We start from the raw sequence: 71,868 nt of genomic DNA, 5'->3' as shown, positions 1-71,868 counted from the left end.
GAGAGCTTGCTGTGTTTGCAGCAGGAAAACTGAGACACACAGAGGCCTCAGGGCTGGTGGATTGCTCAGAGGCAGCTCTCCTGCCTCTCGGGCTAATGTGCCTCCCCCCACATGGACTGGTCTCACCTCTGTCTCAAGCAAGAAAAACAAACCCTGAGAGGAGGCAGGGGGTGAATCTGGAAGACAGCACCCACTGGCTGACCTGGTCACTGATCTCTGGGCGGGGCCTGAGAGGAGGGAGGAGGGGGGCGGCTCCCTGGGGCCAGGGAGGAGGAGACAAGAGGCCCTTTGTGTCTACAGAGCTCCTGAGACACCTGTTCTCGCCTCCTGCCTGCCTGTGGCCTCCCTCCTGGCCGAGCCTGTGTGCGGCCTTGTTTATCCTGCAGCCCTGGCAGCCAGGCCCAGCCTGCTCCCAGCGTGGGGCTCCAGCAGCCCCTGCCAGCACCTGCCTGGTCCTGGCAGCCCTGGAGGCTGCTGGCCAAGCACAATTGCCCTGCTGTTGACACAGTTGTTGATTTTCGGGAGGGTAGGGAGGGACGGGAGGAGAGAGGCAGCAAAGGCATTTAATGCCAGCCTGGCTAATTTGCAGTTGGCCCTAGCAATCCTGCACCCCCTGCAGCTGCCCGGGAGAGGCTTGGGGTTTCAATCCCGCGGCAGCTTGGGCCACACACCACACAGTGCCCAAGTCCCACTTGAACCCACAGCAACAACCCACAGGCAGCCCCCATCCCCAGGGCCCCCGCCAGCAGGGCGCCCACGTATGTCAGTGCACACCAAAACCCATGCTCCCCCGTGCTGGCACACACAACCTGCAGCTGTACAGGCCCCTGAGTTCTGGGAGCCCTTGGCCTCCTTGTCTCCAAATGCCCAGCACTCACTCTCCCTACAAAGTCACCCGGGTCCTTGGTGACAAACAGGACCATCTGACATGCCCTTAAAGGCCCAGGTGGGGCCCCTGGGAGATGTAGAGGGGACATGCCCTTATGACCTCCTCCTCCCTCTGACCTGTTCTCCCCACCTTCCAGGTCTTTATGTTATGTCTTTCAGGGAGACTTCCCTGGCTGTCCAAATCTGGTGTGGGTGCTCCTGAAGCAGCATCCTGCCCTGTCCCTCCTTCCCCTCGGTTTGTCAGTACCAGTGTCAGTTATTTATTTCACTTTCTTTTTTTAAATTATTTTTTTGAGACGAAGTTTCACTCTTGTTGCCAGGCTGGAGTGCAATGGTGTGATCTCGGCTCACCACAACCTCCACCTCCCAGGTTCAAGTGATCCTCCTGCCTCAGCCTTCTCAAGTAGCTGGGATAACAGGCACACACCACTACAACCGGTTAATTCTGTATTTTTAGTGGATACGGCGTTTCTCCATGATGGTCAGGCTGGTCTCGAACTCCCGACCTCAGGTGATCCGCCCACCTCAGCCTCTTAAAGTGCTGGTATTACAGGCGTGAGTCACTGCACCCAGCCTACTTCACTTTCTCAAAACTGGGTCAGGCTGTGCTGGCCTCATGTCTTTCGGCCCCAGACTCAGGTGGCCAGGCATAGCCACAAGGCAGGTGCTCCCTACATACCGACCTCAGGGACGGAGGACCAGAGCAGACTCCCCCACAGGCCCCAACATCCACTCCATCTCCAACCCAAGTTCCCGCTCTTATTTTTTTTTTAATTTTTTAATAGAGACAGGGTTTCACTATGTTAGCTAGGATGGTCTCGATCTCCTGACCTCGTGATCCACCCGCCTCAGCCTCCCAAAGTGCTGGGATTACCAGCGTGAGCCATCTTGCCCGGCCAAGTTCCCACTTTTCAATCACCTCTTGCCATTAGTAAGGCCCCATGCCTGCTTAAAGGCGGATGTGCTTCTGGAGTTGCCTGTTAATCTGCCACCAGCACACGCACCTAGATTGGTAAAGCTAGCTAGCCAAGCTGTTTCCTTAGAGATCAAGGAGCACGGATCCCAAAGGGCAAGGAATGGGTGAGTTTAGACGATGGGAGGTGGAGAGAGGAAGGCAGGGAGACGAGAAGACTCTGTGAGTTGAGGAGCAGCAGAAGGGCCTGGGGCAGGGGTTGCTGTCAGGTGAGGCAGAAACTTCCCCTCTTCCCTATGTGTCCCTTTTCAGTCTTACCTGCCCCATCTGAGAGCTCCTAAACCCAATCAGTCCTGACTCAGGAATCTGGAGGTCCCTTACACCTGTGCCCAATTGGCTCAAGAGGACTCAGGCTCAACAAAGGGTGTCAACAGTCCAACAGATCCCCTCTAAACTGCCAAACACACGGACACCCACACACAACCCCCTTCCCACACACACACAAACACAACTCTGGTTCTCCAAACTTCAAGTTAATCAGTGCCCAGAAAATAGTAACACAGATAGCCAAAATCAGCACCAAATGGAGGGTACCACCATGGTGAGGAATATGGATCTAAGGTCAGGTGAACCCAGTAGAAGAGAAGAATAATTTACATTATGAAAAGCAAAGGTCCCTGAAGCTTTCAGCCAGTTCCAACAGGCTAATGTATACAGTTGTACAGACTGTGCACTGCACAACTCTAAAAGAGGCTCATTCACCTAGACTTGTATATCCATTTTAAGAATCCTCTGGCTGAGAGCAGTCAAGTCCATCTCTTGTCTACCTCAGATATCAAAGAGAAGCCCTCTTGCTACCCACCTCTACCCAAGTCAAGATTTGACACAGGTCCCCTTCCTCTGTTCTCTGACCCTGTTTCCTGTTCTGGTCCCTAGGAGTTTACTGGCTAGGGTACGCTACCCAACTAAGAGGAGAGGTCTCCTCACCCTGCCACCCCAGCCCCCATTAGAGAGCCCAGCATTGGGCCACTCTCTACCACTCCTCCCTTCCTCAGCCCCTTGCCCTGGCCAGACTCCCCCATGTTATGTGCTCCTGGGCCAGGGAGAGGGCTGGGGGGTTCCATGATCGCCATGGACACAAAGTTGACAGAGCAAAAGAAGGGAAGGGGTTGACTGCCCACTACTGCCCCTCCCCAGCTATGCCGGCATTGAAACCCCAAACTGCTTGGGGGCCCAGAAGCTCTGGGGGCTGTTCTGGCTCTTTTTTTCTCCCACTCTACTCTCCCTTCCTTCTTGACACCCGTCTAATGTCCTCACTGTCTCCTTGGAGCTCTCAGAGGCCCTGCCTGGTTCCCATGAGTCAGAGGAGCCAGGCCATGGTCTCCAGAGCACAGGCTCCTGCCTGCCTGCACACACACACACACACACACACAGCCCCCACCTGGCCCTCCACGCACGCACGCACACACACACACACATACACACACATCACAGCCTTCCACAAACACACACACACCTGGCCCCCCACACACACCTACACATCACACTCACACACGCATCACACTCAGCCCCTCCCCACACACACCACACTCACTCAGCCATCCACAAACACACACACCTGGCCCTCCACACACACACACACACACACACACACACACACACTCCTCCACCTGCCAAGAGAGGAGCCAGGCAAGCCTGAGAAATGGCAGGGGCTGAAGGGGCCGCTCCCTCTGCTTTCAGCAGTGTCCCATTCAAGCCCCACTGACCTCACCCCACCTGCCTCTGAGCGCCAGCTGTACCTGCACACAGGCTTCCTTCCACCCCTCCCCATACCTTTTATTCCCCCTTCTTTCCCCACCCTACCGCACCCTCATAGAACAGGCCGGAACCAAAACCTCACGGCGATGGTTGAATGACTTCAGATTCCTTCAATAGGGCTGGAGGGTGGGGAGAGGTTGTTCGGGCGAGGGTGGGGGACCTCACACCCCGAACAGGCTGAGGGCTAAGACAGGAAAACCCTCCTCACCCTCCACTCTGAGGAATGCCAGGTCCTGCCTTGTGTGGCCAGGCAAGAGTTAATGCTTTTAAGTCAGTGTTGAAGGCAGCTCACGCCAAGGTTCCCCTCCCTGTCTAGCCTTTCCCAGGCGCCAGGGCCAAAGCAGGAGGCCCCATGAGTCCCGGGCAACCCCCCCACCCCCCCGCTGACCCCCTTCCCCAGAGCCCACTAGGGGGTCTGTGGGGTCCCCTCAATTGTCATCGTGAAAGGGCATCAGCCCAGTCTGACATATTTCCACAACCACTCCTCCTGCCGGAACCCCTCTTAACGCTGGTCAAGCCCTGACTCCTCTGGTCTTCCATGGAAACCAACACTGATGACTTTTCTGTTTCGCTATCTGGCAAAATTAGATGTATTTTAAATCCTTTTCATTCTAATGTCAAAAGTGATACACTTTGTTGTATTACTTTTAGATACTACAGATATAAGAAAATGAATATGAACCACGGTCTTTAAAAAAAAAAAGTCAGGGGTTTCACCATGTTGGCCAGGCTGGTCTTGAACTCCTGACCTCAGGCGATTCCCCCCAACACACATACAAAAAAAAGAAGTCAACAAAGGATACTGACCACCGCCAGCTACGGGAGCTGCTCTGCCTGCTGCACCTCCTCTAACTCAGCACCTGCCCACATGCTGGACTTACAAGAAGGCCTTCAAACGGCTGGTTCTGGACCCCCACAGCATCTGCCTGCCTCTGCACCAGGGCACCACCAGCCATACCTGGGACCAGGCCCTGCTCCCAGGTTCCTCATCCCCTTTGTGGAGGGATGGGAGGGGGCGGGACAAAGGCCCTCTGGGAACTAGTTCTCACTCCATCTTGTTCCACAGGCTGCACATTCCATTCTGAGTCAAGCAGGGGGCGGGGACTGGGGGAGGTAAGGCAGAGGGGAGGAGAACAGTCTGGCCTCCTCTGGGGCGGATCCCCCAGGGAGCGCCAGGCTTGGCAGGGATTACAACCAAAATGACCAGAGCGGGAGGGGAGCCAGTCTGTGGAGGGAGCTCCTGCCCAGTCTGCGGCCCCTTCCCCTCTCTCTCCTCTCAAGCCAAAACACTGACACCCTCGCTGGGACAGGTCCCCAGAAGACCCACTAATATCCTCCCCCCCAACCTTGCCCCAATCCCTTGGGCAGTTTATGGGGCTTCTTGCCAAGGCTATTTAAATGCTAAGGCCACCGCTGCGGGGAGAGTGGAAGGAACTGAATTCCAAATTTGATGACTTCCCAGTGTCAGACTTCCTGTGACCAAAAGGGCCTGGGTATCGTAAGCTATTTGAGAAGAAAGGTGGCAGCTGGAGACGCGGTCCCCACTTCTTCCTTCTTTTCCTCTACTATGCCATACACATTCCTCTCCCCAGAAAGCACCCCTGGCTGAAGCCCTCAACATGTGGCTGCACATCTCAGGATGTCTCCCAGCTGTGCACACCCGGTGCACACTCAGGACTCAGAGGCCCGGCCACAGACACAACACATCCTGGGGCTTTGGTTTGCCTATGGAAGAACTTGGGGGGAGGCAGGGGAGACCTCAGCCACTTCCTCCTCACCTCACAGCCTCTAGGAGGTCTGACCACTGCTGCTGTCCATCAAGACCATCAAGATCCTCCCTGAGAGCACCACAGTCCGCCCTTGCCAGGGGTGAGCAGGGAGGCAGGCCTCAGGGCCTCCACGTACTCACAGAAGAGGCAGGCCATGGAAGCAGAGGGGTCTTCTTAAAGCAAGAAGGACCTCCTGCCGCCCCCTAGGGCAGGACAGCCACCTGCAGCTCCAAGGCTCTATACTGTGAGGCCAGCCTCGGTGGTTCTCACCTGTAATCCCAGAGTTCTGGGAGGCTGAGTTGGGCTTATCGCCTGAGGTCAGGAGTTCGTAACCAGCCATGGCCAACATGGTGAAACTCCATCTCTACTAAAAATACAAAAATTAGCAGGGCTTGGTGATACATGCCTGTAATCTCAGCTACTGGGGTGCCTGAAGCAGGAGAATCATTTGCATCTAGGAGGCGGAGGTTGCAGTGAGCCAAGATCAAGCCACTGCACTCTGGCCTGGGCAACAGAGCGAGACTCTCTCAAAAAAAAAAAAAAAATGGTGGCTGGGCACCGTGGTTCATGCCTGTAATCCCAGCACTTTGGGAGGCCGAGGTGGGTAGATCATGAGGTCAGGACTTCAAGACCAGCCTGGCCAAGATGATGAAACGCCATCTCTCTAAAAACACAAAAATTAGCCAGGCCTGGTGGTGGGCACCTGTAATCCCAGCTACTCGGGAGGCTGAGGCAGAAGAATCGCTTGAACCCAGGAGGCAGAGGTTGCAGTGAGCTGAGATCGCACCACTGCACGTCCGCCTGGGTGACAGAGCAGACTCCATCTCCCAAAAAGAAAACGGTTCTATGCTGTGGACCACACAGGCTGGACAGAAATCTCTTCCTAGGGGAGCTTCGAAGGCTTCATCACCATGGGCTTTAAGCTGGGTCCATGGCATACAACAAGGGCTCTTAGGAGGGAAGTACTGTATCACAGCTGCTCAGAGAAAAGTATTTGCATTTTTTAAAAAACCAGTCACTCTAGATCAGAGAAGCTGACACAGGTTGGAGGAACCCTGCTGAGCTCGCCTGTAGCAATATCCTGATCAAGTCTTCCCGAGGACTAAGGAAGGGGCAGTCAAAAAGTGGGGTAGTCACCAAGGCAAAGACCACCATCCAGAGCATGCCTTCCTGCTTCGGGGCAGGGAGCTGACAGAAGGGAAGCAATCCTCCGTGGGTCTAGTTCCCCATCTGGTAAAAGGCATTGTGATGGCCTCCCAGGCTGACATATCCGGGTTCCAGAAAGGGGACTAGCAAAGGGTGAGGATCGCAGCGAGTTCAGGCAGGAGCGAGCCCTCTTAAGCAAACACTGAGCACAAAAATAACTCCCATTCAAAGCACGATTTACTGTGTGCCTGGCCGGCCCTCCCAGCACAGAGCCCTTTTCAAACACTCAGCTTCACCCCTGAATGTGGCTGGGGGAGGGGGCTCAGGAGCACAGCTGCATTTGAATTCCGCTTTTTCCGGTGGTGTCAGCTTCCTGGAGACTTACCCAGGGGAGCTGCCCAATAAGGACCAATCTCAAAGCACCCCCAGAGAGGAGAAAACCTTTGTAGAATCCAGTGTCAGCCTCTCAAGGGCAAGGGCACCTAGATCCCTTGGTGGAAGAGACCCAGCACAACCAACACTTGTCTGGCAACAGCAAACGCCAGAGCCCTTACCATTCATGGAGCGCTGCTGCTGCAGCCACCATCAGACATTGGCCTCCCCACAGTTCTAGGAGGAAGATATTATCACTGTTATTGTCCCATTTCACGGAAGGGAAAACAGAGGCTCGGAGATGTTATGGGACAAACATTTCTCCTGGCCCTAAATCCTTCTCACTGTGGATGTTTTCCTTAGTCTGCCAATCACCACTGTAGCAAAATGCCCACTATGGGGCTCTCCCACCAGGAGGAATGACAGGTGCAGGTGGAACGTGAGGTGTTCTCCAGAACCAAGGCAGCACATCATCCAGGACTTGACCCTGGCACCCCTGATCACAAAATCTGAGCTGGAGGTGGAAAGCCCTCCCCAAGCAAGTGTAATCCAAACCATCAAGTCAGCCTCCTAACTGGCCTGAATCCATCCTTGTTCCCCTTCAAGCTATTCACTACTAGTCAGCCAAAGTGATCTCTCTTTTTTCACTTATAAAAGTAATTTGGAATGGGTGTGGTTGCTCACACCTGTAATCCCAGCACTTTGGGAGGCTGAGGTGGGTGGTCACGAGGTCAAGAGATCAAGACCATCCTGGCCAACATGGTGAAACCCTGACTCTACTAAAAATACGAAAAATTAGCTGGGCACTGTGGCTCGTGCCTATAGTCCCAGCTATCAGGAGGCTGAGGCAAGAGGATCGCTTGAACCCGGGAGGTGGAGGTTGCAGTGAACCGAGACAGGTTGCACTCCAGCCTGGTGACAGAGCAAGACTACGTCTCAAAAAAAAAAAAAAAGGTAAATTGGACAGGTGTGGTGGCTCACACTTGTAGTCCCAGCACTTTGGGAGGCCGAGGAGGGCGGGATCATTTGAGGTCAGAAGTTTGAGACCAGCCTGACCAACATGGTGAAACGCTGTCTCTACTAAAGATACAAAATTAGCCAGGTGTGGTGACACGAGCCGGTAGTCCCAGCTCCTGGGGAGGCTGAGGCAGGGGAATCGCTTGAATTCGGGAGGCGGAGGTTGCAGTGAGCAGAGATCACATCACTGCACTCCAGCCTAGACTACATCTCAAAACAAACAAAAGTAATTCATGACCATTGTAGAAAAGTGAGGAAATAGAAGATAAATAAGGAAATTAAAGCATCCCTATGTCCAGTGTCCAGAGCTAACCTCTGTGAGTCCTGTGATGCACCCTCCCAGTCTTCTGTCTAGGCATGTGTACATGACGGCCATATGTATACTTATGATCATCTGTACAAGATTGGGGCTGTACCCTAGTTTTATATCCCGATTTTTTTCACTTCTTATGTACATTTTCCAGGTTACAAACTGTTCTTTGTTAACCACGTTTTTGGGGGTTTGGGGGTATGATTTGTATAACCCCACCTGGTACTAAATTTAGAAAGGACAAAAGGGTCTGCAGCAAAAACAATCCTTTGGCCATCCCATTCCTCAGCCATCATTTCCCTCCCCTGGGGCAACTATGATTACCGTTTCTTGCGTTCCATTAAATCTTTTAAAATCATAGAGCAGATCATGTCACTCCCTTACTTAAAACTCTCTGATGGCTTGCCATCGCCTGCAATAAAATCCAGAATCCTAGCCAGTCTCACCAGGCTCTGGCTCTGGCTCTCATTCTCCAGTCTCTCTTCTCCAGCCACATAGCTGTTGCCCATGTCGTGGCCTCAGGGGGTTTCATTTGCTATTCCCTCTGCCTGCAATCCCCTTTCTCCAGGTCTTTATGCAGCTGGCTCCTTCTCATCCTTCAGGGCCTGGGCTGAGCTGTCCTCTCCCCAGGGCGGCCTTCACTGGCCTTCCAATCTAGGGCCACCACTGCCTGACCTACATATGTTTTCTATCACATCACCCTGCGGTATTTCTTTCACATTGCATGTCATAATCTGATAGTCGTGGTTACTTAAAATTATTTACTGTCTGTCTCTCTGCAATAGAAAGAAGCCTCTCTGAAGGCAGGCACGCTGCCTGTCTTGTTCTCCGGTTATCCTACTGCACAGCACAGGCCCTGGCACATGGCAGGTAGTCAACAATTTCTGTCAAAGGAATGAATGGGGTGACCACAGTGCCAGTTGTCACCACTAAAAACTACCAATTGCAGGATCTCCAACACAAAGAAGCAACCTTCTGGCCAATACTCCCCCATGCCTAGGGTGGAGGTTAGAGGGTCTGAGAAAAGAGAACAGGAGCCTGTTGTCCAAAGCAGTGTGGCTGGGCGGCGGCAGCCTGTTCTTCCTCCTGCTGGCTCGGCTCACCCCTTACCTGTGCTATGCATTTGCAGAGTCCCGAATCAGATAAGGAACGTGTGACAAACCCAAATTCCTAGAAAATCCTCCAACTGCAAGTAGAAAAGTTGGAGGTGACACTTTTGCCCCTCACCCCAAATCCCACATCGCGTCCACCCAGGCAGCTGTGCTATTCCAGTTTCCCTAGTGAGCTCAGCAGCAGGAGACAGACACAGACACCAGGGAGCAGGGCTCCTTCCGGGACAGTCCCAGCCCATCCCACCTGACTCTTCCCCTGGGCTCCAGACACCTGGGCTCCTCTCTCTGGAAATTCACCCAGCCCCCAGAGACACAAATGCACGTCCAATCTTGAGTCAGCAGCCCAGGCTGAGGATGCTCAAGGGACACCCTTTTGGAGACACTTCTTTCCTGGGACCTGATTTCCATGGAGAGAACACTGCAGTTGGGCCAAGATTGATTTTTAAGAATGAGGAAAGGAGGGAATAAAATGTTTTCACAAAAACTGTGAAGGAAGGGAGGGAGAAAGAAGGAAAAAAAGAAAAAGAAAGAAGACTCAAGAAGATGGCACTAGCCAATGAGTAGGAGGGATAAGTTTGATCTGACGGGCTGAATTAGGAAAGGGTGAGAGAGGTACATGATCTCTTTCTCCCTAGAAGTGGACAACATTATAATCCATTAGGTGAGCACAATCGCTACTTGCTCTTTTGGACTCTGTACAAGGTCAGTTGAGTAATAATGGCAATAACAGCTAATACTTATCCAGCACTTACTATGTGCCAGGCACTGTTCTCGGTTTCACTATATGAAGCCATTTAATCCTCAGGACAACCCCACGAAGTGCTTATATTAACCCTATTTTATGGCTGAGGAAGCTGAGGCACAGAGGTTAGGTTAAATGTCCCACAGTCACACCACCAGTGGCATCTGGATCTAACTCCAGCTCCAGGACTCTTAACCACTAGACTATATTTGGCTCTCAGTGGTCCAGGTAGGTGGGTCCCTACCCTCCTGGAGATCATGCCTTCCAAACCAGTATCCCCTAAAAGATCACGACATGCCAGTTTCAAAGATGGGTGCATAACTCTGCCCATATGCCATGCGGGAAAGTCCGAACCCACGCTGCTCATCGATGGGGAACTGGAATCCAAAAGTGCTGAATCCCAGCATCTTGCGAGGCGCTTTATGATGAAGCACAGTGGAAACAGAGGTCAGCCTCAGGCCCTGACTCAGGACTGCGCCCAGCCGCGGATTACGGAGCTGCGGGGCGGGGGAACCGGGGAGCCGGAGCTAGCTGGCCAGCGCCGCGTCCTACGAATCCGAAAGCAGGACCGCGGAAGGCAGGGAGGCCGCCCCAAGCCCAGGGCAGAGGGCAGAGGGCAGAAAGCGGCCTGGATCGACGGAGAGCGCCGCCCGGCCGGAAGCGGGCTTGCCTCCCTAGACTGCGAAACGAGCAGAGTTATGCACCCATAGTTGAAAGCCACATGTCGTGATCATTTGTGGGATACTGGTTTGGAAGGCATAAACTAACTCCGGGAGGTGGGGACCCACCTACTTGGACCACTGAGATCCAAGTACAGCCTAGTGGTCAGGAGCCAGCAGCATTGTCTCTGGCTGTCTTTGACCAGACCCCGTCACCAGCGCCAGTGCCGAGGCGTCCTGCCCGGAAATTCCCAGAGAGTCAAAGCAAACTTCCCAGGAAAACTCCTCGGCTTCCTCCAAGCCTCTGTCACCGAGGCGGCTGCCAAGAGCGCCAGCGGAGTCTTTGCAGCTGCCGCGGGCCCTCCAGGGCGGGAGCAGCAGCTCGAGCGCTCGGGGTCCTCCCGGAAAGGTCCAGGGCTTAAGTTCAAAATTCACTTCCCGCCCAGGCCGGGCTCACCGCCCCGCCTGGGACTCTCCGGCAACCCCCACGTCTCTGGCCGTCCCCAGCTCCAGTTAAGTCCTGGAGCGCCTCCAGCCTGAAGACCCATGCGGGCAGCTGGGCGAATCCCGCGGGCGATCCCTGCGCGCCTGGGGACGCGAAGCAGTGAGAGCCGGCGCACACACACAACCTTGTGTGTGCGTGTGTGTTTACGTACGGAACGCGCGGGGTGGGAAAACAATGGCGAGCCGCTGGGAACTGAGCTACTACCCGCTCCGCATCTCCCTACCCCTAGGCGCGATCAGCGTTTGCAGCGAAATCGGGATGAACAGGCTCAGCTCCGAGATCCCAGGGCAGGAGGCGGGGGTAGTAAGAAGCAGCCTGGGGTGGGGGTGGGGGTGGAACAGGAGCACTAGGAGCAGAAAACAAACAGGATGCGGCGCCGGTCTGGTCTGCTGGGGAACGACCCTGGAACCGTGGCAAGGGGTGCGCGTCTGGCTCCCAGCACCCCACGCAACCATGGCGGAGGAGCTCTGCGCCTCGTCGCAGGCACCTGAGCCCCACGCAGGACGCGCGCAGGTCGCCTCGGCTTCCCGCTGAGAAACCCTTAAACCAGGGGCATAGTCGAGCTCATAAGAAAGACCTAGTTCCCTGCGATCCGCGAGAAGCGGGTTGGGGGTGCACCCTAAGCTCGACCCGTGGTTCGCGCTCGCGAACACACACACACACACACACACACACACACACACACACACACACAGCCACACACTGCCTTACTGGCTGCCACCCCTCTCCACAAGTCCTCGGGTCTGCCAGGGAGGAGTCGCCACTGCCCAGCGTTGTTGGCGGTAGGTGAGGGTCCGTCCCTCCTCGAAAAACTTTGCACAAGGTGGAAACTCGCAGGGAAGAGAACCAGTGGGTGCTCAGAAACGTCGGGGCGCCAGTGTCAAACTTCAGAGGGGTGGGGGAGATGGGCGCGACGGCGCGATCGCGGCGCGGAGGGGTGCACTTACTACTCAGCCGGGCGCGGGGCTCGGGGCTCGGGGCTCGCGGCTCCGCGCTCCTACTCCTCCTCCGTGCAGTCCTCGCGGCGCAGCCTGCGCTTTCCGTTCACATGCCCCCGCGACGCCGCGGGCGGGCCGGGTTGGGGCCGCTGGGCTGGGAGGGGGCACGCCCCCCCGCCGTCGGCCGTGGAGTCGCTGCGGACCCACGGCCACCCTGGGTCTGCGCCCCACGGGGGGCCGCCGTCCGGGGCGGCGAGCTCGGTTCCGGCCGGGCAGCGCCCTCTCCGCCGAGCCAGGCCGCTCTCTGCCCTCTGCCCTCTGCCCTGGGCTTGCGGCCGTCTCCCTGCCTTCCGCGGTCCTGCTCCGAGACTCGCCAGACGCGCCGCCCGCCCTGCTCTCCGGCTGTCGGGCTCTCCGGCTCCGAGCTCAGCGGCTCGGCTCGGTTCCGAGTCAGGGCCTATGAGGCTGACCGCTGAGCTCTGGGCTCAGACCCGGGCTCGCCGCTCCTGGGCCCGGGTTCCAGGACCCGTGCTCACACAGCCCAGTTCCACGCCGGGACTGGAGCAGGACGCTCGCGGCTGGCTGCTGCGAGGCGACTGGACAGCCTAGAAAGAGGGAGGGAGACCGAGAGCGCGCAGGGGGAGGAGGGAAGGAGAGAGGGTGGGGACATGCAGAAGAAGGGAGGGACAGAGTTTCCTCCTCCTCCCTGCAGCCGGGTCCATCCAGGCATCAACAGCTGGAAACCTCTGTTGGAAAGGGGAAAGCTAAGGTTTCCGGGCGGCGGGGGAGGGTGAAGGTGGAGTGAGCGGTGTAGAGAAGAGAAGAAAGAAGGTGGATTCTGTCCGCTCCCATTGCTCAGGTATGAGGGTCGCTACAGAGACTCTTCACTCCTTACAGCAAGACCTAAGAAGTTGGTCCAGCTCCAAGCCTCCCAACCCCTGCAGACAGATATCCTGGATTCGAGGTTTTTAAAAACCCCGTTTCTACAGACCTCTCTTAAGAACCTGATCACCTGTAGCTAGATGGCTTCCTGATGTCTCCGACCACTCCCTAATCCTGTCATTTGCAGCCTCTCAAATAAATCTCTTATTTTCTCCTGTCCTGTTATATGGGAGGATAGGGGAGAATGGAGAGTTGGATTCCTTTCATTCAACATGTTTATCAAATGTCTACATGTCACCGGGCACGGTGGCTCACACCGGTAATCCCAGCACTTTGGGAGACCGCGGCAGCAGATCACCTGAGGTTAGGAGTTCGAAATCAGCCTGGTCAACGTGGTGAAACCCCTGCTTTACTAAAAATACAAAAATTAGCTGGCTGTGGTGGCACATGCCAGTAATTCCAGCTACTCAAGAGGCTAAGGCAGAAGGATTGCTGAACCCGGGAGGCACAGGTCGTCGTGAGTGGAGATCGCACCACTGCACTCCAGCCTGGGGACAGAGTGAGACACCGCCTCAAAAAAAAAAAAAAAAAGTCTACCTATGCCTGGCTCATCTGGGTGCAAGGGACACGAAGACAAATGAGACAGTGTCCTGCCTTTTCTGGATTCTGATTTTGTAGAGAAACGGGTCAATGTACCGTTGCAGTGAAGTGAGAGGGCTAAGACAGGGCAGGAAAATGGGCATGGGGCCACCAAAGACAATGGGGTGTGGGGACTGGAACCAGAGTCTTCTTAGGAAGGTGGCATCTGAAATGGGTCTTGGTAGGACCTGTGGGTGTAGGGCAGGTTAAAGGAGTGACAATCGTGGACCTACTAATAAGTCTATGCCCACAGTGTGGGTGGCCTGCGTGTCCAAAGGTGATGGTCAGCAAGGCTCTCAAGACCTTCAAAGGGCTTTGGATTTCATCTTTGCCCTTTGCTTTGCTTGGCTAACTCCTTTTATTCATCTTTTAGGTTTCAGCCTAGATATCAACCTTCCCAGAAGCCTTTCTTGATGGCCATATCTGGGCAAGGTGTTCCATCTATGGGCTCTGGAAAACTCCCCACTTGTAAATAATATGGTAACCATTCATTTGTCTGTCTCCCCTCAGGACTGTAAGCCCCACAAGGACAGTGGTGTGTCTCTCCAGTATGCCTAGCCAGGGACTGGTAAAGAGCAGAGCAGACCCTTGATAAGTACTTACTGATCAATATTTGTTGATGGAAGGAAATGGGGAGCCACCGAGGGATTCTAAGCAAGGCCTCAGATGCCATCAGTCTCGCTGTAGGTAGGAAGGAAGCCAGTGACCAGACAATGGCAGTGGCCAGGGTGTAAATGATGCAGGCCAGAGCTAAGCTGGGATTAGGGGGAATGGAAAGGGGAAAACAGGTGGATGTAGCAGAGTTGGAAAAACCAACACTAAGGGCCTGATTTTTAGGTAACTATGGATGAAGCCATTCTAAAGACCACGAAAGGGTTACCCAAGTGACGCCAAGCCTCTCCTCCTCCCAGACAACATGGCTGTGTTTCTTATATATCTGGTTGTTTTTCTCTGGCCCCTGATCATCTTCAGTGTGGCAGCTTCATTGTGGGTCCCTCCCTGTAGCTGTCCTTAGCAACAGCTAATTGAGAGAGGAAGAGCAAAGATCAGCCCTTCCAATCACTGCCACCAAATTAAGATATTAAGTGTCTCCCTACTGGGTCTAAGGCACAGCAGTATTTTCCTGTATGATATCTATTTGGACCTTATCCCAATCCTGTGAGGTTGGTGTCATTATCCCCATTTTATTTTATTTTTTAAATTTAATTTAATTTAATGTCTTTGCAAGTCCCTGAGTACCTGGAATCCCATTTTAGAGCTGAGAAAAACGAAGGTCCAGTTAGTGGAGAGAAGAAGCTATCGGACTGAAGATTCTAGATTTTCTCTACTACTGCACCATTTCCCAGGAACACCTATCAAATTTACACCATTTAACCCAGTCAACCACTCCTTGAACCACTCCATGACTCCCGATCTCCTGAGTCCTTCCACCTCACTGGCTCCTCCTTTCCAGCCACTCTTGTTTATCTTCCTCCGTCCTGGTCTCCAGGTGGGCATTCCCTGTGGGCTCTCTCCTGTACCCCATTTTCCTCCTTCCACCTCTCCCTAGGTAAAATTTTGTCCTTTTCCATAGCTTTAAGTATCATCCATGTGGTGATGACTCTCCCAATTATTTAAATACCCAAGACTGTTCCCCCACCGCACACTTGATGTTTCTACCCAAGGGTCTCACAGACATTGTAATCATAATGGGCCCAGTGCCCGAGGGCCTGCAAGTCAATACACCAACACCAAGGGTTGCAGCAGAGAAAGAATTTTAACTCAAGGCTGAGCAAGGAAAAGAGAGAAAAATCTCAAATCTGCTTCTCCAAAGAGTTGGGGGCTAGGGATTTTAAGGAGTTTGAGTGGGCCAAGGTGTGGGGATGGCTGTGGATGTGTCAAAGAGGACAGAAGGGAAGATGACGAGACCGTATTCTCATGCTGATTACCCTCCTCTGTGAGGGTCTTCAAACTGGTGGCATCAGCTGGAACTCAGGAGCCAAAAACATCTTAAGCAAATCTTAAACAAAAGCCTTATGATTCCAACGTCAGTGATCCTATCTATAGGAACAATGGGGATGCAAATCAATTCTTCAACAAAAGCCTTATGATTCTAACATCAGAATTCCTATCTATAGGAACAATGGGGATGCAAATGGTCAGTATCTGTGACTTTTAGCAACAGGGAAGTACGTCAAAGTACAACCTAATTAATGCTTTTCCTTTCCTTCTTTCTTTTTTGAGACAGGATCTTGCTCGGTCACCCAGGCTGGAGTGCAGTAGTGAAGTCACGGCTCACTGCAGCCTCAACCCCCTGGGCTCAAGTGATCCTTCCACCTCAGCATCCCAAGTAGCTGGGACGACATACACGGGCACGAGCCACGATGCCCAACTAATTGTTTTTCATTTTTTGTACAGACAAGGCCTCGCGATGTTGCCCAGGCTAATCTCAAATTCCTGGGCTCAAGTGCTTCTCACCTTGGCCTCCCAGAATGCTGGGATTACAGGTGTGAGCCACCACACTTGCCCATTAAGGCTGAATTATAACTGTATTTCTGTCCAGAACCCAGCATGTAATACTTGTTAACCCTGTGAGGATGGTTTCGACATCCTAACCCTAACATTGAACCTTTAACCATCATCCCCAACCCAGTACCATCTTCTTTCCCATCCAGTAAATGGTACTACCACCTACCTAGTGGCTCAAGTAAAAAACCTAGCCATCGACGGGCACGGTGGCGTATGCCTGTAGTCCCGTCTCGGGAGGCTGAGGTGGGAGAATCACTTGAGCCCAGGAGTTCTGGGCTGTAGTGCACTATGCGGATCGGGTGTCCGCACTAAGTTCGGCATCAATATGGTGACCTCCTGGGAGCGGGGAACCACCAGGTTGCCTAAGGAGGAGTGAAACGGAGCAGGTCAAAACTTCCATGCTGATCAGTAGTGGGATCGTGCTTGTGAATAGCCACTGCACTCCAACCCGGACCACATTGTAAGACCCCATCTTTAAAAAAAAAAAAAACAGAAAACAACAAAAAAAACCACCTAGTCATCATCTGTGATTGTTTCTTTCTCATCTAGTCAATTTAGTGAGTCATTGGCCTATCTCCAAAAATATATCCCAGTCCATCCATTCCTCTGTCTTCACCACTCCACCCTAATCCAGGCCACCTTTAGCTACCTCTCAGCTAGACTACAACAGCCTCAAGGCTTCTGAGAGCCGATAACACCTGGGGGGACTTCATTTCACTGAGGCTGTTTACATCCGCATGACTTTAATATTTGTTCCAGAAATTTCTTGCCCAGGAAGATAAGATGGTAAATAACTTCATTATTTGTTTCAGGAACTTCATGAAAATCAATTTATCTGAATAATAGACTGGTTCAAACAGCCCCCTTCATGGGACAATCGTTTGCTTAACTGGGCAAACCAGTAGCTTTTCCGACAATTGTTTATTTTTCAGGACTGTCCCTTCACTATGTCCTCTAATCCTAAACCGTTCTAAATTTTGCCCAGTCTCAATCAGATCCCTATATTGGAAGATCTGCCTTGAACTAGACTTCAAACCCTATAAAAAGCTTTACACCTGGAAAGTGCCTCCCCAAACGTTCCTCTTCCCATAGTGGGTACCTTTTTATCATCTTATCTCAATAAAAATGTCTGTCTTCCCCTTTCCTCCGGTGTAAAATCATCCTCTACCCCATCCACCTTCATTCTCTTTCTCAACCCTGTCGCTTCCTTCGTAGCACTTACAACACAATTGCACTTCTTATTTTCTGTTTTCTTGTATTTTTCTATTTCTTTCTTTCTTTTTTTCCTTCCTTTCTTTCTCTCTCCTCCCTCTCTCTCTCTTTCTCTCTCTCTCTCTCTCTCTCTCCCTCTCTCTCTCTCTCTTTCTTCTTTCTTTCTTTTTTTGAGATGGACTCTCACTCTGTCACCCAGGCTGGAGTGCAATGGCACAATCTCAGCTCACCACAACCTCGCCTCCCAGGCTCAAGTGATTCTCCTGCCTCAGTTATAGGCACCCAGCTAATTTCTGTATTTTTAGTAGAGACAGGGTTTCACAATGTTGGCCAGGGTGGTCTTAAACTCCTGACCTCAAATAACCCACCTGCCTCGGCCTCCCAAAGTGCTAAGATTAGAAGCGTGAGCCACTGCGCCTGACTTCTTGTATTTTTCCTGCTTCCCTTTGGACTGTAGGCTCTGTGAGGGAGGACCTTGCCCTAGTCTCCATTTAATTTCCAGACCCCCTAGTAGACAGTGCAAAAATACCTGCTGAAAGAAGGAGTCTGCTTGGCTTCAGGGAGTGGTGGCTCTGATCTGATTTGTGTGTGGCCATAGTCTGAAACACGGGTGGGGGTTTCGGTGCCCAGGTATGCCGGATTCCTGACTTTCCCTTTAACATCCAAGGTTAGAGACAAGATGCAAAATGCAAATGCCCATGGGACAGATAATAAAAGAATTAATAAAAGAATTAAATTCACAGAATGGTGTGAATTACTTTCCTCGAGCATCAGAGTGAAAGCTCTGAGAGAAAACGCAAGAGCCCATGGATTGAGAACAGGAAGACGCATCCTGGAATCCTGGTCTCGCTGCTCTGCCTCAAGAAGGTCCTGCCCTGCCGGGCGTGGTGGCTCACGCCTGTAATCACAGCACTTTGGGAGGCCAAGGCGGGTGGATCACGAGGTCAAGAGATCGAGATCATCCTGGTCAACATGGTGAAACCCCGTCTCTACTAAATATACAAAAAATCAGCTGGGCATGGTGGGCGCGTGCCTGTAATCCCAGCTACTCAGGAGGCTGAGGCAGGAGAATTGCCTGAACCCAGGAGGTGGAGGTTGCGGTGAGCCGAGATTGCACCATTGCACTCCAGCCTGGGTAACAAGAGCAAAACTCCGTCTCAAAAAAAAAAAAAAAAAACAAGAAGATCCTGCCTGTCCCCTCACCCACCCCCACCTAACCCAGGGCCATTTTCCCCGCAAAGCTTAGAGGGTGCTTGGAGGTCAGGGCAGGTCAGGGTAGGCCCAGCCTCGTGAGGTTTGTCTGGTACCAACTCTTCACCCTTCTGATTGAGCAAGTGCTTTTCCAGATGCTGACAGACAGAGAGGTGAGTCAGAGGAGCTCCACTCAAGGCGTCTCGACCATGGGACAGTCTGTGGGGCTTCTTCTCAGAGGCAAGCACTGCCTTCAGGCTGACCGGAGGTGGGCTTCTACTCAGTTCTACTTGGGTTTTTCTAGGGAGTCACACTCAGGTATGGAGCCAATCAAGAAAGTAACAGATTAAAGTCACAGCTGTTTCATTTGCGTATCAGAATCTGACAGTACAAGATCTGGAAGGAATCAGCTTTCCAGAACCATCTCCTCCAGTTCCGTCTTTGTGCAATAGAGAAGCCAGAGGCACAGGAGAAGGGATGGCTCACTCAAGCCTGCATGTTACACACAGGACTCACACCAGCTACTGACGGCTCTGTGAAGACAGGGACAGTTCCTTTCACAGATGAGGAAAAAGATACTCAGAGAGGGGAGGGAAATTTCCCCGGACCACACAGTGAAGGGGCAGCAGCAGACATCTGAACCCAGGCTTTCTGGCCCTCAGATCCATGCTTTGTCCAGCAAACCATGCTGCCTTACTGCTTGTGGGGTTTTCTGGTCCTTGGAATCTGAAACGTCATATAATAAACAGCAGCTGAGTATTATTCAGTACCCCAGATTCTAGCCTAGACCCTAAAAGTAGAAGCAGCTTTCTGCTTTCCGTATGCCAGTCAGCCTCCTGTTTCCCATGTGGTGGACTTTCTCCCAAGGACAGAAGACCCAGCTCATGCCACCACTCCTTAACACACTAGTGCAGAGACACGTGGGACCCCACTCAGTGTATGGGTTCAGCTAATGTTGGTGACTTGAGTCCTTTTTACACACACACACACACACACACACACACACACACACACACACACACATACACTCTTCCAGAGCTTTTCCACTCCATCCTTCACGTGTTCAGCTGCCACAGGGAATGAGCTTGGGAAGAAGGCTGGAGTAGTCATTTCCACTTCCAGGACTAGTGCACACTCTCTGTGAATGTAATTATCTGGAGTCCTAAGTGTAGGGCCTAGGGCCAACAATCAGGCCGCATGTCTTCCTCATCTACTTGGAATCAGGCAGTGCGAAGACAGGGCCCCGTCCCCCTGAGAGGACGCCCACCCGAGTGCGAATACACACAATGGTGTTTTTTTCATTCTCTTCTGTCTCTTCCCACAGAGAGGGGCCACTGGGCCCCAACAGAAAAGGCAGGTGATTGAGAGAGGGAGGAAGAGAGATGGGATTCCCTCCCAGAAGCCTGGGCCATTTAGAAAATCCTGAGGCTGCCTCTGCAGTACTCTTCTCACCACCTGGCTTACAGTGCCCCACCCCCACCCCCTAACTTTTTAAAAAACCCTCTTTCCTGCCTGGAGGAGACCTAGATCCCCATCCTGGGAGGGGCTGGCAACAATTAACAAAGGCTCCATGGAGTAAAGACAATTAACAATCCAGAAAAGAGGGGAAAGAGAGGCTTTGTTCTGGTCTCCATGGCAACAGTGGGGGGAGGGGAGGGGAGGATGAAGGAGGAGGAGGAAGAGAAGGGACATCCAGAGAGGCTGATACTTTCACTTTCCTTTCATCCTTTCCCTCTCCGCCCCTTTGGGTTTCTGCCAGGGATCCTGAAGAGAACAGGGCTGGGACAGGCCAAGTCTGAAGGCTGGAGATTAGAGGTGGACAACTACGAGATTCATGCTTAGCTGAGCGCTCACTGCGGAGTTAAGGCTAGGCAGGAAGCCCTGGGGGCTGAATTAAAGGCTTTTGAGCTCTTCCTCCTCTTTTTCCAAAGGGCTTACCTTGTGCTAAGAACTGTACCCAAAGATCAAGTCTCTGTCCTGGATGGACACCTCACGGACAAAAGCTTGGTGGCTTCCGCATCCCTTCTCATCAGGACGTGGTGGGAAGTGGAGGCAGGACTGTTTACATAACTTGCAGGTCCAATACAAAATGAAATGTTCCAAAATTAGGACAGGCGGCTCACATCTGCAATCATAGCACTTTGGAAGGCTGACACAGGTGGATCAGTTGAGGCCAGGAGTTTAAGACCCGCTGGCCAACATGGTGAAACCCCATCTCTTTAAAAATACAAAAATTAGGCTGCTGTGATGACACACACCTGTAGTCCCAGCAACTTGGGAGGCTGAGGCAGGAAAATCGCTTGAACCCAGGAGTGCCACTGCACTCCAGCCTGGACCACAGAGTGAGACCCTGTTAAAAAAGAGAAAGAGAGAGAGGAAGGAAGGGAGGGAGGGAGGAAGGGAGGGAACGTTTCCAAAATTGTTAAGAGTTTCAGGATGGCGAAAGTAGAGCATTAAATCAAGTATCAAGTGTAGGACCCGCTAAGCCTCTGAGCACAGTGACAGGTTGCACATCCATAAAGCCAGCCCTGTTGGGAGGAGCTTGGGGCTGGGCTCTGTCTGCCTGCTTGATGTGTGCATATGTGTGTGTGTGTTTGTGTGTGTGTGTGTGTGTGTGTGGGGAGAGAGAGAGAGAGAGAGAGAGAGAGAGAGAGAGAGACCTCTCCACTGCACACATTTCTGAGCATGTGCTATGGTCTAGATGATGGTGTCACCTCAAATTCATACGTTGAAACTTAATCCCCACTGGGATCCTATTAAGATATGGGACCAGCCGGGTGCGGTGGCTCACACCTGTAATCCCAGCACTTTGTAAGGCCAAGGTGAGCGGATCACCTGAAGTAGGGAGGTTGAGACCAGCCTGACCAACATGGTGAAACCCCGTCTCTACTAAAACTACAAAATTAGCTGGGTGTGGAAATGCTCGCCTGGAATCCCAGCTACTCGGGAGGCTGAAGCAGGAGAATCACTTGAACCCAGGAGGCGGAGGCTGCAGTAAGTCAAGATCGAGCCATTGAACTCCAGCCTGAGCTACAAGAGAAAAACTCCGTCTAAAAAAAAAAAAATGTGGGACTTTGGGGTGGTGATTAGGTCATGAAGGCAGACTCCTCATAAATGATATTAGTGCCCTTATGAAAGAGGCTTGAGAGAGTCTGTTTGCCCCTTCAGCCATGTGGAGAACACAGATGGTGCCATCTTTGAAGACTGGGCCTAAGACCCTGAATCTGCCAGCATCTTGATCGTGGACTTTCTGGCTTCTAGAATGTTGAGCAATTAATTTCTGTTGTTTATAAATGACCTATTCTAAGATATTTTTTTAAGAGCCTGAATGGATTAAGATGTTCACCTTTGGAGCAAGAAACAGAAAACCCATTCGCAAGAGTGGGGTGTTCTGGTAACCAGCGGTGACCAGCTGTCCCAGACTTCACTGTTGGGAAAAGGCAGAAGACAATGAGCTGTACAAAACTCCAAAACCCTGCTGAAGAACATACTGTCTGTCCTCGGGGATTTAGAAAGCACCTTCAATCTCACAAGGTGTTTCTCCTGGGAGCAGAAGTTTCTTGGCATAAGATTATACTTTCAGGGATCATTTCTATAGTTTGTTACTGGAGAAGTTTCTCGGAACGTGTAGAACACCATCACGGATGTGGAATATTTGCCATAAATAAATAGTGAAACCCTCCCCCCACCCCCAAAATAAAGAAGTTTCTTGGCATGAGCAGCCAAGCACACCAGGCCTGGCCTCATGGGTGGGCCTCTTCATTAGCCACAGGAGAAGGGGCCTCCAGAACATTTCTTGCTCTCAGCAACCCTAACATCATAAGAAAAAATGGTTAGGAACTCTAGAGACTATCTTTCTAGGGCTTAGCATCACTGCCCTGTGTATCCAAGTGAAATAAAAACTATTACTCAGAAACTGAAATCAAGGAGAAAAAAAGCCAGTTGTGTCAGAGTCCCCAGTCAGGCAAGGAAGAGGTCAGAGATCCTGCTTTCTGCCCTCACCTCTGCCCAAACGGATCCTTCCAGGGTCTTCTTACAGGGTTGCTGTTACGGGCTGAATTATGTCCTCCTCCACTCCCCAAATTCACATGTTCTAACCCTCAGCGCCTTAGAATGTGACCATATTAGGAGACAGGGTGTTTACAGAGGGAATTAAATTAAAACGAGATCATGAGAATGGGTCCTAATCCAATGTGAGTGGTGTCCTCATAAGATATTTGAATCAGGCGCAGTGGCTCAAGCCTGTAATCCCAGCACTTTGGGAAGCTGAGTGGGTGGATCAACTGAGGTCAGGAGTTCGGGACCAGCCTCGACGATATGGTGAAACCCTGCCTCTACTAAAAATGCAAAAAAAAATTAGCCGGCCTGGTGACTGGCACCAGTAAACCCAGCTATTTAGGAGGCTGAGGCAGGAGAATCGCTTGAACCTGGGAGTCAAGGTTGCAGTGAGCCGAGATCGCGCCATTGCATTCCAGCCTGGGCAACAGAGCCAGACTCCGTCTCAAAAAAAAAAAAAAACCAGATATTTGGATGCAGATGCATACAAAGAGATGCTGATGGGAAGAGTCACAGGGAGAAGACAGTCATGTACAAGCTAAGCAGAGAGGCCTGGAACAGGTGTTCTCCCCACAAAGAACCAACATGCTTACACCTTGACCATGGGTTTCTACTTTCCAGAATGTGAGAAAATAAATTTCCGTTGTCTAAGCCACCCCGTCTGTGATACTCTAGCAAATTAATATATAGAGGTTAGATACTGGGAGGTCTGCACAACCCTAGGTTGCCTGGACTCAAAGAATGCGTCTGAATGAGTGATACATTTGTACTATATTGCAGCATTATTTTAACTTGAAGCAAAATTGATCCATTACTCCCGCCCCCATAACCCAGTCCTTTAAATTTTTTATTTCTTTTGGTATTGGTTGAACACATTTTATTGTTTTAATCCCTTCAGTCTTTTGTTTTTCTGGTTTTAATGACTTTACTTATCTCAGTCATTTTTAATACCTGTTTTGTCTTTCTTCTAGCTATTTTATGCTATTTTCTTTGATCTCATCTTCTAGATTTATTGTTATTGTATTATCTTTTTATTCTCCATCTTTTATTTCTAACCTTTGCCTTATCATGTCTTTGTTCTATCTTTTAATTTCTTTTTAGCTTATTTGCTTTGTTTGTAGTTCATGTTATCACTTTATTGCCTGCTGCCCCTTTTTTTTTTTTAGCTGTTTTTACCATCTTTTTTTATTTCTTCTTAGTTTATCTTTTTATTGACTGTTGTATTAGCTTCCATTTTTTACTGTTTTCAATTCTCCCTGCTTATTAAATGCAAGGCTGGAAACACAGCCCTCAGGGGAGAGCTTTGAGGATAACCCAGGCCCCAAGCTGAGGAGGCTGGATGCTCTCTCTGCCTTCTGGAGTAGGCCCTCCCAGCTACCCCTTCTAGATGCTCCATTTGCACCAAAGCTGGCCTCTCCTGTCTATAAGGATTAATCTGTGTAATATAAGAGAGCTTGGGAAAAAAATCCATAGGAAGACACTAGGTTTGCTTACGGTGATAACTGCTGGAACAGCCTGGCTTGCTCACATCATATGCCATCAAATGGTTCTATGTGCATTTAAAATGTACCGTCACTGGACATTAGACCAAGCCTATAAAAAGCATATTACTTGGCAGGGTGGGTATGGTAGGTAGGAAATTTCACTTCGGGAAGAGCTCTCAACATACCTCTTCAAGTTTAATTTTAACAACAGCAACACCGGGCACAGTGGCTCAAGCCTGTAATCCCAGCACTTTGGGAGGCAGAGGCGGGTGGATCACGAGGTCAAGAGATCGAGACCATCCTGGTCAACATGATGAAACCCCATCTCTACTAAAAATACAAAACATTAGCTGGGCATGGTGGCGCGTGCCTGTAATCCCAGCTACTCAGGAGGTTGAGGCAGGAGAATTGCCTGAACCCAGGAGGCGGAGGTTGCAGTGAGCCAAGATCGCGCTGTTGCACTCCAGCCTGGGTAGCAAGAGTGAAACTCCGTCTCAAAAAAAAAAAAAACAGCAACAACAACAATAACAACAAAAACACAGTGGAAAGCTGGGTCTGGTGGCTCACACCTGTAATCCCATCACTTTGGGAGGCCGAGGAGGATGGATCACTTGAGGTCACGAGTTCAAGATCAGCCTGGCCAACATGGCAAAATCTAGTCTCTACTAAAAATATAAAAATTAACTGGGTGTGGTGGCAGGCGCCTGTAGTCCCAGCTACTCAGAAGGCTGAGGCAGGAGAATCACTTGAACCTGGGAGGTGGAGATTGCAGTGAGCTGAGATCAAGCCACTGCACTCCAGCTTGGGTGACAGAGCCAAACTCTGACTCAAAAAAGAAAAGAAAAGAAAATGGGTGAGGAGCCTAGGTTCCTGATTCCATGGAGTCGATGCCGTGGAGCCTCCATAAAGCCCTGTAGTGCTTATTTTTGGACAATTAATTGAGAGACAAATAAACGGCTATCTTGTATAATCCACTGTGACATTGGCCTTTGTTACTGCACCTGAATCAGTTCTTTTTAACATGTAGTTCTTCCTGACCTGAAAAATCTTTCTTTGAGAGCCAAGGAGTACATGGCAATCCTTAAATCATATCCTTCTAGAAAGTAATTAGATATATCCCTGCTGGGTTACTTCTGTAGGTAAGAGCCCTTCCTTGTCACCAGGGTGCATGAGGGTAGGTGATCTTCTGCACTTCATAGCTGGGCCTCTGAGTCTGCACAAGCCTGTTCATTGTGTTCTGTTCTCTTCAGTCTTGGAAAAATAAGCAGGGTTCTTAGCACCTGTTCCAACTTTTTTTCCTTTTTTTTTTTTTTTTTTTTTTTTTTTTTTTTGAGATGGAGTTTCGCTCTTGTTACCCAGGCTGGAGTGCAATGGCTCAATCTCGGCTCACCGCAACCTCTGCCTCCTGGGTTCAGGCAATTCTCCTGCCTCAGCCTCCTGAGTAGCTGGAATTACAGGCATGCGCCACCATGCCCAGATAATTTTTTGTATTTTTAGTAGAGATGGGGTTTCACCATGTTGACCAGGATGGTCTCGATCTCTTGACCTCATGATCCACCCGCCTCGGCCTCCCAAAGTGCTGGGATTACAGGCGTGAGCCACCGCGCCTGGCCTTTCCTTTTTTTTTTAAATTTTTTTTGAGAGAGTCTCACTCTGTTGCCCAGGCTGGAGTGCAGTGGCACAATCTTGGCTTACTGCAACCTTCGCCTTCCGGGTTCAAGTGACTTTCCAGACTCAGCCTTTGAAGTAGCTGGGATTATAGACTTGCACCACCATGTCCAGCTAATTTCTGTATTTTTAGTAGCAGCCAACGGGGTTTCGCCATCTTGGCCAGGGTGGTCTTGAACTCCTCTTCTTATGTAATCCACCTGCCGTGACCTCCCAAAGTGCTGAGCTTACAGGCATGAGCTACTTTGCTTGGCCTACAGGTTCCCACTTTAAATATATTTTCATGACAAACTATCCATGCAAGCTGAAGAATCTATTCTGTTAAAAGCAAGCTTTCATCAGTGAGATCTGTACCAATAGCCATATGACCCCTGCACCCCAATCAACAACGTGATTCCTTTTCAAATCTTCAATCTTTGGCTTAAAACTCCAAGTTGGCCCTTAAAATGGCCCACACTGCTCGGTCACATTTTCAGGGATTTCGTCAGCTGTTGAAGGGAGCTTCCAGAGCCCTGCCCCTCTGCAGACAGAGATTGTCATGAAAACCTGCAGATTCCTCCACCACGGAATACTCTGTTGAACCTAACACTGTGAATTTGGTCTTGCTCTTACTCAGTAAGAAGGCAATAGCTCCTGCATAATTCCAAACTGCCAAAGAATACATCCTTCCAGAAGATTTTTTGAAGTTGGCCGGGCACGGTGGCTCAAGCCTGTAATCCCAGCACTGTGGGAGGCCGAGGCGGGTGGATCATGAGGTCAAGAGATCGAGACCATCCTGGTCAACATGGTGAAACCCTGTCTCTACTAAAAATACAAAAAATTAGCTGGGCATGGTGGCGCGTGCCTGTAATCCCAGTGACTCAGGAGGCTGAGGCAGGAGAATTGCCTGAACCCGGGAGGTGGAGGTTGCGGTGAGCCGAGATCGCGCCATTGCACTCCAGCCTGGGTAACAAGAGCGAAACTCTCAAAAAAAAAAAAAAAAAAAAAAAAAGATTTTTTGAAGTTGCCGTCTAATATCTAAGATATTTCTCCCAGCATGGGACTGGATTGGGTCCTCAATAAAAACTCCCATTACTTTTGTTTGCTTGTTTTCTTTTCTTTTTTTCACTGCATATGTGTCGATCTAATCATTATTTTTTATTTTAGTATATAATGCATAACATCAACAAAGAGGACAAGATTCTAGGAAATAATTTTATTTCCAAGAATTAGGACTTTTTCTTTATATTTTTGTGTGGAAAATGAGGCAAAGATGGATTGACCTTTTTTTTTTTGAAGACAGAGTCTTACTCTGTCTCCCAGGCTGGAGTGCAGTGGTGCGATCTTGGCTCACTGCAACCTCCGCCTCCCGGGTTCAAGCAATTCTCTGCCTCAGCCTCCCAAGCAGCTGGGATTACAGGTGCACACCACCACGGCCAGCTAATTTTTGTATTTTTAGTAGAGACAGGGTTTCTCCATGTTGGGCAGGCTGATCTTTAACTCCCGACCTCAGATGATTTGCCTGCCTCAGCCTCCCAAAGTGCTGAGATTACAGGCCTGAGCCACTCTGCCCAGCCGGATTCACCATTTTAATCTCAATGTCACTAAACTTCCAGATTCTTGAAATTGTAGTCAAACTGGGCCAGGCGTGGTGGCTCACACCTGTAATCCAAGCACTTTGGAGGCCAAGGCGGGCGGATCACCTGAGGTCGGGAGTTCAAGACCAGCCTGACCAACATGGTGAAACCCCATCTTTAAAAAAAAAAAAAAAATAGTAGTCAACCCATAAGGGTATCTGTGATAGTAAATCTCCAAGATGGCCCCCAATGATTTCCCTCTTGGTGTTCATTCATGTCCTTGCCCTTGAGTAATTCCTCTTTTCCACTGAGTGTGGGGGCTGGACTTCGTGACTCACTTTTTTTTTTTTAATTTGGAGTCTCCTTTTGTTACCCATGCTGGAGTGCAGTGGCACGATCTTGGCTCACTGCAATCTCCACCTCCTGGGTTCAAGCAATTCTTCTGCCTCAGCCTCCTGAATAGCTGGGATTGCAGGTGTACCATCACGCCTGCCTAATTTTTATATTTTTAGTAGAGATGGGGTTTCACCATCTTGGTCAGGCTGGTCTTGAGCTCCTGATGTCAAGTGATCAGCCCACCTTGGCCTTCCAAAGTGCTTTGAACTCCTAATGTCAAGTGATCAGCCCACCTTGGCCTTCCAAAGTGCTGGGATTACAAGTGTGAGCCACCACGCCCAGCTATGATTCACTGTTAATGAATAAGATAAGGCAGAAGTTATAATGTGGGATGAATCAGGTCATAAAATGCAAAAAGGCATTTCAATCATTTGCTCTGGGGTAAGCCACTCACCAAATCGAGCAGCCCTGTGGAAAGACCCACATGGCAAGGAACTGAAGCTTCCTGCCCACAGCCTGGTGAGTGAGTTGGAAGTAAGATCCTCTAGTTCCAGACAAGTCTTCAGAGACTGCAACAGCTGCCAATAGTTTCATGAAAAACCTCATGAGATACCCTGAATAAGAATCACTCAGCTAAGCCACTCCTGAATTTCTGACCCACAGAAACTGTGTAAGATGAAAAATATTTATTATTTAAGTCACTAGGTTTTGGGGTAATTTGTTATGCAGCAATAGATAAGGAGATAATAGAAAAGGATGCCAATATACTACAGCTTCTTCTTTATTTTTTATTTATTTATTTTTTTTTTTGAGACGGAGTTTCACTCTTGTTACCCAGGCTGGAGTGCAATGGCGCAATCTCGGCTCACCGCAACCTCCGCCTCCTGGGTTCAGGCAATTCTCCTGCCTCAGCCTCCTGAGTAGCTGGGATTACAGGCACGTGCCACCATGCCCAGCTAATTTTTTGTAGTTTTAGTAGAGACGGGGTTTCACCATGTTGACCAGGACGGTCTCGATCTCTTGACCTCGGGATCCACCCGCCTCGGCCTCCCAAAGTGCTGGGATTACAGGCTTGAGCCACCGCGCCCGGCCCTATTTTTTTTTTTGAAATGGAGTCTTGCTCTGTTACCCAGGCTGGAGCGCAGTGGTGTGATCTCGGCTCACTGCAACCTCTGCCTCCAGGTTCAAGTGATTCTCCTGCCTCAGACTTCTCAAGTAGCTGGGACTACAGGCAAACACCACCATATCCAGCTAGTTTTTGTATTTTTAGTAGAGACAGGCTTTCCCCATGTTAGCCAGGCTGGTCTTGAACTCCTGACCTTAGATGTTCTGCCTACCTTGGCCTCCCAAGTGCTGGGATTACAGGCATGAGCCACTGTGCCCGGCAGATAACTACAGCTTCTAAATATATTTCCTTCTGTGGATGGGATCAGCTGTTTGCAACACAGAAAATCAGTAAATGGGAATCTGAGAGAATATTTGTTCTTCGGAAAGCATGATTTAATCATTTACATAATCTGTGTTTTCCCAACCCTCACAGCAGATGCTGGACACCAAATTAGCTAATTGATTAATTGGTGGCTGCTTATTGAGATGTGCATTGCTTTCCATTTGCCTTATTTAAACAAATTTTTAGTAGATTCACAAAGCTCTTTCTGGAGTGAAAAAGTTATTTGCCTGGTGGACCTGTTTTTTTTGTTTGTTTGTTTTTGTTTTTTTTTTTGAGGTGGAGTTTCACTCTTGTTTCCCAGGCTGGAGAGCAATGGCATGATCTCAGCTCTCCACAACCTCCACCCCTCGAGTTCAAGCGATTCTCCTGCCTCAGCCTCCTGAGTAACTGGGATTACAGGCATGCGCCACCATGCTGGGCTAATTTTATTTTATTTTTTTAGGAGAGACTGGGTTTCTCCATGTTGGACAGGCTGGTCTCGAACTTCCAGCCTCAGGTGATCTGCCTGCCACGGCCTCCCAAAGTGCTGGGATTATAGGTGTGAACCACCATGCCTGGCCCTAGTGGACCGATTTTAAATGTCTTCTTTGAAGTCTTCCCTGAGCATCCTCTGTCCCCATCCTCATCTTCACATCATCCATCAGAGTTTGAATCACTTTCTTGGTGCTTTCATGGCACTCTGAGAATACCTTTGCTATGACACCTGTCACTGCATTGGCTGAGAACTTGCTACTTCCCTCATTAGGCTGGAAGATTTTTGAAAGCAAATGCTGAGATTTGTTCATCTTTGGTCTTAGAACAGCCTCTGGTCCACAGTATAAGCTCAACAGATATATCTAACATGAATGAATAAGAATATACAAATAAGAAATGAATGAAGAAATGAATGAATTAATTGACCTTAGAAGAAAGCTAAGTGGCTGGAGGAAAACCAGTTCCCCCTCTGAATTTCTGTTCACCTATGAAATGAAAGGAGTGGACAAGGTTGGGTCTAAGACCCCTTTTAACTCAGACCTTCTGTGACTTATGACTGGAGATGGGAATAGAAGCCCACGCCCTTCTATGACCTTCAAAAAGCAATACTAGGAAGAAAGTAATAAAGAAGAAAGTAATAAAGATAAAAGTGGAAATCAGTGAAATAATAAACAGACCAACATTAAAGAAAATCAATGAAAGTAAAGGCTGTTTCCTTGAGAAGATCAACAAAATTGATAAGCCTCTAGCTAGATTGATCAACAACAAAAGAGGAAAGACAAAAATTACCAATATCAGGAACGAAGGGCAAGGGACATATCACTTCAGATTCCACAGACATGGAAAGGATGAAAAGGATTAAAAAGGAGTATTATTAATAACTTTATGAGGCCGGGCGCGGTGGCTCAAGCCTGTAATCCCAGCACTTTGGGAGGCCGAGGCGGGTGGATCACAAGGTCAGGAGATCGAGACCATCCTGGTCAACATAGTGAAACCCCGTCTCTACTAAAAATACAAAAAAAAATCAGCTGGGCATGATGGCGCGTGCCTGTAATCCCAGCTACTCAGGAGGCTGAGGCAGAAGAATTGCCTGAACCCAGGAGGCGGAGGTTGTGGTGAGCCGAGATTGCGCCATTGCACTCCAGCCTGGGTAACATGAGTGAAACTCTGTCTCAAAAAAAAAAACAAAAAACAACTTTATGGAATAAATTTGGCAACTTAGATAAAATGGACAAATTACTTGAAACATGCGTATTACCAGAACTGGCCCAAGAAGAAATAGAAAATCTGAATAGCCTTCTATGGATTAAAGACTTGAAGCAGTAATTTTTTAAAACTGGCAAAATTCTGTCAAATACTTAAAAGTAAAATAATCCTAATCATACATTAATTGTTTCAGAAAACAGAGAAAGAAGGAACATTCCCCAATTCATTTTTATGAGTCCAGTATTACTCTGATACCACAACCAAAAATATCATAAGGAGGCCAGGCACAGTGGCTCACTCCTGTAATCCCAGTGCTTTGGGAGGCTGAGGTGGGCGGATCACATGAGGTCAGGAGTTCGAGACCCACCTGGCCAACATGGTGAAATAACATCTCCACTAAAAAATGCAACAATAAGCCAGGTGTGGTGGTGCACGCCTGTAGTCCTAACTACGTGGGAGGCTGAGACAGGAGAATTGCTTGAACCTGGGAGGCAGAGGTTGCAGTGAGCTGATATCGCACCACTGCACTCCAGCCTGGGCAACAGAACAAGACTCTGTCTCAAAAAAAAAAAATTATAAGGAAGGAAAACTGGGGACTAATGCTCCTCTTGAATGTGGACATAAAAGCCTTGACAAAATTTCTGCAAATAGGCCTGGCACAGTGGCTCACCCCTGTAATCCCAGCACTTGGGAGGTCACGGCGGGTGGATCGCCTGAGCTCAGGAGTTCGAGACCAGTCTAGCCAACATAGTGAACCCCTTCTCTACTAAAAATACAAAAAATTAGCTGAGCATGGTAGTGGGCACTTGTAATCCCAGCTGCTCAGGAGGCTGAGGCAGGAGAATTGCTTGAACACGGGAGGCGGAGGTTGCAGTGAGCCAAGATCGTACCATTGCACTCCAGCCTGGGCAACAAGAGTGAAACTCCATTAAAAAAAAAAAATTCTGCAACTAGAACCCAGCAATACACAAACAAATAATATATCAAGTAAACTAGAAATGTGGGGCATACCTCTAATAAAGGAAGAAATGTTTTTTTTTTTAATTAAAAAAAAACTTTTTTTTTTCTTAAATAAAGATGGGGCTTCACTATGTTGCCCACGCTGGTCTCAAACTTCTGGGCTCAAGCAATCCTCCCACCTTGGCTTTCCAAATTGCTGGGATTTCAGGTATGAGCCATTGATCCTGGCCAAAATTATCTTTTTTTTTTTTTTTTGAGACAGAGTCTCGCTCTGTCCCCCAGATCGGAGTGCAATGATGTGATCTCGGCTCACTGCAAGCTCTGCCTCCTGAGTTCAAGCGATTCACCTGCCTTAGCCTCCTAAGTAGCTGGGACTACAGGCACGCACCACCATGCCTGGCTAATTTTTGTATTTTTAGTAGAGGCAGGATTTCTCCATGTTGGCCAGGCTGGTCTCAAACTCCTGACCTCACGTGAGCTGCCCACCTCGGCCTCTTAGAGTGCTGGGATTACAGGTTTGAGTCACCACGCCTGGCCCAAACTATCCTTATTTACAGTTAATATGACACATATATAGAAAACCCTAAGCAATTAATGAAAACAATAAACAAAACTAGTAGAACCAATAAGCGAGTTGAGCAAGGTTGCAGAATACAAGGTCAATATGCAAAAATCAACCGATTTTCTATATACTAGTAATAAACAACTGGAAAATGAAATGAGAAGTTGCTGTTAGTACTAACAAACATGAAATGATGATACATTTAATGAAAGATGTGTAAGACATTTACACTGCAAACTGCTAAACATTGCTAAAGGAAATTAAAGATCTAAAAGAATAGACCAGGCGCTGTGGCTTACGCTTGTAATCCTAGCACTTTGGGAGGCTGAGGTGGGTGGATCACCTGAGGTCAGGAGTTCAAGACCAGCCTGGCCATCATGGTGAAACCCCACCTTTATTTAAAAAAAAAAAAAAATCTAAAAGAATAAAGAGATACACCATGTTTATGGATGATATATTAGTCAGGGTTCTCTGGAGAGACAGAACCAATAGAATACATGAAGTTCTTGAATAAGCTATCTCATCCCATGTGGTTTTTTTTTTTTTTTTTTTTGAGATGGAGTCTCACTCTGTCACCCAGGTTGGAGGGCGATGGCAAGATCTCTGCTCACTGCAACCTCCGCCTCCCAGGTTCAAGGGATTCTCCTGTCTCAGCCTTCCAAGTAGCTAGGACTGCAGGCGTGCGCCACCACACCCAGCTAATATTTGTATTTTTAGTAGAGATGGGGTTTCACCATGTTGGCCAGGCTGGTCTCGAACTCCTGACCTCAGGCGACCCACCCGCCTCGGCCTCCCAAAGTGCTGGGATTGCAGGCATAAGCCACGATGCCCAACCCAATGTGGCTTCTTTACAACGTTGATGAGGAAAAGAAATCAGTCTGTTATTGTTGGCGTGGAGTTTGCACACTCTTTCCATGTTTTCATGGGTTTTTCCAGGTACTCCAGTTTCCTCCCACATTCCAAGGCTGTACACATGAGGTTAATCAGCGTGTCTAAATGACCCCAGTCTGTGTGAGTGTGGTGTGTGTGTGCGTGGGCCCTGTGAGGGAATGGAACCTGTCCACGGCTGGTTCCCACCTGATCCTCTGAGCTGCTGGGACAGGATCCAGCCACCTGCAGCGCTGAACTGGAATAAGCAGGTTGAAAAATGAATGAATGAATATAAATTGTTACAAAATAAAAATTCATGCAGTCTATGATAATTATAATAATGCACGACAGTAAATGATGCAGTTCTAGAGCACGAGGCAAGCCTGAAATATTTGTGATTGTTTGTTTTTTAACAGTGTGGTGGTTGGAGATGCTCCCTAGAAATTCCGCTTTCCACTTATTCCTTGATTTAATCCATCACCGCTACGGTTGCCATCACTCACTGATTCACCAAATTTTGGGTAAATAATTATCTTACCTGTTTTTATTAATCTTTTTAAATATACTTTTAAATGTTTAATGAGATAAAATATAATTTTTAAATATCTTCCTATTTTTCATTCTTACACGCATCATCATCATCATTATTATTTTGAGACCAAGCCTCACGCTGGTCCCCAGGCTGGAGTACGTGGCACAATCTCAGGTCACTGAAACCTCCACCTCCCAGGCTCACGCAATTCTCCTGCCTCAGCTACTTGAGTAGCTGGGACTACAGGCGCGCACCACCATGCCTGGCTAATTTTGCATTTTTGACAGAGACAGGGTTTCACCATGTTGGCTAGGCTGGTTTCAAACTCTTGACCTCAAGTGATCTGCCCGCCTCAGCCTCCCAAAGTGCTGGGATTACAGGTGTGAGCCACTGCTCCCAGCCCTACAAACATTATTATTATTATTATTATTATTATTTTTTGGGACGGAGTTTCGCTCTTGTTGCCCAGGCTGGAGTGCAATGGCGCGATCTCGGCTCACCACAACCCCCGCCTCCTGGGTTCAGGCAATTCTCCTGCCTCAGCCTCCTGAGTAGCTGGGATTACAGGCACGCACCACCATGCCCAGCTAATTTTTTGTATTTTTAGTAGAGACGGGGTTTCACTATGTTGACCAGGATGGTCTCGATCTCTTGACCTCATGATCCACCTGCCTCGGCCTCCCAAAGTGCTGGGATTACAGGTGTGAGCCACCGCACCCCGCCACATTATTATTATTTTTTTTATTTTTAGAGACAGGATCTTACTCTGTCGCCCAGGCCAGAGTGCAGTGCTGTGGGGTGTCATTGCTCACTGAAGCCTTGAATTCTTGGCCTTTAGCCATCCTGCTGCCTCAGCTTCCTGAATAGCTAGAACTACAGGTGCGCATTACCACGTCCAGCTAAGTTTTAATTTTTTTGTAGAGATGGATTCTTGCTCAGGAGGGTCTTGAACTTCGGGCCTCAAGTGATCCTCCCTGGCCTCCCGAAGTGCCAGGATTACAGGCATGACCTACTGCTCCCAGCCCTAATCTTTTTTAAATGTATGTATGCATAGCTCACATGTATTTCAATATTTAATATTAGAAGTGTTGGTCAGGTGCAGTGGCTCACGCAGAAACACCCTCACAGACACACCCAAACATAACGCTTTACCAGGTTTCTAGGTACCCTTAATCTAGTCAAGTTGACACCTAAAATTACCCATAAAATAGGAAGACTCAATATTGTTAAAATGTTAATTCTCCTAAAATTGATCCGTGCATTCAATGCAATCCCAATCATAATTACCCAGTAATTTTTACAGAAATTGACAAGCTAATTCAAACATTTATGTGGAAACTCAAGGGCCTTGGATATCCAAAGTTATCTTGACAAAGAAGAGCAAAGCTGGATTCGTATCACCTGACTTCAAGACCTACTATACAGCTACAGTAATCAAGTCAAGTATGGTATTGGCATAAGGGTGGACACACAGATCAATAAAGCAGAACAGAGTCCAGAAATAGATCCACACGTTTTGTCAATTGATTTTTCACAAACGTGCTACGGTAGTTTAAAGAGGAAAGGATATCTTTTCAACAAATGATACTAAAACAACTATATAGTCTTATAGGAAAAAAATATACCTTGACCCCTACCTCATAATACACACAAAAATAAACTAGAAAAGGATCACAGAGCTAAAAATAAAAGCTAAAATGATAAAATTCTAAAACAAAACTTAAAATAATTTTTTTTCTGACTTTAGGGTAGGCAGTAGTTTCTTAGGACACCGAAAGCATTCACCATAAAAGAAACAATAAGTCAGCTGGGCGCAGTGGCTCACGCCTGTAATACCAGCACTTTGGGAGGCTGAGGTGGGTGGATCACCTGAGATCAGGAGTTCGAGACCAGCCTGACCAATATGGTGAAACCCCATCTTAAAAAAAAAAAAAAAAGAGAAATAAGCCTAACTGTTGAAATTTGAATCTTCTGCTCTTCACACTTTTAGAAAATGAAAAGAGGCCAGGCACAGTGGCACGCACCTATGATCCTGGCTACCAGGGAGGTTGACGTGGGAGGATTTGCTTGAGCCCAGGGGTTGGAGGCTGCAGTGAGCTATGACTATACCGCTGCACTCCAGCCTGGAGAACAGAGACCCTGTCTTACAAAAATCAGGGAATTCAGGCCAGGTACGGTGGCTCATGCCTGTAATCCCAGCACTTTGGGAGGCCGAAGCAGGCAGATCACCTGAGGTCAGGAGTTCAAGACCAGACTGGCCAACATGGTGAAACCCTGTCTCTACTAAAAATACAAAAATTAACAGGGTGTGACGGTGCACACTTGTAATCCTAGCCACTTGAGAAACTGAGCCAGGGAGAATTGCTTGAACCCGGGAGGTGGAGGTGGCAGTGAGCTGAGATCTTGCCATTGCACTCCACCCTGGAAGACAGACCAAGACTTCATCTCAAAAAAAAAATATTTACAAGGCACATGTCAGACAAAGAATTTGTATTCAGAATATATAAAGAACACTTACAATTCAATAAGAAGAATACAAATAATCCAATTGTTTAGTTTTGTTGAGACAGAATCTCGCTGCCTCCCAGGCTAGAGTGCAGTTGTGTGATCTTGGCTCATTGCAACCCCTGCTTCCTTGGTTCAAGTGATTCTTCTGTCTCAGCCTCCCAAGTAGCTGGAATTACAGGTGTGCACCACCACGTCCTGTTAATTTTTGTATTTTTGGTAGAGATGGGGTTTCACCATGTTGGCCAGGCAGGTTGAAAATTCCTGCCCTCCAGCGATCCTCGCGCCTCAGCCTCCCAAAGTGTTGGGATTACAGGCGTGAGCCACCTGCACCCACCCAACCCAATTGTTTTTAATGGACAAAGTATTTGAGCAGCCATTTCACCAAAGAAGATATATGAATGACAAATAGGCACATTAAAGATCATTAATTATCAAGGAAATGCGAATGAAACCCACCATGAGACTTTACAACACTCCCAGTAGAATGATTAAAGAAAAAAAGAGGCCAGACTCGGTGGTTCACGCCTTTAATTCCAGCATTTTGGGAGGACAAGGCAGGAGGATCACCTGAGTCCAGGAATTCAAGACCAGCCTGGGAAACATAGGGAGACTCCATCTCCACAAAAATTTTAAAAATTAGCCAGGCTCGGTGGTATATGCCTGTGGTCTCAGCTACTTGGGAGGCTGAGGCAGGAGGATCACTTGAGCCTGGAGGGTTGAGGCTGCCATGAACTGTGGTCACACCACTGCACTCAAGCCTGAGTGACAGAGCAAGAGCCTGCCTCAGACTAACACAGGAACACTAAACCAAACACCACATGCTCTCACTTACAAGTGGGAGCTGAACAATGAGAACACATGGACACAGGGAGAGGAAGAACACACCCTGAGGCCTGTTGGTGGGGTGGGAGGGAGGGAGAGCATCAGGATAAATAGCTAATGGATGCGGGGCTTAATACCTAGGTGATGGGTCGATAGGTGCAGCAAACCACCATGGCATACGTTTACCTATGTAACCAACATGCACATCCTGCACCTGAATCCCACAACTTAAAATTAAATTAAATTGAAGGCCAGGAGCAGTGGCTCACCCATGTAATTCCAGCATTTTGAGAGATCAAGGTGGGCGGATCACGAGGTTGGGAGTTTGAAACCAACCTGGCCAACATAGTAAACCCTGTCTATACTAAGAAAAAACAAAAATTAGCCAGGTGTGACGGTTGCACACCTGTAATCCCAGCTACTCAGGAGGCTGGGGTAGGAGAATTACTTGAACCCAGGAGGAGGAGGTTGCAGTGACGTGAGATCTTGCCACTGCACTCCAGCCTAGGTGACAGGGCAAGACTCTGTCTCAAAAAAAAAAAAGTTAGATTAACTTTTTTTTTTTTTCAAAAAAGGAGCCTGCTTCCAAAAAAGAAAAGAAAAATGATGGATAATATCAAGAGTACACAAAGTGTAGAGCAGTTGGAGCTCTCATAGATTGCTCGTGGGTGCACACAGTGCCACAATCACTTTGAAAAATAGTTTGGCAATTCCTTTTTTTCTTTTCTTTTTCTTTTTCTTTCTTTTTTTTTTTTTTGAGACGGAGTCTTGTTCTATCACTTAGGCTGGGGTGCAATGGCTCAATCGGCTCACTGCAACCTCTGCCTCCCCTGTTCAAGCAGTTCTCCCTGCCTCAGCCTCTTGAGTAGCTGGGATTATAGGCATGCACCGTCACATCCAGCTAAGTTTTGTATTTTTTAGTAGAGACAGGGTTTCACCATGTTGGCCAGTCTGGTCTTGAACTCCTGACCTCAGGTGATACGCTTCTCTCGGCCTCCCAAAGGATGCTGGGATTACAAGCGTGAGCCACTGCGCCCAGTCGTATCCATCCACAAAGACATGTACACAAATGCTGAAGGAAGGTTTCTTCATCACAGTCCCAAATTGAAAACAGTCAAGATGTCCACTGACAGGTGAATGGAAAAACTGTGGTATAGCTGCACAATGGAATCTACTTGATAAAAGAATCAAACTGGCAGAGCATGGTGCTCATGGCTATAATCCCAGCACTCTGGGGGGCCGAGGCAGGTGGATCCCCTGAGGTTGGGGGTTCGAGATCAGCCTGACCAACATGGAGAAACCCTGTCTCTACTAAAAATACAAAAATTAGCTGGGTGTGGTGATGCGTGCCTGTGGTCCCAGTTACTTGGGAGGCTGAGGCAGGAATATCGCTTGAACCCAGGAGGCAGAGGTTGTGGTGAGCTGAGATCATGCCATTGCACTCCAGCCTGGGCAACAAGAGTGAAACTCCATCTCAAAAAAAAAAGAAAAAAAAAAAAAGAAAGAAACTACTGATACATGCAAAAACTGAGGAAAGCCACACACAAAAGAGCCCGTATTCTATGCGTTCTCTTATATGAAAATCTCACATTTGCAAAACTGTTCAATAGGGCGAGAGACTACACAGAAACCAGATCAGTGGTTGCCTGGGGCCAGTAGCTGCGGGGAGACTGGCTGCAATGAAAGGAGGGAACTTCTAGAGAAATATTCTCTATCTAGGTTGCGGTGCTGTTTACAGGGGTTTATATATATATATATATATATATATTTTTTTTTTTTTTTTTTTTGAGACGGAGTTTCACTCATGTTACCCAGGCTGGAGTGCAATGGCACGATCTCGGCTCACCGCAACCTCCGCCTCCTGGGTTCAGGCAATTCTCCTGCCTCAGCCTCCTGAGTAGTTGGGATTACAGGCACGCACCACCATGCCCAGCTAATTTTTTTTTGTATTTTTAGTAGAGACGGGGTTTCACCATGTTGACCAGGATGGTCTCGATCTTTTGACCTCGTGATCCACCCGCCTCTGCCTCCCAAAGTGCTGGGATTACAGGCTTGAGCCACCGCGCCCGGCTAGGGGTTTATATATTTATCCAAACTTATTGAACCGTGTGCTTTAATCTGATATAGTTCAGCCAGGTGTGGTGGCTCATGTCTGTAATCCCAGTGCTTTGAGAGGCTGAGGGAGGATTGCTTGAGGCCAGGAGTTCAAGACTAACCTGGGCAACGTAGCGAGACTCCTTCATACCAAAGGGGAAAAAAAATAGCTGGGCATGGTGGCATATATCTGTAGTCCCAAGTACTCAGGAGGCTGAGGCAGGAGGATGGCTTGAGGCAAGGCAGTGAGACTGCATTGAGCTACAGTCATACCACTGCATTCCAGCCTGAGGGACAGAATGGATGCTATCTCCAATGAAATAAAATGCACATGGTGCATTTTATTTCATATTTCATTTTATATTTAACTCGATAAAGTTAATCTAAAAAGAAAGGCAGTGTTGCTGTTTCCTACACTTAGGTTTGTAGTTTGAGGCTGTTCTTTGTGTCATCCTTTTATCTCTTCAGCATATTTCTTTTTTCTTTTTTCTTTTCTTTTCTTTTCTTTTCTTTTTCTTGAGGAGCCTTGCTCTGTCACCGAGGCTGGGGCGCCATGATTCGATCTCAGCTCAGTGTAACCTCCACCTCCGGGGTTCAAGCGGTTCTCCTGCCTCAGCCTCCCAAGTTGCTGGAATTACAGGCATCTGCCACCATGGCCTGATAATTTTTGCATTTTTAGTAGAGACAGGGTTTCGCCATGTTGGCCAGCCTGGTCTTGAACTCCTGACAGGTGATCCATCCACCTTGGCCTCCTAAAGTTCTGGGATTACAGGAGTGAGTCATTGTACCCAGCCCTTCAGCATATTTCTAATGTCTTTCACTCCACAGCCATTTCCTAGCAGGGGCTCCTTTCTCTGTGAAAGATCTCTTTTCCAGCATGTTCTCCCCAGCCCCCACGTCCTCAGCCAGGACCTTTCTCCATCAGCCTCTACAATCCAGGGCTCCCGTATCCTCTCCCAGAGAGCTCTATGGATAAGTTGTCTGTGCTTCCCGGGGTGGGGGCTCAGGGCCAAAGCTGAGCAGACTTAGCAAATTGTGTTTAGCTGATGCAGAGTTGGCCCTCAACTAAATACCTCATCAGCCTCACCAGCTCTTGCTGGGTCTTGGCAAGGGCGAGAGACTACACGCAGAGTCTCTGGCACCCTTGCCTTCCCACCTTAACACTTCTCATCTTGTGGACCACCAGGGCCAGCTTCTCCTTGGCCTATGCATGAGGTGCTATAAATCCGGCCCAGGCTTCTCAGTCTCTACCCCACCCCGAATCCCCTTCTCTTTCCAGGTCCTAGCTCGCTGTGACCCAAGTTCTCTCCCTCTCCTAACGCATCATTCCATCTAAGGAATTCCAAGTCGAGACACTGAAAACAAAGAAATCCAGGTTGGTGGCAATTCTGGCATAGGCCCCCGATAACCCACTTTGAGAGGGACCCAGCTGAATGCCTGTTAGAATACATCTGAAGAAAGAAAACCCTGGGCTGCTAGAATTTCTCCCCCACCTAGTGAGGGACCCTTTGCGAGGCTCGATGACGTCATTGCTCACATTATTGATAGGCCTATCCTTGCTGCCACTTAGCCCCTCCCTGGGGATATATGCATGAATACTTTGGGGCGTAGAGAGCAATCCTAGCCAAACAGAGGGAAAGGGGTGCCAGGAAGCCTGGGTGGCTTGGTTAGGGCTCCAGTCTCACATTTGTTTCTAGAGTCTCTTTTGCACCCCTGTTCCAGGGAAAGACTGAGGCATGCAATTCAGATGCACTGCAAAGGCCACAGGACTCCTGGCCAGGGACTGCGGCGATCTGGGCAGTAGCATCCTTAGGGGAGCTATAGCTCTTGGCCCTGGCTTCTTGACCTCCTGCTTTTGGACAGCAAAGAGGATGCCACTACCCTGGTCATGGGAATGACTGGACCCCTCCGACTTGGAGACAATGGCTTGGCCAGAGCACGTGGGCGAGCCCAGGAGGCTGGCTCAGGTCTGCGGCTTCCTGGGAGGAAGTGAGGCATTGTTTCTTGGGCTGTGTGGGCCCGCTGGAACTCAGCACAATGCAGGGAGCGGTGGGTGCCAGGACTAGCCCACCGACAATTGGGAACTTGTTTATTGCTTTAATGACCCCGTGGTGGATCCACCTGGAAACAGACCTGCTAATGAGCAGAGACAGAGCTGGCACAGCCCCAAGGGAAGCCTGTCGGGCCAGCTACCCTCGAGGCGCTACGGGTGTGTGGTCTGAGACTAGGAGAGCTGGGAAGTGGAGACCTGGGTTCTGTCTGGGAAAACCACAGGAAGATCTCCTGCTTCTCCACTGCTATCCACCTCTTGTTGTGGGTTGCAAGAAGGTGACGTGGGGGAAGGGGTATGAGGCTGAGGATTCAAGGCATAGTTTGGTCTCCCTATTCCAGCCTTTGCTCCCAACTGCTGATGGCCTTGGACAAGCTGTCTACACTTTCTGGGCCTTAGTGTCCTCATCTTTCAGGAAGGGATACCAACATCATTCCTGCTGTCTCCCCACTTCCCCAGGGTGTTGGGAGGGTAAGGTAAGATCAGACACAGTAACTGCTTTGAACTCCTTGGAAGAAAAAAACCCTTTTAGACATCAAGGCTTTACACTGTTTGCTTCTTTCCCCTGTGGCTGGAGCCTGGGAGCCTGGAGAGGGATGGAGTGTCTGGGACTTGGTTTTCCTAGACTATGCATCAGACACCTGCCAGGGACTGAAACGAAATTAAAATTTCCCCTTCATCAAGGACATCTGAGAGCCAAGAGTGGGCACCTGGGAGGGGCAATGATGTGTTGGAGCCAGCCCATGCCTTCTCACAGGAGCTCAGAATGTTGAATCCACTGGTGGCTTGCAATTGGCTATTGTAAAAGTTTTTATTTCATAGATATCAGCAAACTCTACAAAGGCTTTCTTTCTTTTTTTTTTTTTTTATTTTTGAGATGGAGTTTTGCTCTTGTTGCCCAGGCTGAAATGCAGTGATGCGATCTTGATTCACCGCAACCTCTGCCTCCCAGGTTCAAGCGATTCTCCTGCCTCAACCTCCCAAGTAGCTGGGATTACAGGCATGTACCACCACGCCCAGGTAATTTTATATTTTTGGTAGAGATGGGGTTTCTCCACGTTGGTTAGGTTGGTCTCGAACTCCCAACCTCAGGTGATCTGCCCGCCTCGGCCTCCCACAGTGCTGGGATTACAGGCATGAGCCACTGCGCTCGGCCTCTGACTCTTCTTAAAAGAACACTAATCCAATCCTAGAGGCTCTCCCTCAGAACCTCATCTAAACCTAATCACTCCCCAAAGGCCACATCTCCTAATACCATCACACTGGGGATCGAAGTTTCAACACATGAATTTAGGGGGTGGTGACACAAACTTTCAGTCAATAACAACACCTCAATAACTACACCTATGTGCCACCTCATAGGTGTAGGGGCATTGATGAGAGAAACCAAAGAGCAGCAAAGATCAACTGTCAGAACATCAGTGCTGCCAGGGCCCCTAGAAATCACCCCTGGATGACTGCAGAGTACAGCTGAGAGCTCGCAGACCCAGGGAGAGGGAGCGTTTGCCTTGCATCGCCTGGCAGAGCCAGAGCTAGAACCCAGGTATTCTGGCTTCCAGGCCCACAGCTTTCCCCTTGACTGATCCCAGGTCACTGGCAGCTTCCTCCTCCTGCTTCACAATGTCAGTCCCCCGTCCCCTGGTTCCCCACCTGCCATGCCAGAGACCTCCATCAGAGTCTATGATGGTTACCCGTTTTCAGCCTGTAAAGAAATGTCTTGGATTAAAAACAAACCCCCAAGTCTGGGGGCAGTGGCTCATGCCTGTAACCCCAGCACTTTGGGAGGCCGAGGTGGGCGGATCACGAGGTCAGGAGTTTGAGACCAGCCTGACCAACATGGTGAAACCCCGTCTCTACTAAAAATACGAAAAATTAGCCAGGTGCGGTGGCAGATGCCTGTAATCCCAGCTACTCAGGAGGCTGAGGCAAGAGAATTGCTTGAATCCGGGAGGTGGAGTTTGCAGATCAAGGCACTGCACTCCAGCTTGGGTGACAGAACTAGACTCCATCTCAAAAAAAAAAAAAAAAAAAAAAAAAGAACCAGAGACCAGAGCCCTTTCTTCCTTTCTGTCTTCCGTCTTCCATGATGTGAGGATGCAGCAAGGAGGCACAGCTTCCATCTGCAAGCCAGGAAGTGGGCCTCACCCAGAGCCAAATCTACTGGCTCCTTCATCTTGGACTTCCCCTTCCAGAACTGTGAGGAATAAATGCCTGCTGTTTAAGCCACCTAGCCTATAGTATTATTTTTGACTGGTGTGCTTCCCCTCCTAGGAGATTTCTACATGTGGCATAGCCCATCTTTCACAGTTAAAGGCATTTAGGCATTTGCTCTGGCACGCAGGCAGTCCTGGTCTCAAATCTTGGACCTTGCCTCTTGCTAATTGTGTAACCTAGGTTGATACGGTTTGTCTGTGTCCTTACTCAAACCTCGAATTGTAGCTCCCATAATTCCTACGTGTCATGGGGGGAATGGTGGGAGGTAACTGAATCATGGGGGTGGGTTTTACCTCTGCTGTTCTTGTGATAGTGCATACATCTCTCAAAAGACCCGATGGTTTTCTAAATGGGAGTTTCCCTACCCATTCTCTCTCTTGCCTGCCACCATGTAAAATGTGCCTTTCTCCTCTTTCACCTTCCACCATGATTATAAGGCTTCTCCAGCCATGTGGAACTGTGAGTCCGTTAAACCTCTTTTTCTTTATAAATTACCCAGCCTCAGGTATCAGCAGCATGACAACAGACTAATACATCGGGCATATTCGCTTCTCTGCTCCTACTGCCTCACCTGAAAAATAAAAGTGGTCAGAGTACCCACTACCCAGGGTTCCTGGAGGACCAAGTGAGATAATTGGCATAAATCCTTGGCACAAATCTGGGACACAGCAGGTGTGCAGCCACGTTGGCTGTGGTTAGTGAGTAATTCTGAGGACAGCTCTGCTTTCTAGAGCAAGGTGGCGTGGCAGTCCCAGGAAGGACCTGCCGCCTAAGAGAGGTGGGAAACCTGGAATCCCTTCACCAGGGGAGGCTGTGTGTCTCCAGGCAGTCCTACCAGGGAATTTCAATCCAGCAAGTGAAAGTCCCAGCCCCCACAAAGGAGACCCCCATATGTCACAGGGAAATTGCATAACCGATCTAAGGGGGAGAGCCAGGGAACGCAGGTTCTGACTCGGACTTGGCAAGCCCCCAGCTATGTTCTTTCTTAGTTCTCTTGTTTACGAAGTTGGGCTCATCTCTGCCCTGCCTCATGGCCCAGGACAAATGAGGTCATGCTGACAAGCAAAATGAAATTGGTAAAAATGTTTTAAAGGACTCTACAAAAATAAAATGTATTATTATCACAAATCATAATAGAATTAATCTCCACGGCCCAGGGCAACCCTTGGAGATTTATTTGCGGGTACAAGAACTTCTTCTCTTTCCTGTTCTTTTCCAGGGAGGTTTTTTCCAGCAACCCCTGTGCACCTTGGGGACAGAGCGGAGCTGAATGTCCCATGTAACTCACAGTCCTGTCTTCCACTCTCCCACTCATCCCTCCACTGGGAAATCTAAATGTATTTTTAGGGAACCTCATTCCTCCCGCCCCTGTTTCCTTTCCAGGGCATGCCTGGGAAAGTTCTTAGGAACTCAAGAACGGAGGCTGCTGTAAGGACGCTGTCTTTGGCCTGGCCTTTGGTCTCTGGCCCACTTCCCCAGGAGGGCTGAGATGCCCCATGGCAGTGAAGAGGAGAGTGAGAAAAATCCATGTGATGTGTCAGGGAGGGGCAGCTGCCAGAGGCCCCCAAGGAGGGAGAATGAGTAAACAGCCCAGCCGCCATTCCCAGTCCCCTGCTCCACTTGGATGCAGGCAGTTCGGCTTCAGAAAGCTGGGGGTGGGGCAGGCGGGTGACACATGCTCCTCTGGGAGTAGGATAAATAATCTGCAGCTACAACAATAAAGATCAATCATGACCTAATCGCCCAGCCCAGTTCCAAAGGCCTCATCCTCCCTCTCCCCCCAGGTTGAATTATCTGAAGAGTCACGGACTTTTATGCCGTGTTTTTTGTTTGTTTGCTTGTTTGCTTGCACCTGGGTGATGTACGAGTCCTGAACTTTGGTAGACCCAAAAGAGAAAGAAGACCTGCAAATAATTATGCCAGGGGATGGCCTTCAGGACAGAGGCATCTGTGGCCGTGGGGTTGGGGGAGAGGATATGGCAGGTTCCCCCTTGGTACATCTCTGTGGGTTGGGTTTGGGTGAGGGCAGAGAACCAGAGCAGAGGAGAGGAGGCAGCTGAAACAGACAAGTGCTTTAGGGACAGGAAGAAAGTGGAGTGAGACCTAAGAGGCCTAATTCCCTGACCGGTAAGGCAGGGAACATGGGGATCCCTTGTACACAGAGTTTTCCACAGTGCTCATGGCACATTTATTACAGGTGTTTTATTTTAAAATATTTATTTATTTATTTGAGAAGGAGTCTTACTCTGGAGTGCAGTGGTACGATCTTGGCTCATTGCAACCTCTGCCTCCCGGATTAAAGCAATTCTTTTGCCTCAGCCTCCAGAATAGCTGGGATTACAGGCAAGCGCCACCACGCCCGGCTAAATTTTGTACTTTTAGTAGAGATGGGGTTCCACCATATTGGCCAGGCTGGTCTTGAACTCCTGACCCTGTGGTCCACCCGCCTTGGCCTCCCAAAGTGCTGGGATCACAGGCGTGAGACACCTTGCCCAGCCCTAAATATTTATTTATAAATATTATGGGTGTTGGCAGTATCCTTGAAGAGACTAAAAGAGCTCAAAACAACACTGAACAAGCCCGCAGAGCTGCTGCACTCACCGCTACAGTCTCTGTAGACACAGTCCATGAAAGCACTGGCCATCAGCTCTCACTGGTGCTGACAGGTCACCAGTGCGGTAGAGTTGTTTCTCCCTCCGACACTGTATTAGTTCATTCTCACACTGCTATAAAAAGAAAACTTGGCCAGGTGCTGTGGCTCACACCTGTAATCCCAGCACTTTGGGAGGCCACGGCAGGCAGATCATGAGATCAGGAGTTCAAGACCAGCCTGGCCAGTATGGTGAAACCTCGTCTCTACTGAAAATACAAAAAATTAGCTGGGCATCGTGGTGTGCGCCTATAACCCCAGCTACTCTGGAGGCTGAGGCAGGAGAATCGCTTGAAGCAGGAGGCAGAAGTTGTGGTGAGCGGAGGTCACATTATTGCATTTCAGCCTGGCGACAGAGCAAGACTCCATCTCAAAAAAAAGAAAAAAGAAAAGAAAAGAAAACTTGACACTGGTAATTTATGAAGAAGAGAGGTTTAATTGGCTCTCAATTCTGCAGGCTGTACAGGAAGCATTGTGGCTTCTGCTTCTGGAGACGCTTCCAATCATGGAAGGCAAAGTGGGAGCAAAGAGCTCCACATGGCCACAGCAGGAGGAAGAAAGAGTGCGGAGGTGCTACACACTTTCAAACAACCAGATCTCAAGAGAATTTACTGTGGTGATGACAGTGCCGGGGTGGATGGAATTAAACCATGAGAAACTGCTCCATGATCCAATCACCACCCACTAGGCCCCACCTCCAGCACTGGGGACTACATTTCAATATGAGATTTGAGTGGGGACAGACATCCAAATCATATCAGACACCATCCTTGGCAAAGTTTGGCCTGTTCAGCAGTGCCCCTTGCCTCTACCTGACAGCAAGTGGTACCCACCGCGTATCGTCTCACACAACTTGCTCATGTCCACGTTCTGTACAAGAGAAGTCACTGAAATACATGTGTATCCACAGCAGTGGCAAAGATCAATTTGACTCAACGATTGAAGCCTGTAAAGGATTCATGGCACGCAGGTTAAAAACTCCTGCTCGGTTCGGTTGGGCCCACTACTTTTCCTTAAAGGAGTTTTTGTGGTTGCAATTCTTTATCTGGGGATGTCTTCCCTGGTCTTTGTCTTCAGATAGAGGTAATTAGAAGGTCCCTAATGGGATGTCCACATCTCCTTCACCATGTTTGCCCCTGCATTCCTAAGCAGCCCCTTTAGAATCATGGCCTATTAGAACCTGAAGGAATAGTAGAGGTGATAGAATCCATTTTACAGATGAGGAAACTGAGGCATGGGGCAGGGAAGTGGCCTTCTGTCTTCTAGTTCGGTGCTCTTTTCTTACCCAAAACTGGCTCTTCTGACTCTCATTTGCTTTCTTTTTTCTTTTCTTTTTTTTTTGAGATGGAGTTTTCGCTCTCGTTGCCCAGGCCGGAGTGAAATAGTGCGATCTCAGCTCATTGCACCCTCTGCCTCCCAGGTTCAAGCAGTTCTCTTGCCTTAGCCTCTCAAGTAGCTTGAATCACAGGCATGTGCCACCACACCTGGCTAATTTTGTATTTTTAGTAGAGATGTAGTTTCACCATGTTGGTCAGGCTGGTCTCGAACTCCCGACCTCAGGTGATCCACCCACCTAGGCTTCCCTAAGTGCTGGAAGTGGCATGAGCCACCGCCCCCAGCCTCCCATTTACTTTCTAAATTATTTTCCACATTGGTTTTTGCTAGCTGGATATATCTTTATTAGTGATAGTTTTGCATTTTCCCCCATATCACACAGTTTTTTTTAAGACGGTGATGGAGGCTCACCCTGGATTAAACTGTATCCCCAGGCAGCCTGCAGGGAAGACAGAACACAAGTTGCCTGTGAGCCTGAGGCCCATCCCCCACCCTAGCGTTGAGGCTGTACTATGTTTTAAAATTACCTGGGTGTGTTTATATATTAGCGTTCTTTTCTATTTTAAAAATGCTTTCCCATTGTGCTTGGCTCACTGGGGCAGTGCTGTTCTCCTGGTTGTGCCGATAGGCTTTTCAATCAAAAACAAGAACAAAAAAAAATCCACATTTCTATTTCTTTATATATCTCTGCTTTTTCTGGAAAATAAATATTTGTTGAATTGAATTGGGAAAATTTTTGAGAAAAATGTTTTTGTACCTTGTGTGTTCTGCTGTTATTGTTGTGAAATAAGTGCTTTCAGTGACAGGCCTTTTGTTCTGAAAACGGGGTTTTCGCGTTGGGGAGGGGAGACATTCTGTATCCAGGGGGCTCTGTTAGGCGTTTTGGAGTGGGAGTCAACTCCTGCCAGCCAGCAGTGGCCACTGTCTTCTCCTTTTTCTCTCTTCTCTCTTTCTTCTTTCCCACCGGGTTTCTGCCCCAAATTCACACACTCCCATCACCAAAGCCACTGCTGGCCTCCCCTATGCAGTGGGAGGAGAGCAGGGCAGACAAGTTGCCTCCCCTGGCTGCAGTCATGGGTTTGTGAGTCCATGGAGAGCAGAAGTCCAGGGAACTCATCTGATGCAGCGTGAGGGGAAGGTGATGCAGCATCCTTCCTTGAGATGACAGAAAGCTGTTCTGGGGTTCCAGTGATTGGCAGCTGAGGTCACTGCTGTGCCCATACCGCCCCAAGGCTGTTTCCAGTGGGTTGCTGCACAGCAGAAGTGAGCTTTACTTAGGTTGGGACACTCACACACAGGTAATGCAGAATACATCTCATCCCTTCCTCAGCCAGCAGGGGCGCAAGGCCTGGAGAAGGAGGACATCGTGTGGGTACAAGCCAACCCCATCATCACTCACCTCTCTATTCAGCAAACACTCAATGAGACAGCCACGTACCCCAGGGATGCAACGGTGAAGGAGACACAGCTCTTCAACACCTGGCAAAGCAGAGACGCTTCAATAGTCATCGACAGCCCCAGTGGACAGTGAGTGTGATGGCAGGGAAGCCAGAATGCAATGCCTGCACTCAGGAGGGACACCTGACAGGCAGCTGACCTTTTCTTTTTTTTGAGACAGAGTCTCGCTCTGTTGCCCAGTCTGGAGTGTAGTGGTGTGATCTCAGCTCACTGCAACCTCGCCCCACCCCCAACCCGGGTTCAAGCAATTCTCCTGCCTCAACCTCCTGAGTAGCAGAAATTACAGGCGTGCACAACTGTGGCTGGCTAATTTTTGTATTTTTAATAAAGACGGGTTTCACCATGTTGGCCAGTCTGGTCTCAAACTCCTGACCTCACGATCCGCCCGCCTTGGCCTCCCAAGTGCTGGGATTACAGGTGTGAGCCACCACACCTGGCCAGCTGACCTTTCTTAAAAGATGTGTAGGTCTTGGGTGCAGTGGCTCACGCATGTAATCCCAACACTTTTTGGTAGGCTGAGGTGGGCAGATCGCTTGAGCCCAGGAGTTTGAGACCAGCCTGGGCAATATGATGAAACTCTGTATCTGCAAAAAATACAAAAACTTGCCAAGAATGGTGGTGCAAACATGTGGTCCCAGTTACTACGGAGGCTGATGTGGGAGGCTGGCTTGAGACTGGAAGGTCAAGTCTGTAGTGAGCTGTGGTCACACCACTGCACTTCAGCCTGGGCAACAGATCAAGACCATTGTCTAAAAAAAAAAAGATGTGTAGGTGTCAATCATCTGAACAACTGAAGAAGAGAAAAAGAAAAGGCATTCTGGGAGAAGGAACAATGTGTGAGACAGAATGACTGAAAAGAAACTTCAAGTCCTGCAGTATGACAAGAAGCGTGGGCAGCAGGAAAGCAAAGGCAGAAAATGAGAGCTGGTGGGCTCATCTATGTATGTCAAGCGCTGTTCTGTGTGCTGAGAGCACCGTGCTGATTGAGAGGGTGCTCCCTGCTCTCATGGAGCCTCCATTCCAGTAGGGGGGGACAGTAAAAACCAATCATAAATGCCATGCAGAAGATGACTGTAGAAAGGTGGGCACTACTTTGGTTTGGCAGCTGGAATAACCTTTCTAGGGAGAGTTGAGTGATAACAAAGAGTCAGCCATGGCCGGGCACAGTGGCTCTTGCCTGTAATCCTAGCACTTTGGGAGGCCAAGGCGGGCAGATCACCTGATGTCAGGAGTTCAAGACCAGCCTGGGCAACATGGTGAAACCCCGTCTCTACTAAAAATACATTAGCCAGGTATGGTGGCGCATGCCTGTAATCCCAGCTACTCGGGATGGAGGCTGAGGCAGGAGAATCGCTTGAACCCAGGCGGCGGAGGTTGTGGTGAGCCGAGATCGCACCATTGCACTCCAGCCTGGGCAATAAGAGAAAAACTTCATTTCAAAAAAAAACAAAGAGTCAGCCATGTGAAAATCAGGCACCACAGGCAGAGGACGCAGCTATCAAAAGGTGCCAGGCGACACAGCTGTTTAATAATTTTTTTTTTTTAGATGGAATTTTGCTCTTGTTGCCCAGGCTGGAGAGCAATAGTATGATCTTGGCTCACTGCAACCTCCACCTCCCAGGTTCAAGTAGTTCTCCTGCCTCAGCCTCCTGAATAGCTGGGATTACAGGCATACGCCAACATGCCCAGCTAATTTTGTATTTTTAGTAGAGACAGGAAACAGGGTTTCTCCATGTTGGTTAGGCTGGTATCAAACTCCTGACCTCAAGTGATCTGCCTGCCATGGCCTCCCAAAGTGCTGGGACTACAGGCGTGAGCTACTGTGCCTGGCTTTTTTTTTTGAGATGGAGTCTCACTCTGTTGCCAGGCTAGAGTACAGTGGTGCAATCTTGGCTCACTGCAACCTCTGTCTCCTGCATTCAAGCGACTCTCCTGCCTCAACCTCCTGAGTAGCTGGGACTACAAGTGCCCGTCAACCACACCCAGATAATTTTTGTATTTTTAGTGGAGATAGGGTTTCACCATGTTGGCCAGGATGGTCTCGATCTCTTGACCTCATGATTCGCCTGCCTCGGCCTCCTGAAGTGCTGGAATTACAGGTGCATATCAGCTTGCCCAGCTAATTTTTGCATTTTTAGTAGAGATGGGGTTTCACCATGTTGGCCAGGCTGGTCTCAAACTCCTGACCTCAGTGATACACCTGCCTCAGCCTTCCAAAGTTCTGAGATTACAGGCGTGAGCCACCATGTCAGTCCTGTTTAAGGACGTTTTTACAGGGGATCTGCTTTAAAAGACCCCTCTCCAACTCCACCTCTCTGGCCCTTTGAAAGAGTTACTGCTGCATTAAAAATTACCCCAAAACTTAGTAACATAGGCCAGGCATGGTGGCCACATGGCGAGACCCCCATCTCTACTAAAAGTACAAAAATTATCTGGGTTTGGTGGCTTACACCTGTAGTTCCCAGCTACTGAGGAGGCTGAGGCACGAGAATCTCTTGAACCTGGAAGGTGGTGGTTGCGGTGAGCTGAGATTGTGCCACTGCACTGTGGCCTGGGCAACAGAGGGAGATCCTGCCTCAAAAAAAATAAAAAGGAAAGAAAACGAACAAACAAAAGGGCATTGCAGATGTGATTAAATTAATAAATCTTGGATTAGCAGGTGTGCAAAATGTCATTACAAGAGACTTTATTTATTTTTAGACAGAGGCTCATTCTGTCACCCAAGCTGGAGTGCAATGGTGTGATCTTGGCTCACCTCAACCTCCACCTCCTGGATTCAAGCTATTCTCCTACCTCAGACTCCCCAGTAGCTGAGAATATAGGCATATGCCACCACGCCCAGCTAATTTTTCTATTTTTAGTAGAGACTGGTTTTTGCCATGTTGGTTGGTCTCGAACTCCTGACCTCAGGTAACCCGCCCACCTGAGCCTCCCAAAGTGCTGGGATTACAGGTGAGAGCCACTGCGCCTGGCCACAAGAAGCCTTATAAGTGAAAGAGGGAGGAAAGAGCATCAGAGAAAGAGATGTGTTGATGTGTGCAGAGGTTGGAGTGATGTGATTTCTGGCTTGGCAGATGGAAGGACGCCACCAGCCAAGAAATGCTGGCAGCGCCTGGAAGCTGGAAAGGCAAGGAAATGGATTTTCCCCTGGACCCTCCAAGGAGAATATAGCACTGCCTCTACCTGGATTTTCACCCAGTGAGACACATTTTGGATTTCTGATCTACAGAATTGTAAGCTAAATCTAAGATCTTATAAACCACTAGGCTTGTGGAAATTTGTTATAGCCGCAACAGGAAATTATTACGGGGGAATTGGTGCCATTAAGGTATGCAGGGGTAGAAGCAGATTTGGGGACAGAGAACACTTACATTTTAGGCACGATAAGTTTATGGAGTCCAGGTGCAGCTGTGCAATAGCTGAGTATCAGGCTAGAACTCAGGAGGAAAGTCTGGCTGGCAGAGGATACTCAGGGATATCAGGGTTTTTAGGAGAAATGGAAACCATAAAATGAACGAAGGATGAGACTGAGCAGAAATGGAGGATGTCAGAGGAGCCCTTGAAGGAGAGAGAGAACAATTATCCCGGATTAACTACTTCATCTCCTAACAAAGGCAGTAAAGTGATAGCATAGTGAAGACTTTAGTTTCATTCTGCTGATTCTCTGGGGTCTGCCTTTTATTTTCCAGGCTGCCTGGATCCCCAGAGTTTGTCTGGAAAGCCTCTTGAGATGGGGTTATGTGCTCCTATGATCCCAGGAGGAAGGATGGGCAAAAGAGACAAACCCGTGCCTCTGCAGCAGCCATGCCATCATCCTGGGAGTGAGCCCCGGCCGTGGCTCAAGGCACATATGCCTCCAGAGCACAATCTGGGATCCTCAGGGGACAGAGGGGCAGAGGGACAATCAGGGTGAAGCTGTCTTTTTCACTTACTTGGCGCTCAGCCCAGGGCCTGGATTTATCCTGCAGGAAATGAACAATGCAGGGCCCTTCATCTGGGGAAAAGCCAACCGGGGCACCGAGCAGAGCTAGGAGGTCCAGGTCCTCCAGTTCCAGAGAGAGAGGAAGCTTCTTTCCAGATATTTTCTTTTCTAGATAGAGGATCTTGGTGGCTCATCTCCAAGTTCAACTGTAAAGGCTAAGGGGTTCCTTGAAGTTTCCTTCCCTATGAAAATGTCCATAGCAAGTTTGTCACTTAGGAATGTTTTTCAATGATGGGAAACAGAAAAGTTAACTAGTAGGAGATGAAATAAATTGAGATTTTTTTAATAGCAAGAAGTCTGGATATTGTCAGTAGCTGGCATTGGTTTAGGACACAATAGTACTGAGAATGACATCCTGTATTTTTCTTGGCCTTTTCCTTAGAGTCACAATATGGATGCCATGGCTCCAGATATCACATCCCTATTCAAGGCAAGATATAGGAGGAAGGGATGGTGCCAGAGACATCTGTCTCATTTATTAAAAAGCAAGCTTTTCCAAAACCCCAGAAGGTTTCTGCCTATCTGTCACTGCCAGGACACTGTCAAATGTTCCCTACAGCTACAGAAGATGAAAAAAAAAATTATGTTCATTTTTCCAGCCTCTAGAATGGAGACTGGTAAGGGAAAGGAGGTTCAGAATGGGTGTGGGGTAAGCCAGTCTATAATTAAATAAATGCTAGTTGATCCAAATTGCTTCCCCTTAAAAGAGGCATGTTTTTCCATGTGAAGGCATTTCTGGTATAAAGAATCTGTCATCCATGTCAAAGACCCCTCACTCACCATGCCTGGGCATCCTCTGGTGATCTATCCAGGCACCTGCTGCCATGGGCTATGGCCCATTAGCATCCCTCTCTCTTTTTTTTTTTTTTTTTTTTTTGAGACAGAGTCTCACTCTGTTGCCCAGGCTGGAGTGCAGTGGCTTGATCTTGGCTCACTGCAACCTCTGCCTCCCAGGTTCAAGCAGTTCTCCTGCCTCAGCCTCCCAAATAGCTGGGACTACCGGTGCACACTGCCACGCCCCGCTAATTTTTTTTGTATTTTAGTAGAGACACTTTTACCATTTTGCCCAGGCTGTTCTCGAACTCCTGAGCTCACACTACCTGCCCACCTCGCCTCCCAAAGTGCTAGGATTACAGGCGTGAGCCACCATGCTCAGTCTCTGTCTCTCTCCATCTCCCTCTCAGAGGAAATGTCAAACCAGTTATCTGGGATAGTGACTAGCTCTCACCTTTCAACCAGCTGCCTGGACTTGAAGAGCCAGCTGGCACCCAGACCCTGGGTATGTGGGGGCCTCCTTCCAGCCAGCTCTCCTCTTCTCTCTCTCCCCTCATTTCTGCTGCTTCTTCCACCTGGTCCCACCTGATCTCCACATCTGTTTACCCTTAGCTTGGGCTGCCTCTCATTGGTCCTCTCTCACGTGCAGATGGAGTATCTCCGAAGCTGTCTACACAACCGACACCTCCCTCCCTCCCTGCCCACCCTTGTCCTCTGCACCCCGAGGGAGTGGGCTGGCAGGAAGACCCACCTTCCTAACCACAGGGCCCTGCTGGGTGCACACACAGTACCGGGATTCTCCAGAGCAATGCGATGCTGTCAGGTGTATTGGGAGGGTCAGGATCTGGGAGAGATCCCGACAGACTCGCAGGCATCACTCACACTTGGCGTGTGGTGGGCGTCTGCCCACATGAATGTGAAGACAGGCACCCGCCCATCTTCAAGCACACCTGGGGTCTCCTGCTTGAGTGGGCACATTTTTGCTTCTTCTGGGTTGCAGGGAGGTCATTGGCATGTCCTTTGTAGGGGACAGCAGCCAGCCTATGGGGGTCCACAGCAGGAGTCCACAGCAGGAACCTCGCCCAGCAAGTATGTTATGTCTCCTGGTGATTATCAGACAAGAGTCACTCCCATCAACCCTGAATCCCAACAGCCTGGAAGTGGGGTGGGGTGCTAAACAGGGGTAGGTGGGCACAGGAATAATTTCCAGAAGTCTAGATTTTCCCCTCTGCTGTGTTGGTGAAGGCTGGTGAGGGTCCGGACAAAGGGCAAAGGGACACTTTCCTAAACTGTAGGTAGAAATATAAACTGGCATAGTGTTTTTGAAGGACAATTTGGCCTTACCTATCTTTTTTTTTTTTGAGTCTCACTCTGTGGTCCAGGCTGCAGTGTAATGGCGAGATTGTGCAGTACTGCAATCATGGCTCACTGCAGCCTTCACCTCCTGGGCTCAAGTGATCCTCCCACCTCAGCCTCCCAAGTAGCTGGGACTACAGGCACACATCACCATGACTGGCTAACTTTTGGTATTTTTTTTTGTAGAGACAGGGTCTCACCATGTTGCCCAGGCTGGTCTCGAACTCCTGAGCTCAAGCAATCCACCTGCCTCAGCCTCCCAAACTGCTGAGATTACAGGTGTGAACCACCGTGCCCAGCCACCTATCAAATTTTATTTTATTTTATTTTATTTTTTGCCACCAAGTCTCACTCTGTTGCCCAGGCTGGAGTGCAATGGTGCAATCACAGCTCACTACAACCTCCGCCTTCCAGCTTCAAGTGATTCTCCTGCCTCAGCCTCCTGAGTAGCTGGGACTACAGGCGTGCATCACCACACCCAGCTAATTTTTGTTTTTTCAGTAGACGCAGGGTTTCACTATGTTGGCAAGGCTGGTCTCCAACTCCTGACCTCAGGCGATCCGCCTGCCTCAGCCTCCCAAAGTGCTGGGATTACAGGCGTGAAGCACTGTGCCAAGCCGCCTATTAAATCTAGGCTGCAGATGTATTTCCACATATCTAATATCTTAGCAAGGTTTCGCCCAAGGATTTGGGGGAAACAGGGGATTTACATTTTCTACTTCATACACACACACACATGCACACACACACACACACACACACACACACACACACACACACATTTTGAGACGGAGTGTTGCACTTGTTGCCCAGGCTGGAGTGCAATGGTGCTGTCTTGGCTCACCATAATCTCTGCCTCCCGGGTTCAAGTGATTTTCCTGCCTCAGCCTCCTAGCGAGTAGCTGGGATTACAGGCATGCGCCACCATGCCTGGCCAATTTTTGTATTTTTAGTAGAGACAGGGTTTCTCCATGTTGGTCAGGACCTCCCAACCTCAGGTGATCCACCCACCTCCCAAAGTGCTGGGATTACAGGCATGAGCCACGGTGCTCAACTATATTTATACATTTTTTATGATGAGCATATATTAACTTTCTAATTATAAACATAGCAAAAGGGTTACCAACATTTTCCTATGCTTCAAATGTGTATCAGTATAGGTAAACATATTATCATCACCCTGGGGAAAACTCTGGCCTAGGGGCTCCTGAATTCCGCTGGTAGAGGTTTTTACAAATCAGCAGGGTCAATGGGGACATGCGGTGCCCAATAAGGGGATTTGGGGGCCATCAGAGAGGACAGAGCGCCCAGCCTCATTTGGTTGGGGGCAAGGGCTGCCTCACACTCTCCCCAGAGACCTAGACTCTCAGCATCCAGTTTATTAAGAAGAAAAAATAGAAAACAGGAAGAGAAAAAAATATATAGGAGACAATAAAGAAAAGACGAAGTAAATTAAAAGAAATAAAGATTATTACAACCATATAAAAGACAGTATGCAACTAAATGATTACATGAACTAAAAATAGCCCCCGACTCAGCACAAGGCTCTCTAAGGCCAGTCAACTCTGGAGGTTGCCAAACACAACCACAGGTTCCCCCCAAGCCCCACAGCCTGCACTGCACCCACCGGGAGGAGGCCCACGAGGGCAGGGTTCGCCTTGCTGCTTAGTCCTAGGTGAGGACGCGGGCTGTTCCTTTGCACCTCATGACCAAGCTGGAATCTGGTGGGGCTGTTCAGACAACCTGAGCGAAGACTTGGACCCCTCAGAGGGGCTTGGAACATGGAGACGTGTGTGTCCTTGCAAGTGAGTTATGACCAGGTATGCTGGCTCTGAGTCCCCTGTGGCCCTGGTGCCAGCCTGCTTCCTGGCCTCCCAGGCCTGCCTTCTCCTCCCTTCAGAGAGAGAGTGATCTCCAGGCTTTCTTATGGGGGACCTTCTGAGCCCCTAGGCACTCTCAGGCCACTTCTCCTGGGTCTCAATCCTTCTAAGGATCTGCCCACAACTAGGGCAATTGTCAGACGTGCATTCCCTGCAGAACAAAAGGACAGAGCAGGCTTCGCCTTAGCGCTGAGCAGAGCGTTTAACCAGCCTCTTTACAGCAACACATTTCCCAAGGTCGGGGTTCTTCAACCTGGCGTAGCCTCATAAGGAAACCCTGGTATGCCCCTGGCTGTGTATAAGGTTCTCTTAGTCTGTCATTAAAGGGCACATCTGGCTGAACATGGTGGCTCAGGCTGGGCGCGGTGGCTCACGCCTGTAATCCCAGCACTTTAGGAGAACAAGGTGGGTGGATCACCTGAGGATGGGAGTTCAAGACCAGCCTGACCAACATGGAGAAACCCCGTCTCCACGAAAAATACAAAATTAGCTGGGCGTGGAGGCGCATACCTGTAATCGCAGCTACTCAGGAGGCTGAGGCAGGAGAATCGCTTGAACCGGGAGGCTCAAGCGGTGAGCAGAGATGGCACCACTGCACTCCAGCCTGGGCAACAAGAGCAAAACTCTGTCTCAAAAATAAATAAATAAATAAAAATAAAAAAATAATTTTTTAAAAGGGCACCTCTGCCAAGCTGGGGAGAATATTATGCCTTGCTATCCTGCTGGCAGCTTCCTCTCTGTGCCCCATCTAGCAATGGCTAGAACAGGACCAAATCCTCACTCTACAGGCAGCACGCCTTCTGTATCTTCATGGAAAAGAAGCTCCTACTGCCAGGGGACATATTAAGTAGTACAGGTTGTTGCATCCTCAGTACTCCTGAGCACTTACGAGGCTGATGAGTACCCGTACGTGGGCCAGGAAAGGCTATCTATGCCGGGTTATTGAGGCCCAGGGTCTGGTCTCCCAGAACAAAGAAATATTTGCCTAAAATTAAATCCCCACCACTTGTAGCAGCTTCCTGCTTTGAGACCAAGGCTTCAAAAGTCCCAGGAGCAATGCTTGGTCAAGGCTTGAGATAAAATGTTGAGGGCTCCCCACCACACAGAAATCTCCCTGAGGAAGGAAACATTCCCAAATACCCAGCAATCTGGCTCCCAGGGAGGTCAGGAGACACATTGCCACTGCCCGCTCCTCCAAACCCCAGGAGTCTTTCCCCAGTCACCAAAAAACAGCACAATAGCAATAAAAGCGAGAAGATAAGATGAGATGAAAGAATGTAATATAAAATCATAAAGAACAAAATAGAGATAAGGAATGATCAAGATAAGTAAAACAGAACCAGAGGACTCAAAGATGAAAAGGAAAAAAGAGATAAATGAGCTTTTAAAATTATACAAAAAATATCATCAACCATTTATGAAATTAGAAGCTGAGGTTATAAAAACAAAGGTTTACGATGTTCGAATAGCCCCAGGCAGTGGAACCGGAGCGGCCAGCAGCCTGCAGGCATCTTCCTTGTCTCACACAGAGGCAGGGTTTGAAACCCACTTTTACCAACTCCGGATCCCTTCTAGGCAACATCACACTGCTTAAACACCTGGGGCCTTTAGTTCTGACTTCTGATTTTTGCTGATGTCCATGAGGTAGTATCCAAGTCATCTTCTGCCTGTGTTTCCCAAAGCAAATGTTATTGGGAGCTAGTAAAATATAGGTCCACAATGCCTAATTCTCAATTCAGAAATTCAAAAAGCCCTGAAAACCAAAACTCTGTCATCTCTTACTTGATGGCGTAACCTCATCTAGCCTGAACTTCTTATTCTTCTTCTTATTATTATGATTTTGGTAATTTTACTAGAGACAGGGTTTCACCATGTTGGCTAGGCTGGCCTTGAACTCCTGATCTGGTGATCCGCCTGCCTTGGCCTCCCAAAGTGCTAGGGTTACAAATGTGAGCCACCACACCTGGCCTAGCCTGAAATTATTTGGCAGTGAAACCTGACCTGAACTGAGGTGAAGCTATTTATAGGGTGAATCTTCATTTCCTTGCAGAAATATTCATGTGCTTGATTTTAGGAACTGTCACAGAATTTGCTCTGGGAGTTGTATAATACAGAGAATGTGCATCTTTTGTTTCTAAAATTCTGAAACACATCTGGCCCTAAGGTTTCAGATAAGAGATTGTGGACCTGAATTAAAATCTTCCACCAGATAAAAGAATAGAAAAACAAATGGTAACATGTTCATACAATGGAATACTATACAGCAATGACAATGACTTAGCGGCACTACAAGCTACATAGTGTCCAGAGAAAGAAGCCAGACACAAAATCACACATGTTGGAAGACTCAAGACCACCTTGTTTTTGTTTCGTTGATTTGTTAAATTCTCCTGCTGTCAAATTCAAAAACAAGGAACCTAATCAGGTAGGATTTCCTTCATTTAATCTTTCAGTAAATGTAGGCCAGTACCCTGATTACCTCTTCCCACCAGAGCCTAAGCTGACCCGTTTGGAGAATGTACTGCTAAGCTCCACGCTGACAGCCCTGTCGCCAACGCGGGGCCAGTTTGTTCCCTCTCCACCTTCCTCCCTCTGCCTTTGTCTCCAGCTCCTCTTTGTTTTGCCCCGGTGGAGTAGCTCACGGGATGGTGGCAATCTTGTCTTTTCATGCTTTTGTCCGCACTCCATCCGGGGTCCTTGTCCACCCTCTTCCCTGGCCATTCACACAGGCGTTTTATCTTTCTTCATACCCTCTCCTCCTTGGCTGATGGGCTGCCCGATCCCCACGCGGCCCAGTCTCTTCCTGTCCTTCCGTCTCTACCGTCTGATGCTTGGGATCCGCTGGTTTTCGGCTTTTGTTTGGGCCGCAGGGCGTTCTCTCTGCCTCTGCCTCTCACTCCCACCACCCTCCCTTCCTTCCCCCTCATCTCGATGTCCTTTGTGGGACATTCACTTTTATCTCCCTTTGATTTGCTCTCTCCTCTTTGTAGAGGGAGAATGAAAGGCTCAGCTAATTGTAGCAGTAGGGCAGTGACGCCTGGCTCCCCTTCCCAGCACCTTCCCCACCAGGGCTGAGCAGAAAAGGGAAATGAGGGCAATTCAGACTCCCACCACCCTGAGCGAGCCTGCTCCAGATCTCTCTCCGTGGGCTTTTCTCCCCCAGTTTTTGCAAGGGGAGATTACATAGTACTGGAGCCCCTCAACCCCACCTCCACTCAGTCTCCCTGGACCCACCCTTGTTCACTTTTGTATTCATCGTGCCCTGGTGTGTGCCAGGCAGCATTCAAGGTGCTGGGTGCAGAGTGGCCAACCAGACAGACGTGCAGTCTCTGACTACATGTCCTAACATGAAGCAGGGCGGGGCTGTGATAGGGGAATTGCAGTGGCATATTCAACAGACGGACTGAACTCAGAATAGGGCCAGAGACCAGCTCCCTAAGAAAGTGATGTCTAAGCTGAGAACTGAAGAGGACTTAGAGGAGACAGGACAGAGAGGAGGAAAATGTGTCCTAAACAGAGCATCCAGTTTAACAGGAGAGAGCATGACATAAAATTCATTATGATCAGAACACGGACTGGTGGGGGTTGGATGATGGGGTCTTGTAAGGAGCTTGGAATTTATCCCAAGGATGCAGGAAGTCATTGAAGTGTCTTCTTTCTTTCTTTCTTTCTTTTTTTAATAGAGATTGAGTTTCACCATGTTGGCCAGGATAGTCTCGATCTCTTGACCTTGTGATCCACCCGTCTCGGCCTCCCAGAGTGCTGGGATTACAGGCATGAGCCACCGTGCCCAACCTGAAGTGTTTTCAGTCCCCACTGAAATATGATGAGATAGATCATATTTGCATTTGGGGTGATGTGGGGAACAGACAGGGTAGCAAGACTGGAGGGAGGATGAGGACATGGAGGGCTTTCCTGTGGCTGCTGTAACAAGTGACCACAGATTGAATGGTTACACATCACACAGATGTATTATCTTACAGGTCTGGAAGTCACAAGTTCAAAGTCAGACTCACTGTGCTAAAGTTAAGAAGTGGGCAGGGCTGGTTCCTTCTGGAGGCTCGAGTGGAAAATTCGCATCCATGTCTTTTCCAGCTTCCAGGGCCACCTGCATTCCTGGGGTCATGACACCTCCCTCCATCTTCAAAGCGCATGGCTCCAACCTCTGTTTCTGTGGTCACATCTCTTCTCTATGTCTGACTCTAGCCTTTCTTTTTATTTATTTATTTATGTATGTTTTTGAATTGGAGTTTCTCTCTTGTTGCTCAGGCTGGAGTGCAATGGCACCATCTCAGCTCACAGCAACCTCTACCTCCCGGGTTCAAGTGATTCTCCTGCCTCAGGCCTCCAAGTAGCTGGGATTATAGCTGTCTGCCACCATGCTTGGCTAGTGGTTTTTTTTTATTTATTTTTTATTTATTTTTATTTTTAGTTGAGATGGCCAGGCTGGTCTCAAACTCCTGACCTCGGATGATCCACCTGCCTCGGCCTTCCAAAGTGCTGGGATTACAGTTGTGATCCACCACACCAGGCCAGCCTCTCTTTTATAAGGATCTTTGCCATTACACTGAACCCCTCTGGGTGAACCAGGATAATTTCACTATCTCAAGATCCTTTTATTTATTTATTTTTTTTTTTGAGATGGAGTTTCGCTCTTGTTACCCAGGCTGGAGTGCAATGGCGCGATCTCGGCTCACCGCAACCTCCGTCTCCTGGGTTCAGGCAATTCTCCTGCCTCAGCCTCCTGAGTAGCTGGGATTACAGGCACACGCCACCATGCCCAGCTAATTTTTTGTATTTTTAGTAGAGACGGGGTTTCACCATGTTGACCAGGATGGTCTTGATCTCTTGACCTTGTGATCCACCCGCCTCGGCCTCCCAAAGTGCTGGGATTACAGGCTTGAGCCACCGCGCCCGGCCTTCAAGATCCTTATTTTAGCCACATCTGCAAACTCCCTTTTCTCATGCAAGGCAAAATAGGTTCTGGAGATTAGGATGTGGACATCTTTGCCAGGCCATTGTTCTGGTTACTACATGGCACTGTTGTGGTATTTGAGGCAGAAGATAGTGATTGGTAGCAGTACAGATGGAATCAAGGGCATAGATTAAAAATAACTTTAGAAATTAGACTAATCGGCGACTGATTAGATGTGGGATGTGGGGGAGAGAGTCGGGGGCGGATCACATCTGGTTTTCTGACTCCGGCCCTTGACAAGATGGGGATATGGTTTATAAGACAGAGTACACAGGAGAAAAACCAGGTGTTGGGAACGGACTACAGGGGGAAATGAGTCTGACCCATCTCTGAGACAGCTAAGATGAGATGCTTAGAGGGCAGGTTGCTGTGCATCTGGAGTCCAGGAGAAGGAGGGTCTGGGGAGGGTGATATTGGTTAGAGCCAGTAAACCATGGCTAGTGGCTGGCAGCCTGTTTTGCAAATAAAGCATTGTTGAAACATAGTCGAGCCCATTCATTCTATTTATTTATTTATTTATTTATTTATTTATTTTAGAGATAGGGTCTTGCTCTATCACTTAGGCTGGAGTGCAGTGGTATGATCATGGCTCACTCTTGGGCTCAAGAGATTCTTTTGCCTCAGCCTCTCAAGTAGCTAGGACTACAGATGTATACCACCATATTCAGCTAATTTTAACAAAAATTATTATTATTATTATTTGAGATGGAGTTTTCCTCTTATTGCTCAAGCTGGAGTGCAATGGCACAATGTTGGCTCACTGCAGCCTCCACCCCCCGGGATCAAGCAATTCTCCTGCCTCAGCCTCCTGAGTAGCTGGGATTATAGGTGCACACCAGCATACCCAGCTAATTCTTTGTACTTTTAGTTGAAATGGGGTTTCACCGTGTTAGCCAGGCTGATCTCAAACTCCTGACCTCAGGTGATCTGCCCATCTCAGCCTCCCAAAGTGCTGGGATTACAGGCATGAGCCACCGCGCCCAGCCTTTTAAAAATTTTTTTGTAGAGATGGGGTCTCCCTATGTTGTACAAGCTGGTCCTCAACTCCTAGCCTCAATCAATCCTCCAATCTTGGCCTCCTAAATTGCTGGGATTATGGGCATAAGCCACAGTGCCAAGCTCCATTTCTGTATTCTTTATGGCTGCTTTCACAATATAGCACCAGAATTGAGTATCTGCAACAGAGACTGTATGGCCCACAAAGCCATGTGGCCCTTTCAAAAAAGTCTGCCAACCCCGAATTAGAGAATCATGAGCCCAAAGGTAGTACACAGGAGTGGGATATTTATGTGTTCCACCCACATTCAAGGGGAGGGGATTATTCAGGGTTTGTACTCCAGGAAGTGGGAATCTTAATCTTGGGTGAACATCTGGCCAGCAGGTCTCCTATATCAATCAGGTTAAAATTTTTTTAGTTAGGAAGAGAATATGGTGCCTATTAAAGGAAACTGACACTATAAAACAGTGGGGAAAAGTTCTGGTCCCCTCTGCTTAGGCTGTGGGTCATCTGCACAGCACAGCCATGTATTATACCTGGGCTTATGCCTCCCATTTAACAAATCAAGAGAAAATAAGTTATTTTTTATAAAGTATTTATTTTTTTCTTTCTTTATATTTTTTGAGATGCAGCCTTGCCCAGCTGCCCAGGCTGGAGTGCAGTGGGGCGATCTCAGCTCACTGCAACCACCATCTTCCAGGTTCAAGTGACTCTCCTGTCTCAGCCTCCCAAGTACCTGGGATTATAGGCACCCGCCGTCATGCTCGTCTAATTTTTGTATTTTAGTAGAGATGGGGTTTCACCAAGTTGGCCAGGCTGGTCTTGAACTCCTGACCTCAGGTGATCTGCCCACCTTGGCCTCCCAAAGTAGTAGGATTATAGGCATGAGACGTTGCATCAGGGCAGAAAAGCACTTAATAAAGAAAAAATATTAAATTAATGGAAAATTAAAACTAATAAAAGACAAGATAAAAAGAGGGCAGCAGTGGCTCACGCCTGTCATCACAGCACTTTTGGAGGCCGAGAAAGAGGATCACTTGAGGCCAGGAATTCAAGACCAGCCTGGACAACACAGTGAGACCTCATCTTTACAAAAAATTTAAAAATGAGCCGGGTGTGGTGGCACGTGCCTGTAGTCCCAGCTACTTGGGAGGCTGAGGTGGGAAGATCCGTTGGCCCAGGAACCTGAGGCTACAATAAGCCATGATTTTGCCACTGCATTCCAGCCTGGGTGACAGCGCGAGACCCTGTCTCAAAACAGAAAAAAGAAAGCAGCAACTATAAAGTTTAAAGTGATAAGAAGAAACAAAAAATATGATTGAGGTTGAGGGCCGAGTGCGGTGGCTCATGTCTGTAATCCCAACACTTTCGGAGACAAGGCAGGCAGATCACCTGAGGTCAGGAGTTCGGGACCAGCTTGGCCAACATGGTGAAACCCCGTCTCTACTAAAATCCAAAAATTAGCTAAGTGTGATGGTGCATGCCTATAATTCCAGCTACTGGAGAGGCTGAGGCAGGAGAATGGCTTGAGCCCAGGAGGCGGAGGTTGCAGAGAGTTGAGATCACACCACTCTACTCCAGCCTGGGTGACAGAGCGAGACTCCATTTCAAAAAAATAAAAATAGCAGGGCACAGTGGCTCACGCCTGAAATCCCAGCATTTTCAGAGGACGAGGCGGGTGGATCACGAGGTCAGGCGATCGAGACCATCCTGACTAATAAGGTGAAACCTCTTCTCAAAAAATAATAATAATGAATAATAAAAACAAAAAAGATAAATATATATCATATATATAAATCATATATATATGATTGAGGACAAGCAGTTTAAGTGAAATAAAATAAAGAGGCATAAAATGGGAAGTAAAAACAAAGCATGCTAAGAATAATTAAACTGCCAAATCAGTACAAGTTAAAAGACTTGAATGATTAAAGGACCAAGTAACTTTCAAAAGCTAAAATAAAATGTAAAAAATCTAAGAAGTGAGGAATTGTAGTAAATGTGCTTAAATCTGGAGGAAGAACAAATTGAAAAGCTCAGCAATGTCATGGCAAGTCAGCCAGTTATTCAAACGGAAGCAGCTATAAAATCCAACATACCTGCATGAGTATCTTTCTCAACCAGCATCCCCCATCTGAATCACGAAATACAGAATATTATTTGGGTGACTAAACTGTTTTCTTAATTCCCCAAAGGTACATAGCCATTTCCATTTCAATGTAAAGGAAAGAAGTTAATTCATTGCACACAGTGCAGTGGATGCTGAGAGCATTAGAGCTTCCCTGTCACCAAACTGGCTGATCTATGTCAGAAAGTGTGCAACTAAGAAAGGATCTGTCTATTTGAAATGGTATCAAGTTCTGTGATGCCTTTGAGAGACAAGTTTTGAGCTGGGCACGGTGGCTCATGCCTTGTAATCCCAGCACTTTGGGAGACCAAGGCGGGTGGATCACGAGGTCAAGAGATCGAGACCATCCTGGCCAACATGGTGAAACCCCATCTCTACTAAAAATACAAAAATTAGCCTGGTGTGGTGGCATGCGCCTCTGGTCCCAGCTACTCGGGAGGCTGAGGCGGAAGAATAGCTTGAACCCAGGAGGCGGAGGTTGCAGTGAGCCAAGATCGCACCACTGCACTCCAGTCTGGCAACAGAGCAAGACGCCGTCTCAAAAAAAGGAGAGAGACAAGTTTTGGACAAGAGGTGGAAACAGAAGTAAGAAGTAAGATTCCTGGGACATTCTCCCCCTTCAGGAGCTGCTCAGTCAAGTGATGACTGACTAAAACAAGTCACTTTGGATCATTTACTGGAAATAATAAAGCCATCTGCAGATGTCTTGATTTCACCCAGAAGAATTCAGAGAAGTAGCAGAGAACATTCAGTTATTTGATTTTACTTCCTATAAGCCTGCTGGCCAAAGGCACAGGAAGGACTTGTAAGTTGGTGCCTTTTTTCCAAAAAAAAAATAAAAAATAAAGCTCTTTCAAATTCACACTGTAATGAGCCAAAGCTATCTTGTGAGGACTGATTGATGCTATTGCAGTCTCCAGATGCTTCTTTTTTTTTTCCTTCCCCTCCAGCATTATGTAAGTGAAAAAGCAAATGATTGCTAGTTTCACATAATTGCACTCATCCCAGCCAAGGGACTCCTACAAAAGCTGAGTTAAACTTCCTCAGTTCTGGAATCATACAGCAGGGCTCAGAACCCACCAGAAGGTAACTGTGAAAAAAATCAAGCTAAATTCTGCATGGATATGGTCGATCACTCTTCCCTTGAAAAACATCCTACTCCCTTATTGTATTCATTATCTATTGCTGTGTAGCCAATTAATCCAAAACTTTAGAGCCTTAAGAATTCCAGAGTGATTTAGCAGGGTGATTCTGGTTCAAAGTCTGTCATGTAGTGACAGTCACCTGAAGGCTTGACTGGGGCTGAGGACAACATGGCGCATTCACATGGCTTTAGGCTGGGGGCCTCAGTTCCTTTTCACCTGGATGTCTCCAAAGGCTATTTGTGCCATGACACTGCAGCAAATTCCCCCACCAAGAAAGAGACAGAATTTGAAGTGCCTTTAATGACCTGGTATCCAGATTCACACATTGTCACTTCCACTCTATACTATTTTTTTTTTTTTTTTGGATGGAATCTTGCTCTGTTGCCCAGGCTAGAGTGCAGTGGCTTGATCTCAGCTCACTGCAACCTCCACCTACCAGATTCAAGCAATGCTCATGCCTCAGCCTCTCAAGCAGCTGGAGTTACAGGCATGTGCCACCATACCCAGCTAAATTTTTGTATTTTTAGTGGAGATGGGGTTTCATCATGCTGCCCAAGTTGGTCTCGAATTCCTGGCCTCAAGTAACCTGCTTGCCTCAGCTTCCCAAAGTCCTGGGATTACAGGCTTGAGCCACTGTACCCAGCCCACTTCATTCTATTCATTAGAAGTGAGTCACTAAGTCTAACCCACACTGAAGAGGAAGAGATTTAGATACTGCCTTTTAAAGGGAGGGGTATCAAAGAATTTGTGCACATATTTTTTTTTTTTTTTTTTTGAGACGGAGTTTCGCTCTTGTTACCCAGGCTGGAGTGCAATGGCACGATCTCGGCTCACCGCAACCTCCGCCTCCTGGGTTCAGGCAATTCTCCTGCCTCAGCCTCCTGAGTAGCTGGGATTACAGGCATGCACCACCATGCCCAGCTAATTTTTTGTAGTTTTAGTAGAGGCGGGGTTTCACCATGTTGACCAGGATGGTCTCGATCTCTTGACCTCGTGATGATCCACCCACCTCGGCCTCCCAAAGTGCTGGGATTACAGGCTTGAGCCACCGCGCCCGGCCTTGTGCACATATTTTAAAACTGCCATGCCTGTCTTCAGCAGCAAGACAGCTCCCCTGGTTGTCTTCCTATGTCTCTGGCTACTCCTTCTCAGGGTCCATCAGTGGTTCCTTGTATTCTTTCTGCTTTCCGAATGTTGGGTTTCTGGGGCTTCTTCTGTTCTCACTCCACATGTTTGCTCTGGGCTACCCTCTACTCCTGTGTACCACCTTCGGTCGGATGATTCTCATGATTATGTTGTTATTTGACAAAGGCGAAGGGATTTTGTAGATCTATTGAAGGTCCCAAATCAGTTGACTTTAAGCTAATCAAAAGGAAGATTATCCTGGATGAGCGTGACCTAACTGGGTGAGTCCTTAAAAGAGACAGGGCCTGTATTAGTCTATTTTGCTTTCCTATAAAGGAGTACCTGAAACTGCGTAATTTATAAAGAAAAGAGGTTTATTCAGCTCACAGTTCTGCAGGCTGTACGAGAATAGCACCAGCAAATGCTAAACTTCTGGTGAGGCCTCAAGAAGCTTTTACTCATGGTAGAAGGTTGTCATGTGGTGAGAGAGGGCGCAAGAGAGAGATGTGGAAGATTGACAACACTTTTTCCTTTTTTTAAGAGACAGGGTCGCTGGGCGCGGTGGCTCAAGCCTGTAATCCCAGCACTTTGGGAGGCCGAAGCAGGTGGATCACGAGGTCAAGAGATCGAGACCATCCTGGTCAACATGGTGAAACCCCATCTCTCTACTGAAAATACAAAACATTAGCTGGGCATGGTGGTGCGTGCCTGTAATCTCAGGTACTCAGGAGGTTGAGGCAGGAGAATTGCCTGAACTCAGGAGGCGGAGGTTGCGGTGAGCTGAGATCGCGCCGTTGCACTCCAGCCTGGGTAACAAGAGTGAAACTCCATCTCAAAAAAAAAAAAAAAAAAAAGAGACAGGGTCTTGCGCTGTCCCCCAGGCTGGAATGCAGAGGCACAGTCATAGCTCATTGCAACCTCCCAGGCTCAAGTAATCCTTGTGGGCTCAAGTGATCCACCTAACCTCATGTGCCACCATTCCTGGCTAATTTTTTAAACTTTTAGTAGAGATGAGATTTCACTGTTTCCCAGGCTGGTCTCAAACTCCTGAGCCAAGCAATCCTCCCACCTTGGCCTCCCAAAGTGCTGGAATTACAGGCATGAGTCACCCCCAGACTCTTTTTAACTAGATTTCATGTGAACACATTACCACAGGGTGAGGGTTTGGGGAAAGGAGAAGCAATACATTCATGAGGGATATGTCCCCATGACCAATCACCTCCCACCAGGCCCCACCTCCAACACTGGGGACCATATTTCAGCATGAGATCTGGAGAGGACACACATTCAAACCCTATCAGGGCCCATCTTAAAGTCAGAGATCTGAAGAGAAAGATTCTGAAATGAAAGAGATTCTGCTGCTGGCCTTGAAGAAGTAGGTTGCCATGTTCAAAGGGCCTTTGGAGAGGGCTGCGTGGCAAAGACCAGAGAGTAACTTCTAGTTGTTGAAAGCAGTTCCCAGCTAACAGCTAGCCAGGAAATGGGAACCTCGGTTATGCAACTGCAAGAAAATGAACTCTCCCAAGAATCTGAGGGAGCCTGGAAATAAACCTTTCCACAGCTAAGCCTCCAGATGAAGACAAACCCAGCTGCCACCTTGATTTCAGCCTGGCAGGACCATCAGCTGAGGACCCAGCTAAAACATGCCAGACTCCTGACCCACAGAAACTGTGAGATCACAAATCTGTATTGTTTTAAGGCACTAAACTTGTGGTATCTTATTACCCAACAATTAAAAACTAATATATTATGTGATATCATACTAATAACCTTGTTGAGCTGCTAAAATAGATGCGATTGTTTCTCTCATTCTGTTGAGTTTCTCTCTGAGGAGGTACAGTCTATAATCTCCCGTTCACTAAACCCACTGGACATTGGCAAATCCTTATTCACGTCACCATGTATCAGGAAGGGGAGCTGGGTAAGAAGTTCTCTTTGAGAAAGGATTGTCAACAGAAAAATGGTTAAAATTAACAAATATACAAAAACATGTGGTCTTGAGTTCTTCCAATGAGACTCCTTGGAAGGAAGTAAGGTTGAAAAACAAAAACTTGATGTCATGATTACAATTTCTCAAAATGGACAAAACAATGTTACCCGTTCCATGTGATTGTTGGGGCTCAGAAACTGAGATTCCGAAATATGGCCTTTTGACATGCTGAAGTGTATCAGCCCCTTCTCATGCTGCTAATAAAGACATACCTGGGACCGGGTAATTTATAAGGGAAAGAGGTTTAATTGACTCACAGTTCTGCAGAGCTGGGGAGGTCTCAGGAAACTCACAATCGCAGTGGAAGGGGAAGCAAACAAGTTTTTCTTCACTTGGCAGCAGCAAGAAGTGCAGAGCAAAGGTGGGGGAAAGCCCCTTATAAAACCATCAGATTTTTTTTTTTTTTTTGAGACGGAGTTTCGCTCTTGTTACCCAGGCTGGAGTGCAATGGCGCGATCTCGGCTCACCGCAACCTCCGCCTCCTGGGTTCAGGCAATTCTCCTGCCTCAGCCTCCTGAGTAGCTGGGATTACAGGCACACACCACCATGCCCAGCTAATTTTTTGTATTTTTAGTAGAGACGGGGTTTCACCATGTTGACCAGGATGGTCTCGATCTCTTGACCTCGTGATCCACCCACCTCGGCCTCCCAAAGTGCTGGGATTACAGGCTTGAGCCACCGCGCCCGGTAGATTTTTTTTTTTTAAAGATGGGGTTTCACCCTGTTGGTCAGGCTAGTCTTGAACTCGTGACCTTAGGTGATCCGCCCACCTCAGCCTCCCAAGCTGCTGGGATTACAGGCGTGAGCCACCGCGCCCAGCTAAAACCATCAGATCTTATGGGAGCTCTCGCACTATTAGGAGAACAGCATAGTGGTAACCGCCCCCATGATTCAATTTCCTCCCACTGGGTTCTTCCCACAACATGTGGGTTATGGGAACTACAATTCAAGAGGAGATTTGGGTGGGGACACAGCCAAATCATATCATGAAGGAAGAAGAAACCTCAAGGTCTCTCTGACCTCCCCCTCACCGACTCTCCCAAAGCCAGGATGAAGTTTTTCTCTGAAGTTCCTTTATCTGCCCAAAATCCAGACCCACCAAGGAGAACAGTTGTTTTTTCTTCCCCTCCCTGTAAGACTGAGACAAGTTAATTTCTGTTCTGGCATCCATCCATTCTCCCTAGCAATCCTTCACGATGTTTTTTTTTTTTTTTTAGAGGGAGTTTCGCTCTTTGTACCCAGGAGAGGGAGGATGGGGTGAGCCGAGATCGCGCGATTGCACTGTCTCCTGGGTTCAGGCAATTCTCCTGCCTCAGCCTCCTGAGTCGCTGGGATTACAGGCACACGCCACCATGCCCAGCTAATTTTTTGTATTTTTAGTAGAGACGGGGTTTCACCATGTTGACCAGGATGGTCTCGATCTCTTGACCTCGTGATCCACCCGCCTCGGCCTCCCAAAGTGCTGGGATTACAGGCTTGAGCCACCGCGCCCGGCCCTAGCAATCCTTTACTGCCCCTCAGCAGAATTCCTCTTCTCCCCTTCCCATAGCCTGTTTTGCCGGGATGATATATAAGCTTCTGAACTCCACTGGGAGGTGAGCAACCACCCTGTGGTTCTCCCCCGACACACATTAATAATACATATATATGCCTTTTCTCCAGTTAATCTGCCTTTTCTAAGTTGATTTTTCAGCGAAACTTCAGAGGGCGAAGGGGAGAAGTATCCCTTGGGCCCTACATGATCTTTTAATGAAGTGACTTGAAACTTCCCCTCATTGAGAGGTAAGTCTCTTCCCTTGAAACTGGGTAGACTTGTGACAGAAGTTAACATGATGTGACTTCCAAGGAGATAGGTTGCTGCTAGCGTGGAAAAAATAAACTGTTTTTCCCCTGCTCTCACACCGCAGTCAATCAACACAGGAAACTGTGACCAAACGTGTGTGGGTTTTACCCCACACACCAATAAGCAAGCCATCAATTCCACAGCAGACACCAGCTGGGTGTCCTCTCAGTCTACCTGGAGATGCTGTCAGATCCCACAGGTTGAGGGTTCAGTTCTAGAAGACTGCCCCCAACTTCAGATGCCAATCACAAGCTCCAGGTTTGTTTTACCTGTGCTTCTGACTGATCAGCTGTAAGCTGGGGTTTCCATGACCCCTTCCTTGGGTTTCATTAATTTGCTAGAGCAGCTCATAGAACTCAGGGAAATGCTTACGTTTACTTTTTTTTTTTTTTTGGAGACAGAGTCTCACTCTATCCCTTAGGTTGGAGTGCGGTGGCACGATCTCGGCTCAGTGTAACCTCCACCTCTCGGGTTCAAGGGATTCTCATCTTCAGCCTCCTGAGTAGCTGGGATTACAGGTACCCGCCACCATGCCTGGCTAATTTTTGCATTTTTAGTAGAGATAGGTTTTGCCATGTTGGCCAGGCTGGTCTTGGACTCCTGACCTCAAGTGATCCACCCTCCCTCCTTGGCCTCCCAAAGTGCTGCGTTTGCAGGCGTGAGCCACTGGGCCTGGCCGCCATGTTGCCTCTTAATGCTCATGCTGGAGCTCACTGGCCCAGTACCTGGGATCTTCTTGGGAAGCTTACCTATTGGGAAATTGCCTT

General features: G+C 48.5%; 1 protein-coding gene and 1 pseudogene across 1 annotated transcript in view; one reads left to right on the top strand and one right to left on the bottom strand.

Annotated features, from left to right (window-relative positions):
- The window catches only part of SOX13 (SRY-box transcription factor 13), a 58,387-nt gene extending 46,106 nt beyond the window's left edge, over positions 1-12,281 (bottom strand). The window contains 1 exon segment of the mRNA XM_032288846.1: positions 12,199-12,281. The gene's annotated coding sequence lies outside the window, so the exon portion shown is untranslated.
- Positions 12,282-22,188: 9,907 nt separating this feature from the next.
- On the top strand, positions 22,189-22,296 carry LOC116559110 (annotated as a pseudogene).
- Positions 22,297-71,868: the final 49,572 nt, after the last annotated feature.

Source organism: Sapajus apella, unplaced genomic scaffold (assembly GCF_009761245.1).
Source record: "Sapajus apella isolate SASKATOON/1434 unplaced genomic scaffold, GSC_monkey_1.0 scaffold22, whole genome shotgun sequence".
NCBI lineage: Eukaryota > Metazoa > Chordata > Mammalia > Primates > Cebidae > Sapajus > Sapajus apella.
Note: the sequence above shows the minus strand (reverse complement) of the source record. Positions and strands in the feature narration are given on the sequence as shown.